This window comes from Magallana gigas, chromosome 9 (assembly GCF_963853765.1).
Source record: "Magallana gigas chromosome 9, xbMagGiga1.1, whole genome shotgun sequence".
Classification (NCBI taxonomy): Eukaryota; Metazoa; Mollusca; class Bivalvia; order Ostreida; family Ostreidae; genus Magallana; species Magallana gigas.
The window spans coordinates 39298462-39358737 of NC_088861.1; the positions used below are offsets into that span (position 1 = coordinate 39298462).

At 32.5% G+C, this 60276-nt stretch overlaps 1 protein-coding gene across 1 annotated transcript; it reads right to left on the minus strand.

The window, feature by feature from the left end:
* Positions 1 to 16978: 16978 nt before the first annotated feature.
* On the minus strand, positions 16979 to 41728 carry LOC105329030 (uncharacterized). Its single transcript, XM_066071786.1, has 6 exons — positions 41608 to 41728; positions 33187 to 33415; positions 32458 to 32577; positions 27762 to 27861; positions 25186 to 25322; positions 16979 to 21866 (listed from the first exon to the last, which is right to left on the minus strand). The coding sequence occupies exons 1-6, from the start codon at positions 41680 to 41682 to the stop codon at positions 21787 to 21789; spliced, it is 741 nt and encodes a 246-aa protein (XP_065927858.1). The 5' UTR covers positions 41683 to 41728; the 3' UTR covers positions 16979 to 21786.
* Positions 41729 to 60276: the final 18548 nt, after the last annotated feature.

The following is a 60276-nucleotide window of genomic DNA, read 5'->3' on the forward strand; positions in this document are numbered from 1 at the left end:
ATACATGCAATTTGTTGGCACCATATGAATTATAAAGTGTTATGGCATTAACTAGCCTCCGTAAAAACCTGTATGTATATTGATGTACTTCTTTTTTAAAGATAAGTTTGTGTTAAAAAAATTGATATTGTGATATGCTGCCGTTAACGCACCATTATCTCGTGATGACTGTCAATTATGTGGTTCTCAAATATTGAAAAAGCATGTAGAGTCAGGACCCCTTAGTAATATACGGTACCAAAACATGCCTTTGATGCCCCTCCCCTGGAAACCTCAATATTACTAACACCCTTTGGAAAATTAATGTGGATTGCGCATTTCATTGCTTTTGGAAGCTGTTCAGGTCGCTGTACTAACGGTCGGTTTTGGAGAAGGCTGCAATGCTGCATGAATTGCACTATACCTGAATCATACCCGTAGCATCGTCTTTGAAAAAATAGGGGGGGGGGGCACATATTCGAACTTTTGACAAGCAAAAAAATTTTAACAAAAGGGGTGCATTGTAAAATTTAGAAGTAGTTTTAGAATGCTGCTGCTTTGCTTATTTTTACCTGATTAAAACACACTTAGTAGGCGAGAGGGGGCTAATTAATCTGCAATCATGAAACAAAATAATGCACTGTAAAATTCATTCCAGTTCTCAATAGAGATAAAATATAGAGGGAGAAAAAGAGGTAAAAAGATCTAAATTCATTATTGATTTCTTAAGATAACACAATTTACAATGTGTATATATATTTATAAAAATGCACGATAAGGTGAACAGGCACTTATGCAGTGTATCTCGCGGTGAAAAAATATCGATTTTTTTTCTTCAAACAATCATCTAGAGAAGTATGTTTATACATAGCAAACCTTAATAGTTACATTGTACGTGTAACACATAGACAAATAATAATAAGTCAATAATGAAAAAGAAAGAAAATGTATTCTTTAATAAAAGTACTTTTAGGATGGAGTCTAGATCCATTCATACGGCAAACCTTAAACTTAAACCGGATACCGACGCACCGCCACCCCCCACCCTTTTCCCATGACTTCAATTGTCTCGATACTATTTCTATTTCAAGACATCAAAAGAGGAATAGGGAATGTATTCATTAATGCATACACTTCATTCCTGTTGTTTAAACAATGAAATGCTTTCTTTGGGGAGTCATGCAGGATATGAAGGTGGCGACATTGCAGAAAAAATACATTACCCGCGTTAGCGTGTTATGTAAAATTTGTCTGCAATGATCCCTAAAGAAAACATTCCGCACACATTCGCAGGGGTGTACGTAGAAGCTATTCGTCATTTCCAGCGTAGAGCGACACCGAACTCGGACTCGAACTATGTACGCTGATAAATATGAGGTCGTATGAAAAGTTAAAAATGAATTGTAAACTTATACACGGATATTTTTGTTATTCTGTATAAATAAATACCACTTTATGAAATTTAGTATAGAATAATACAATCATCATTTGTTTTCTTGTTCATGATAAAGCTATAAAAGGGCAGAGCGACATCGAACTTGGTCTCGTGTTATGCTTATAAATAAGGGGCCGTATGTAAGGTTGAAAAAAAGTTCAAAACTATATAATCAGATCTTTTTTCTGCATTATTTGTAGCAGGTTATGAAATTTAGTATAGACTGCTTTAGATTAATTCATTAGTTTCATTTGTTTTCCTCTGCTTGATAGAGCGGCACTACTAATGAACGTCCACAAGGTACCAATAGCGTGGTACAGTTTCATTTTCCAAATTACATGTTTATTTATTTTCGCACGAGTGTGTGTACTGATGAAAGGATCTCAATTGGAAAAATCGTGTCTTCGAGGATTAATCATTCGTTTGGAAACTTTGACATTGGCTTTGGCCTATTGACGGTAAAGAACTCAGTGCATGCATGATATGTGTATCATTTTGATGTGCAAAGAACCCGCTTGTACAAAGCGTAGTGTATTAAAATTATCAGTGATACAAATCGTGTGGACTCAATAAAAATTATGCCTATAACCACTATAATAAGGAGCCTGTAGGTCGGTTTAGGTACATGTATGTAGATGTGTGAAGTCCCATCGATTACTGCATCTGCGTTTGGTAAACCCTCCAACTGTGCGGATCCACATTTTCAGGGAGGGGGGGGGGGGGGGTGTTAAGTTTGCAAAAGTTCTGAGGCATGTTTTTAGTAATTTTTACAATGTAAATATGCGCGCACGCTCCAAAATATCCATGTTCCATTCCAATTCAATCAGTTACTGAACGTTTAATAACATAAATGTTGTTAAAAATATTTAAGAACAAGACGCCCATGGACCACATCGCTCAGCTGAGGAACAATACAAATGTAGGTATGATAGAATCAGCTCAATGGAGTCTTAATACAAGCTATCTGGACAACGTATTTTAATACATGTAGATCCTGTATAAATAAAAATCCATTTCCCTCCTAGACGTTTTTTTTATATCATTAGTCCCTTTCCTAACACGATGATAATATCGTAATATAACATTTTGAGCTTTGAAGTTCTCAAAAGGAACCTAAACAATTGATCATGTGTAGGATATAAACATACATCAAATCCTGAACTTGTGAGGCCCAAGAACCGTCTAGGGACGAAAGTCTTAACAATTTTAAAGAATCACTTGGCTGATTAGTTTCTGAGAGGAAGATTTTCAAAGATTTACGCTATATATTCCTATGTAGAAATTCGACCCCCTTCGTGACCCCACCCTACCCTGGGGGTCATGATTTTCACAACTTAAAATATACACTACCCGAGTTTGCATCCACATAAGTTTTTGCTTTCAAAGCTGATTGGTTTTTGAGAAGAAGATTTTTAAAGATTTACTCTTTATATTCCTATCTAAACGTTCGACCCCCCTTCACTGTGACCCATCTTTGCCCCAGGGGTCATGATTTCCACGCCTTTGAATTTACATTACCTGAGTATGCTCCCACACAAGTTTCAGCTTTCCTGGCCAAATGGCTCTTGAAAAGAAGAATTTTGAAAAACTATCAACATTATTCCAATAATTCTTAATTAACTCCCCTTAACAACAGGCGTGGTTTTTATATTTTTCACAACTTTGAATTTCCTTAGTCTAAGGGTGCTTTGTGCCAAGTGTGGTTGAAATTGGCCCAGTAGTTCATGAGAAGTTGTCGAAAATATAAATAGTTTACGGACAGACAGACGGTTGCCAGACAAAATGTGGTCAGAAAAGCCCACTTGCGCTTTCAGCTCAGGTGAACTTAAACTTATTTAAAGTACATTTTTGGCTATCTCTAGCAAAGATTCAAATGATTTTCCCGTAGCGGCCAAAAGAATTTATATGGATGACATGTAGAGAGATGTAACACATCCCCCCTAAATATGGGTGCCCAGGATCATTGAGTCGATCGGAGGTTTTAAAATAATAGCAATTTTCGCCAAATATTTATCATGGATTATATTTTCATGCTCGCCGATCTCATGTGAAAACCAGTTTGAATCGGTTTTACAAAACAGCTGTTCTTGCTGTTACTTATTCACTCCCTCCGTGATCTGCACTTTATATCGATTTATTTAATTAAACAATTGATTTCTTCAGTAAGGGAATGCAACTATAAGCATTAAATGATTTATTTTTGACGTCGTCGTGTCAATATCTGCCGTCAGGTGAGCAGACAAATTATCAATTTGTCTGCCCACCTGACGGCAATTATTGACACGACGACGTCAAAAATAAATCATTCAATGCTATAATAAAAAGATATATTAGAGCTAACAATTACAACCTTTTGAATTTTCTCTCTCTCTCTCTCTCTCTCTCTCTCTCTCTTTACATAATTGCGACTTTTTCTGTAAAACTATGCGCAATGAGAAAAGCATACGTTATAAGAAGGAAGATTTGCCTGATGATATACAATCATACTTTCATTTCCAAGTCCAATCGTTCGGATAGGTGAAGCGTCCGGATATCTGAAACGTGTCTATTGTTGTCATGAATGATAATGTATTTATTTATTATATAATGACCCCCGTTGATCATACTGTTTTGTTTGCCTTTAAATTTCTGATTAACAGCGAGCTCTACCGACAAGGCGTGTCTGAATAGAAAATTCGGACTAGTTGCACATTGATTCAACGGATTTTTTTGGCGTCAGTAAATCAGACCAATCGCAATTTCTCGGGCCTTTCCGGCAGGTTCGGAAAGAAAACCTCAAATGTATTAACAATACCGGGTGTTAGAATTTTCGCTACCCATTAAAATAAGCATCGGAGAGACAACCTTATAAGTCGCTTCTGTGTTATAATTTAGGGTGTATCATTTATTTTGATAAAGTCTAGCTCACATCTCAACACATCGTATAATGTGTTGTATTCATATCAAGTTTTATTTTTAAAATAAAAAAAGAAGGGGGGGGGGGGGTTGTCATGGCCGCCTAGGTAATTTTCCGAGCCTGCCGGAAATGCCCGAGAAGTTGCGACTGTTACTCAGACCAGTAATGCCCTGTTTTTATCAGACACGCAGTTCCCTGAAAATATGGTTTCCAATTTCACGCTCTCACAAGAACAAGCAAGATAAAATAATCATAAAGACTTTGTACATGCATTGTGAAATATACTGCTGACACAACGCATATGGATATGTACATACCATTACATAAGATTAACGGAGTTATCGCCCTTTATTCTCTGTGTACTTTGAAAAACCATCGAGTGACGTCCCAAAGTTTTTTTTGTGTGCACCGAGGTTAAACCGGATGCTATGGGAAAAATTCAGTCTGCGCATGAGCTAGCCTGGTTCCTGTGCGTAATGGGTAGCTCAGGGAACCAGACTAGCATACGTTTATCTGAATCGGGATCGGGATTCCATGCCATATGCACGTATAAGGACACAGACCACAAATATGTTTCCCTCTTATTCCTTTATACAAAAATAAATCATATAAAAAACGGCTCAAATGAGTTCAAATACAGCATACTTATAGAATGACACTAGTCCAACATCATATCCAAACTACAGGAAAATCAATTGAGAGGGGACTGAGATATGGCCCCAAAAATAACCCCTACCATGAGAAATTCACTTTCACATTGGAATTTGTGTAAACATTGGCCTCTTTACACCCTTTCTATTGCGCCTGTAAAGATAATTTTTCTCAATTTTTTCCTGCCTGTATTTTTTTCAAACCTTTCCATCCATGCCATAAAAGGAACCAAATTCGACCATTTAGTACCCCTAGGAATTTTTGAAATAATACATACATTTTTAGAATGGAACTACTTGCGTGGTCAATGAGCACGGGGGTAAAAATAGTGGTATGTGACCTAATAATTACACAATTCTTCTTTGATTTTGATGAAACTTGGTAGGTAGACACTTGTACCCATAATAAACCTCCCTGTGAAATTTTGCGGGCATTGTGTATTCTGCATCAGAGTTATAGGCCTTTGAAATCTGGTCCAGGAAGGCTGAAATAACATGCAAAATCTAGCACGTTACACACAATACTCAAATTTCAAGAGCTACATTTAACATTAATTACTTGTCAAAAGTCTCATTAATCTATTACATTCATTAACCTAACATGTCTACATGATGATGCTAATGATGATTTAATTCTTTTACACCTGGAACTATTTTTTGGAAATTTTTGAAAAAAAATACCCAAAATATGACTAATTTTTTCAGAAAGTGCCAAAAATGAAACATTTAATCACATGCTATGAGCTTGAAAAAATATTTTAAAAATTCTGCATTAAGTTTGCTAAAGAAATCAGGTATTTTGATAAATATACAGTGGCTAATCCGTTTACATTAAGCAGATAATCACATAGAACCATTCACACATTTTCAGGAAATGGCACTTGCTGACCAAAGTAGATTAACTCAGAGTACACAGGGCTGATATGGATAGGCATAAAATGCCCTTTGAAACAAAACTAACAATTTAGAAGAATTTAAAATGAATTCTATTTGTCCATTCATTACATATACACTGAATAAATTACTTAAATGTACCCTAATTCATAAGGAGCCTTGGTTCATGAAAACTGTACTCTTAAAACAAAGGGAGATAACTCTACACATTAAAATCCAAAGTAGGGTTTTTTTAAAAACATTAATGAGAAACTATTTTAGAAATTACAAGTCCATCACCTTCTTTCAGCATTATCTGGTGTGATTAATCTTGAGGAGATCATACCTTTTGTAGCGAGGATTCACCATTCAAAGTCATGGGTTCCTACATACATTGTGCATTTAGAGGTGAACATGTCTGGTATGTTACCATGAACAATGATGACCAAGACTCAAATTAATGATGAGAGTGCCAAAAAGATATTACTACAGTATTACAAATAGTAAAGCTTCTAGTAGACCTCATATATCTTGGGCAATCACTGTTCAATGCCAGCAACCAAACTCATACACATGCTACATTTGTTGGTAGTTACATTTCTAGGACACAAAGAGGGGAAAAACTAACATAATAATACTTTAAAGCAGTAATTTAAATAAAAGTTTGCAAGGCATTGATAATTTAGATGCTAAAATCACTATTTTAAACCAGTAAAATGTATATGTCTCATATTAAATATCTATACATGAATGTTTACATATTCTAAAGTACTGAGGAAAATGTTGTGATGCCTACTCACCATCAGATTTCAAGTGTTAAATTGTAAGAAAAATATGAATAAATGAATAATATCAACTTACCATTTGTTGTTTTCTTCATTATTTCTCTGTCAAAATGGTGTTAACTGAAGGGGGGGGGGCAGCAGGTGCCCCTTTACCAGCTTGTATGTCCTGTCATGCAATCTGCTAGGCAGTGAAATATGTCATCATTCATAGGAATTATAAAGTAACATAAGCCCTATTTTCTTCCTTATAATTTTAATCAAAATGATATTAAAGGAAATATATATGTATATATATAACATATTTTAACATGTAATATGATTAATATGAGAGAGAGAGAGAGAGAGAGAGAGAGAGAGAGGTATATTTAAGGCTTTATAACTTAATGACAAATCGACCAATTCTTTTATGATTTGGGTGATAAGTAAAGTTAACACTAGAAATTGTTTTTAGACATTTTGCAAGTACTTACGTCCCCTGTTTGACTCATTGATGACACCGTGCTGTTCACACCCCGTTCAAATCCATTTCACACAATTTTTACCGTTATTTTTTCATATTATCAGCCAAAATTGAAAAAGAACCCCACAAAATGCCATTATTCATCCTAATTGTTTGAAAAATAACGAAAAATTAGACTTAAGTTGATAAACGTGGATTTTGACCTTTGACCTGATAGGACACAGACCACAATTATTTTTCCCTCTTATTCCTTTATACAAAAATAAATCATATAAAAAATTCCACCGGCTCAAATGAGTTCAAATACAGCATACCTATAGAATGACACTAGTCCAACATCATATCCAAACTACAGGAAAATCAATTGAGAGGGGACTGAGATATGGCCCCAAAAATAACCCCTACCATGAAAAATTCACTTTCACATTGGAATTTGTGTAAACATTGGCCTCTTTACACCCTTTCTATTGCGCCTGTAAAGATAATTTTTCTCAATTTTTTCCTGCCTGTATTTTTTTCAAACCTTTCCATCCATGCCATAAAAGGAACCAAATTCGACCATTTAGTACCCCTAGGAATTTTTGAAATAATACATACATTTTTAGAATGGAACTACTTGCGTGGTCAATGAGCACGGGGTAAAAATAGTGGTATGTGACCATAAGTTCAAAGGGGCTGTAATTGTAAAATTGTCGGTAAGCAATACAGAAACTGCATAGTTGACAAGGTAGTGCGAAGCGTAATGTGTGCGCACATAGTAGAATTCGCCGAATGCCTGATATTATACATGCAACCTTCATTTATATCGATCATAATTATTTAAGAAGTTTGAACCCTTAAAATTCTGAGATAAAAAGTCAGGGCTATACATATACGTAATACAACGTACAAATTTAGTGGGTAAAAGCAGGGGGCTAGAGTCGGTGGAATTTCTGATAATCTTATCAATTCATTACAGGAAAAATAAAATATAGCTCGCATGAATCACCAAAGAGAGCATTTTATTGTTTTTAAAGGAAGCAGAAACAAAGCACAACTGCTAGCTATACAATAGTATCATTTCCTTCATCAGTGTGTCTGTTCTAACATACAGCTGTATAACATCAGACAGCTTTTCAGTGGATGTCAATTATATAACCCGTATAAAACTGTTTTCTTTAATTATGAATACACACAGAAATGGAAGAAAATCGTTTTGTTTCTTACTTTTCCGAAATGTTGGTTCACATCCCCATTTTTAATGTCTCAAGCATCTATATACTATATCAAAATAAAAGACTCGAGTTTTTGGGCTTTAATACCGAGAAATCAGAAGAGTGATTTCTTTTGTTTTATATGTTTTAAACGTCATTGGTACTTGAAGATTACCGATTTGTTTTCATTTTTTTTTCTAAATCAAGCTTCGCTATTTAATAATCAATGAAAATTCCTTTAAAAAATCCGGAAATCATCTGAGTTTTTTGGATTTTACAATCTTGCGCATGCGCATAACATTCACGCTAAATCACTGGAAGCTCTTTAGTTTATGTTTCCACAATATCACATTTGCATGGATAAACTGAAAAACGATATTACAAATACGTGAAAATTTTTATTGAAAAGGACTATGTGCGGTTTTAGGCATTTTTTGCCCCCAAAATTAAAGTTTTATAAAGCGCGTTAAAAATAACGGTGAAGATAGTTAGAATTATATTAAAAATATGGGGGCAAAAGGTTATCATCACAGTGACGTCATAGTGTATAAATGGCGTCATGAAGATTGTCTAATTCTGATAAATTGATGTTTTGAGGCAAAATATGGGTGTTTTTCGATGATTTTTCGACCGGGAAACATTGAGCGCAGGCTTGCTCAAATACCATTTTTAGTATAATGTGTATAATTATCTGAAAAAAAACATATGTTAAAATCTTACTTGAGCAGACCTGCGCTCTATACTTCCGAATGCAAAATATAAAGCAAAAATGAGAATATTTTCATCCGTTTGCAAATTTGCGGGAAAAAGGTCATAAAGTTGACGTCATAGATAAATAGCCAATGAGCAATGGTGGTTTAAATCAAGATAAAAGTGATAGGCGTCCACTGTACAATGATTTATGAAGATTTGATTTTAATACGACACTATTTAAATTTTTTATAAAATTGGAAGCAGATATTAGACCATACCGCACATAGTCCTTTGTCATATATTCTGTTCATCAAAGGAAATACGGAAGATAACTCTAACTCAGTGCATTTAATATGAAAAGTCGCGAGAGTTCCGAATCTCAGCATGATGTTAAATTCGAAGCCAGTAAAAACGTTGGTGAAAGTGTTTAATTCTTTATTGATATGAATGAATTGTTAGATGAAAGGTATTTACAGCCTCAAAATGGTTTGTTAATAATGTAAGTGTTATTTTAATGCAACTTCATCAATTTTCTCCAAAATCGTCTCGGAGCGATTCTGCAATGTTTTGCTATATTATGGGTATATGGGAGCAGAGACATACATAACAGAGATTGGCAACTCCGCCATTAGCGTGTTTTGTTGTTGAAAAATGATACAGACCAACCTTACTTTGAGAACTACATTTTAATGAGTGAGACAATGATCTTGAATCAAAAGTATATTGTTTTTATGAAAAATGTGCATAGATTTTAGACACTATCAATATATAAAAAAATATTGGCCAGCTATAAAAGATCGGCGACATCTCGGACGACATGTGGCAAACTGCCTCCTAAAATTCCTGTTAATATGTTTATATGACATAAACTAATGAAAATATAATATTTTAATAAATGCAGGCTTTTAAATGTATGGTGTGATCATGAATCATACCATTATAACTCCAGTTGGATTAAGACAACTCTTAACCAAAGGTTAAGAGATCAATTTTTATAAAAATGGCATAACAATATTCAGGAATCGACTAAGGGTATTATATATAGAATTTTTAACAATTTTTGAATGTGAACGCTACTTACACTTTCCCAGTAAATTAAGAAAATATTAGTTAAGTTTAGAACTACAAATCATCATTTTCCTGTTGCAATAGGAAGGTGGGGTACTGTTGAAAGAAGTAAACGCTATTGTAATTTGTGTAATTGGTAAAAAAAGTGGTGATGAATTTCATGTTATATTAGAATGCAAGGCATTAAGTAAATTACGAAGTCAGTTTTTAGATACATATTACTGTTATTCTCCTAACACTAAAAAGTTCTATGAAATCATGTATTCAGTTGATTACATTACATTAAGGAAATTGTGCATGTTTCTTTATTTAAAAACTTAATCATACTGTTCGTTCATTCCACTTACTTTCTTGACCTTTACAACTATATTGTATATATGTAAATATTTTTGGTCTTCTTATGTACCTCTTGTATCACTATATGGTGTTGAGTAAAAATAAACTGAACTGAATGCGTTGGTAATAGGTTTTAGCTGTTTATATTTCGATATAATTGTTAATCAGAAAGATATACTGATTAAAACTGGGAAGACTTTACAATAGGGACCAAGGGAAGATTTCGCAAGATTTCGATTCAGTTGCCAATCTCTGTTATTAAATGTCTCTGATGGGAGGCATTTTAACTGTGGTGAAGGTTTGTAACGAGACACAGTTAGATTATTCTAACTAAGCAGAGTTTAGCATTGTTGTAGGCCTAAAGCTTGGTTAAGTAAATGTAAAAAAATATATAAGTTGTGTCGATGTATCTATTTCGTAAATGTCCGATGTCATATGCAATGTCAACACGTGCACGCACGGGTCAAAGTCTAGTTACAGTTAAAAAGCATGATCCTATAAGCTTTATTTTGACTCGTGTACCATTAATCATAGATTGGAATAGTGCACATGATATACATAAACGCAACTGTGTCTGCAATTTTCAAAAATTGACTGTTTTCTCCTAAGATTTGCTAAATGTGACCTTGAAATCTATGCAAACAATTAAGAGTATAACTGTAAAATAAAAAGATAAATTAAGTTAAAATGATTTTTATTGATTGGTAGTTTTAAAGTATATAGGGTGTCCCAGAATACCTGTTTCCATTAGAAATGTATATAAATTAAATAGTGTTTGGCCAAAACTGTTGAATTGTGACTCAATTAAAAGTTAAATAGTTAATTTTATTCTCAAAGAAAAGGTTTATTTAAAAAATCGATTTTTATTTGAAAGTTGAATTCTCGGCCTCATCATTTCGGACATTGATTGCATGCAAAAGGAATACTTGTTTTTATGGTTCTGCTAACAAAAACACCTCGAAATATCTCATTTAAAAACAGAACAATATGTTAAAAAAACTTGTCAATATGCTTTAATATCAGTTTTTTGAAGCACTATCAATGTGTTAACTATACATAGTGTCGCTCATAGTAGTTTACATAAGTTATTTATTTCATTTTGGTTTAAAAAAAAAAGAAAGTAGAAAGAAAACGGAAGTATTTTCTGTATCTTGTAATGAAGATAAAATTAATGCAAACCATTTAAAATTCCTAAATCAGTTCTTCTTTTCTATATGACTATACAATCATTGTTGTTTTCATGGTAAGGGATTTATCAAAATAAAAACACACAATATCATATCAGCAAACTTTCCACCAATGTTTTCGCAGTTATAACTATAACGTGAATCATACAGTGGTTTTTAACAATCTTTTGAGTAACATTAACCCCCTCCCCCCCCGAAAAAAAAGTTAAAATTAACGAATTGTTATTACATTTGATAGATATCAAAGAGAAAATCAAAGTACACTGAAAGCCGGGCTCTTTCGATGTGTTTGTATGCAAATTGTATAGTAAAGATTAAAACTCTCTATCTCTCTCTCTCTCTCTCTCTCTCTCTCTCTCTCTCTCTCTCTCTCTCATGCTTTTAATGTCGGCAAAGCGTCAGAGAGCGACTTAATTTTGTAAGAAAATAGGTCTGTCTAGTAGAAAAAAAATCAACAGTTGCTGCCTGAATTTTGCAACAATTGTTATAAATTCAATCTTCATTTCTTCTGTGCGCAGTAAAGTAGTTCAAAATGAATCGTCTTGTCTTTAATACACGTAATTATTCAGAAAACTAAAATTAGATAGGCAAATTAGATAGAATACAAACAAAAAACCAACACTTTTGACAAAACGTGGTTCTTTGTGTAACTATTTGGTATAGCGGAAGCTTTTATTTTGACGCTGTCCGATTTTTGTTGATTTGTGAAGTTTTTTATAGCTTTTTATAGTAACTGGCGATTTGTAAGCCTACCGCCATGACTCTGCTTTCAGCAGAGCCCAGCTAAACACAACCATGCATTTATTTGACTGATGTAACTTTTAGATAGTCTATTAAGGAAGAGGGAAGTGTTCCCTTCATTACTGCATACATCATAGTAACACTAGTACAATATCACCATATCGTTTGAGATATTCGTTATGATGACTGCATGACACGATGTTTAAAGCTGAGAATCATTACTCAGCTCTCTGTAGCTTGATACTATCAACATTGTTATTTTTTTCATTTCTTGCACTGATGTTGAATCGCAAGAAGTGTGTACTGAGTAAGAAACTTACATTTCGTCAATTATCTGTCAATACTAATATGATATATTGTTGATAATCGTTGTTTAGTCTCCAAAAGAAATCTTGTTTTAATTTTTTTTATTTTTAGTATTTACATTTCAATAGGTCTATCACCGGATGTTGCGATGGGTATTTCTGGAGTTACAAGAACAACGGTTGCGAATGTAAGTTTAAATTATATGCCTTTAGAAAAGCGAAATCAATGCTAATTATATGCAATATTTAATTACATTACATGTATAGTTTCCAGCATATCGTGATAAACATCACTAATTAAAAAATGTTTACTGTAATTTCTTGTATATAATTATGTATTCCAGCATGTAGGCTAGGCTACATTGGGAAAAATTGCACAGCTAGTTGCACGGACACGGATGCCAAGGTTTATACATGTATGACTGTGGCGAGGCTATGTGTAATGTGTCTACAGGATGTGAACCAAATATAACTCGTAAGAATTTGAGTGGTCTAGTATATTTGAAATGGAAAAACACGTTTACATAAGAACATTCATTGCAATAGATGCATTTGCTTTGTTTTCGCTGTAGAAAAAATATCCTTTGTGAAAACAATCATAATTGAAAATACAACTATTTTAACATGACCATAATTGTCGAGAAATAGTGGTAAACATCAATAATTAAAATAGTTAATTTTACTAAACTTTCTATCTATATTTATAGCACAGGGAATTTCACTTTGGGTAGGTATACACTGTATGTCAATTTGAGAGTTATTGCAATGTTTGTGCTTATTATATATATATATATATATATATAAATATATATATATATATATATATATATATATATATATATATATATATATATATATAAAATTCGAAAAATGAAAGACAACACTGAGTGAAACGTTAGCGCTTTCATTCATTCAAAACGTCTGAAGATTGAATGAAAGCGCAAACGTTTTACTCTGTGTTGTCTTTCATTTTTCAAATCTTCTTTATATAAAACAGGACACTGCGATATTTTTTGGATTTAACTATATATATATATATATATATATATATATATATATATATATATATATATATATATATATATATATATAGGATCTCCCAGTATTTGCGATGGCATATATATCTATATAAAGATTTCATGTCTCATGGCTGTATACAACTAAAAGCAAAACATGTAAAACAACATTTATTCAAGCAAATGTATACCACATGTAAATGTTATGTTCACAATTTTTAAAGACACACTAAAAGTTGCCATCAAAATACAAAAATGCAGATAATAATAAAACAAGAGGCCCAGGGGCCACATCGCTCACCTGAGCAACAATTGCCTTAATTCTGATCAAATTAGCATTACAGTATCAAAACATCTTGAGTGATTTCTTTTGTTTTATATGTTTTAAACGTCATTGGTACTTGAAGATTACCGATTTGTTTTCATTTTTTTTTCTAAATCAAGCTTCGCTATTTAATAATCAATGAAAATTCCTTTAAAAAATCCGGAAATCATCTGAGTTTTTTGGATTTTACAATCTTGCGCATGCGCATAACAATTTTCAAAAATTGACTGTTTTCTCCTAAGATTTGCTAAATGTGACCTTGAAATCTATGCAAACAATTAAGAGTATAACTGTAAAATAAAAAGATAAATTAAGTTAAAATGATTTTTATTGATTGGTAGTTTTAAAGTATATAGGGTGTCCCAGAATACCTGTTTCCATTAGAAATGTATATAAATTAAATAGTGTTTGGCCAAAACTGTTGAATTGTGACTCAATTAAAAGTTAAATAGTTAATTTTATTCTCAAAGAAAAGGTTTATTTAAAAAATCGATTTTTATTTGAAAGTTGAATTCTCGGCCTCATCATTTCGGACATTGATTGCATGCAAAAGGAATACTTGTTTTTATGGTTCTGCTAACAAAAACACCTCGAAATATCTCATTTAAAAACAGAACAATATGTTAAAAAAACTTGTCAATATGCTTTAATATCAGTTTTTTGAAGCACTATCAATGTGTTAACTATACATAGTGTCGCTCATAGTAGTTTACATAAGTTATTTATTTCATTTTGGTTTAAAAAAAAAAGAAAGTAGAAAGAAAACGGAAGTATTTTCTGTATCTTGTAATGAAGATAAAATTAATGCAAACCATTTAAAATTCCTAAATCAGTTCTTCTTTTCTATATGACTATACAATCATTGTTGTTTTCATGGTAAGGGATTTATCAAAATAAAAACACACAATATCATATCAGCAAACTTTCCACCAATGTTTTCGCAGTTATAACTATAACGTGAATCATACAGTGGTTTTTAACAATCTTTTGAGTAACATTAACCCCCTCCCCCCCCGAAAAAAAAGTTAAAATTAACGAATTGTTATTACATTTGATAGATATCAAAGAGAAAATCAAAGTACACTGAAAGCCGGGCTCTTTCGATGTGTTTGTATGCAAATTGTATAGTAAAGATTAAAACTCTCTATCTCTCTCTCTCTCTCTCTCTCTCTCTCTCTCTCTCTCTCTCATGCTTTTAATGTCGGCAAAGCGTCAGAGAGCGACTTAATTTTGTAAGAAAATAGGTCTGTCTAGTAGAAAAAAAATCAACAGTTGCTGCCTGAATTTTGCAACAATTGTTATAAATTCAATCTTCATTTCTTCTGTGCGCAGTAAAGTAGTTCAAAATGAATCGTCTTGTCTTTAATACACGTAATTATTCAGAAAACTAAAATTAGATAGGCAAATTAGATAGAATACAAACAAAAAACCAACACTTTTGACAAAACGTGGTTCTTTGTGTAACTATTTGGTATAGCGGAAGCTTTTATTTTGACGCTGTCCGATTTTTGTTGATTTGTGAAGTTTTTTATAGCTTTTTATAGTAACTGGCGATTTGTAAGCCTACCGCCATGACTCTGCTTTCAGCAGAGCCCAGCTAAACACAACCATGCATTTATTTGACTGATGTAACTTTTAGATAGTCTATTAAGGAAGAGGGAAGTGTTCCCTTCATTACTGCATACATCATAGTAACACTAGTACAATATCACCATATCGTTTGAGATATTCGTTATGATGACTGCATGACACGATGTTTAAAGCTGAGAATCATTACTCAGCTCTCTGTAGCTTGATACTATCAACATTGTTATTTTTTTCATTTCTTGCACTGATGTTGAATCGCAAGAAGTGTGTACTGAGTAAGAAACTTACATTTCGTCAATTATCTGTCAATACTAATATGATATATTGTTGATAATCGTTGTTTAGTCTCCAAAAGAAATCTTGTTTTAATTTTTTTTATTTTTAGTATTTACATTTCAATAGGTCTATCACCGGATGTTGCGATGGGTATTTCTGGAGTTACAAGAACAACGGTTGCGAATGTAAGTTTAAATTATATGCCTTTAGAAAAGCGAAATCAATGCTAATTATATGCAATATTTAATTACATTACATGTATAGTTTCCAGCATATCGTGATAAACATCACTAATTAAAAAATGTTTACTGTAATTTCTTGTATATAATTATGTATTCCAGCATGTAGGCTAGGCTACATTGGGAAAAATTGCACAGCTAGTTGCACGGACACGGATGCCAAGGTTTATACATGTATGACTGTGGCGAGGCTATGTGTAATGTGTCTACAGGATGTGAACCAAATATAACTCGTAAGAATTTGAGTGGTCTAGTATATTTGAAATGGAAAAACACGTTTACATAAGAACATTCATTGCAATAGATGCATTTGCTTTGTTTTCGCTGTAGAAAAAATATCCTTTGTGAAAACAATCATAATTGAAAATACAACTATTTTAACATGACCATAATTGTCGAGAAATAGTGGTAAACATCAATAATTAAAATAGTTAATTTTACTAAACTTTCTATCTATATTTATAGCACAGGGAATTTCACTTTGGGTAGGTATACACTGTATGTCAATTTGAGAGTTATTGCAATGTTTGTGCTTATTATATATATATATATATATATATAAATATATATATATATATATATATATATATATATATATATATATATATATATATAAAATTCGAAAAATGAAAGACAACACTGAGTGAAACGTTAGCGCTTTCATTCATTCAAAACGTCTGAAGATTGAATGAAAGCGCAAACGTTTTACTCTGTGTTGTCTTTCATTTTTCAAATCTTCTTTATATAAAACAGGACACTGCGATATTTTTTGGATTTAACTATATATATATATATATATATATATATATATATATATATATATATATATATATATATATATATATATATAGGATCTCCCAGTATTTGCGATGGCATATATATCTATATAAAGATTTCATGTCTCATGGCTGTATACAACTAAAAGCAAAACATGTAAAACAACATTTATTCAAGCAAATGTATACCACATGTAAATGTTATGTTCACAATTTTTAAAGACACACTAAAAGTTGCCATCAAAATACAAAAATGCAGATAATAATAAAACAAGAGGCCCAGGGGCCACATCGCTCACCTGAGCAACAATTGCCTTAATTCTGATCAAATTAGCATTACAGTATCAAAACATCTTGACAACTATGTACAGTGGATCTTGGTAAAAAAAAATTGAAAATCTGCCAATTTTTGTCCACCTCTTTTCTTTGGTAAATACCAAGCCCCTTTTGTTGTTGTACCTGTAAGAAGATTTTTCTCTATTCCTATATACCCCCCCCCCCCCCACCAATTTTGTGGCCCCACTTTTCCCTAGGAAATCATGGTTTCATCAAACTTAAATCTGCATCACCTGAGCTTCACACTAAGTACTGAGTTTTGGACCGAAAACTTTCCCAGAATATTTTTAAAGATTTTCTCTCTATATTCCTATGTTAAAGATCAAACCGCCATTACGGCCCCGTCCTACCACTAGGAACTGTGATTTTGCAAACTTGAATTTACACTACCCGAGGATGCCTCTACACAAGTTTAAGCATTTCTGGTCTTTAAAAAGAATATTTTTAAAGATTTTCTCTATATACTAGTATTCCTATGTAAAAATACATTCCCCATTCTACCCCTGGACTATTATTTAAACAAACTTGAATCTATACGATCTGGGAATGCTTCCACTCAAATGTGGGCTTTCCTGGCCTAATAATTTTGAGAAGAAGATTTTTAAAGATTTGCTCGATATATATAAATATTTATCCCCCATTGTGGCCCCTGCCCTACCCACAGGGACCATGATTTGAACACACTTGAATCTACATTATCTGAGGGTGGTTACATTTTAATTTGAGCTTTCTTGGCCAAATAGTTTTCAAAAGATTTTTTTTAAAGATATTCTCTATAAATTCCTTGATAAAAAATTATCCCCCAACTGTCGCCCCACCCTACCCCCAGGGACTATGATTTTAACAAACTTGAATCTACACTATTTGTGGATGATTCCACTAAAATTTGAGCTTTCCTGGCCTAATAGTTTTTGAGTAGAATATTTTTAAAGATTTTCTCAATATATTCTTATTTAAAACCTGATCCCCCAATTGTGGCCCCATTCTACCCCCAGGGACCATGATTTGAACAAACTTGAATCTACACTACCTGAGGATGCTTCAATTTTAATTTGAGCTTTTCTGGCCTAATAATTTTCGAGAAGAAGATTTTTTAAAGATTTTCTCAACATATTCCTATGTAAAACATGATCCCCCTATTTTGGCCCCACCCTACCCCCGGACACCATGATTTGAACAAACGTGAATCTACACTACCTGAGGATGCTTCAATTTTAATTTGAGCTTTCCTGGCCTAATAATTTTCGAGAAGAAGATTTTTAAATATTTTCTCTACATATTCATACGTAAAACATGATCCCCCTATTTTGGCACCACCCTACCTACGGACACCATGATTTGGACAAACTTGAATCTACACTACCTGGGGATGCTTCCATTTTAATACGAGCTTTCCTGGCCGAATAGTTTTTGAGAAGAAAAGTTTTAAAGATTTTCTCTATATATTCCTGTGTAAAACTTGATCCCCCCTTTGTGGCCCCACCCTACCCTCGGGGACCATGATTTGAACATTTGAATTTGGCCTAATAGTTTTTGAGAAGAAGATTTTAAAAGATTTCTCTATATATTCCTATGTAAAAATCCATTTCCCATTGTGCCACCACTTTACAACAAGGGACTATCATTTGAACAAACTTGAATCTACACTACCTGAGGATCCTTCCACTTTAATTTGAGCTTTTCTGGCCAAATAGTATTTGAGAAGAAGATTTAAAAAGATTTTTTCTATATATTCCTATGTAAAACATGATCCCTTCATTGTGGCCCCACCAAACCCCCGGGGACCACGATTTGAACAAAGTTGAATCTACACTATCTGCTGAGGATGCTCCCATTTTAATTTGAGCTTTTCTGGCCTGATGGTTTTTGAGAAGAAGATTTTTAAAGATTTTCTCTATATATTCCTATGTAAAACTTGAACCCTCTCTTGTGGCCCTTCCCTACCCCAGGGAACCATGATTTGAACAAACTTGAATCTACACTACCTGACGATGCCTGCACACAAGTTTAAGCTTTTCAGGCCGAATAGGTTTTGGGAAGAAGATTTTTGAAAAATACCTACAAATTTTTAATAATTCTCAATTATCTCCCCTTCAAAGAGAGCGTGCCCCTTCATTTGAACAAACTTGAATCCCCTTCACCTAGTGGTGCTTTCTGCCAAATTTGGTTGAAATCTGCCCAATGGTTCTTAATGGTTAAGATGACAATGTGAAAAGTTTACAACAACGACGACGACAACGACAGACAACGGACAAATTTTGATCAGAAAAGCTCACTGGAGCCTTTGGCTCAGGTGAGCTAAAAAAACACCGGGAATAAACGACATATAAGATTTTGAAAATGCACACTACTAATGATTGCTCCATATTGTTGGGTTTATTTTAATCATACAAAAACGTTTACAAGACAGAACATTTTAAAAATAAAATCAATCAACAGTGATAAAGTTTTCTTTGAATAAATATGAATGTTTGTCCTCTAAAGTGATTCAATCATTCCAATTAATGATAAATATTGTCTATTAGCTGTTCCTTTCATTATCATTTTAAATAATTTATTCATATGATTTCAAGATTATGACATAAATATAATAAATATAAGGAAGAAAAACACTTTTTGACAATTGAACACATAGGATGTGCTGTAAAAAGCATGATCTAATTTAAGATAAAAGATCATCATACATTTGATAGAGCAATATTAAAAACGTAAAAGTAACCATAATATTAAACACAATTGTACATGTATACGCGTTCATTTATAACAAACCAGATTTATAGACTTCGAGGTGAACATATACCTGTAAAGTTATTGACATTATTGCACATACCGCGTGTAAATTTTATTTGCGGTTTTGATTTTTAAAAAATCACGTGATTGAATTGAACACAGATAATACAAGATATCTGTGAGCCAACGCCCAATGTGATACCCAGCTCTGATGTGAATATACAAAATAACCATTCTCGACATTTAAGGATCCTCGACACATCGTGACTTCTACTTTTTATGAAGTACGTCACAACATAGCGATTTGAACGCATATTTTTGCTTGTAAAATGTGTTGAACTACGGCCGTTATAACACTGCAATACACAAATGATACTCAAATATAAAAATGGCGATTTTTATTATGAGGTAACAAACGTTGAACGCTGTAAACTGCAACTTCACAAGCGAAAATCCAAATCCACGCTTGTGGCTGTTACTGTGGCTCTTCCATTAATATGAACTTACCCTTAGGATAAGATAGGAACTCTAAGGTGCAAATCCCATTGGCAGACAAGGCATGAAGTTAAAAAAATGTAAATATAGGCATTAAATCATGATTTTTTAAAAATATACAGTCTCACAAAAAAATTTTATAACGCGCTAACGTGCGTTACTCAATTTGTATGCACACACCGCTGCAGTTATGAGACTGTATACTACAAAAAATCTTGATTCAATGCAATATCATTTAGCCAAAATGTGTTGTCTGTCTCTGTGGCACAATGGGTGTATCTTCAATATAACAATCTGCAGGTCCAGAGTCCCAATACCGAAGGGACTTTTACTTTCATGAATAATAAGACAATTAAAAAATTGATCTCCCCAACCCAGAAAATGATTTTTTCTGTCATTTTCAAGTCGAACACATGCTAGAAATCCATTTTTAAAAGTAATTTAGACGTTCAGATTAGAATGGAAAACTTTGTTCAGGTATGTGGAGGACCCTTAACAGGAAATTTTTTATCATCGAAATGTTTTAAATGAATACCACCACATAGCATGCCTAGACATAGAGTGTGGAAATAACCATCACTGATAATTAGTTGCTAAGAATACTTTGACGAACATTTGTTCGATAATTTTCGCTAAAAATATCAGTAAAATGGTGTCGGATTTGTACAAAAGTTAATCCCTCTATATGACATACTTTACAAAAAGTGTGTTATATTTAGATCTGCAAATATGTATTTTTGTATGAGCATATGAAATAGCAAAAACGTCCAATTTTGTGTGAACTTTTTCATGGCTTCACAATGATTACCGTAAGAGCTAATTGCATATATTATTGAAAACATTTAAAACACGTTTATCTAAATAATTCTTGATGGTTTGCCTTTTTCAAACGTGAATATAAGTAATAAACAACAATGATAAAAAAAAAATCACCGGAATATGAATTTGGTTGGTACGTGATAAAATCCTCTGAGAAATGAAAAGGGATTCACAGAAGATTTAATCACGTGACAATGCGAACGAAATATGTGACAGACAAACAAACACACAGATAGACGGACACACAAGGATAAAACAGCACAACCCCTTTCTTCAAAGCCGTGGCATAACAATAGCAAACGTATGCAACACAGTCAACAATGTGGTCTCAAAAAATGATTAAATAGCAGATATTCATTCATTTACCTGTACGAGGATATTTAGTAATCTTTTATATGGCGGATTATGTTATTCTAATCCCGGAAATGTGTTCAAAACGACTGATTTGAAAAAAAAATAAGAAATACAAAACAGTTCTTAAATATATGTTATCAAAACCACCGGAAAGTTAAAATCATCGATGCAATAGTTCTATTTTCTATGTCCAGTTCATAGTATTGAATGAATTTGTACCTCATGATGTTTTCTATATGTTTTCATCATACATTTCATTTCTTCCCAATGAATTCATTTCTTCCGCCTTCGCATCATTCAATTGTTTAGGGCCTACAACGAAAACAAAAACGTCTTATATTGTACCATATTTATATTGTGTGAATAAAAATACCATTTGGTTAGAACTGTAAATGAACCAGTCACATTTAAAGCTGCTTGGTCCAATATTAAATTGTTTGAACGCTTTTAAACGATATTGATGTTAGATATGTGTATTATTAAAGATATTGCAAGAGTATTCCCGGTTAGTCAAGCCATATTTCAATGAAAAAACAAAGTACTGATGTACTGAAGGTAGTTGATTTTATCGAATATTATTTATTTTAAAATCAACGATATGCTAGTTTGCTTGGCAAGTAGTTTATAATATGCCTTATGAATTATGCACATTTTTTTAATATGAATTCTCTGACTTTTCCGAAAAGAATTTCGAGAAAACCTCTAATGAATCATGTTGTGTAATATTTTAAAATAGAATTGATTTCATCAAACTATGCTTTGGTATTCGAAATATTTCAAAAATTGTTTGGATCCAACCAATAATGAACTCTAGTCTCGTTCAACCAGATGCTCGGCTGTCTCCGTTAATCTCCGACAAGTAAGAGATACCAGGGCACGTGATAGCTTGATGATGCGACCTCTAAATATAGACTGACTCTCTAGTTGCCGGAGATGTAAGGAGACAGTCGATGGTTGAACGAGTCTATATTGAACTCTGGCGTAGGAATACACACGACTACAAAAAACTTCTAAATGTTCGTACCATTTAAAATCTGACTATTTCCAAGGTATTTATAAATAAGTTTCCTTTAAAAAAATGCTTCAACGTACATAACATCGAATTTATCGATTATTTTCAAGAACAAAGTCTTGTCAGCGGTGATGATTTGTGCTTAGGTGCAAACACAGTTTCAGTTTCGGTTTGCTAGAGTAACTGCATAGGAGAGTTGATTAAAATCAACTCCCAAAAATTATCTACAGAATCTTTTATATTTACATTTTGCAGTCTTTGCCTGTGATAACACTACGCATCGATTTTGTAATATAAAACCCATAACTTCAATTGACGCCAAATTGAGGCGTCAGCGGGGTTTGCTTATTTATATCTAAATATCTAATCGTTCGATGGTTTAAAACTATATAAAACAAGAGGCCCACGGGCCACATCGCTCACCTGAGCAACAATTGCCTTAATTCTGATCTAATTAGCATTACAGTATCAAAATATCTTGACTACTAAGTACAGTGGATCTTGCTAAAAAAAAAAAATGAAAATCTGCCAATTGTTATCAACTTCCTTTTTTTTGGTAAATACCAAGCCCCTTCTGTTGTTGTATCTGTAAGAAGATTTTTCTCTATTCCTAAATACCCCCCCCCCCCCATTTCGTGGCCCCACTTTTCTCTAGGGAATCATGGTTTTATCAAACTAGTGTTTTCACACTAAGTACTGAGTTTTGGACTGAAAAATTTCCCAGAATATTTTTAAAGATTTTCTCTATATATTCCTACATGTATGCAAAAATTCAAACCGCAGTCACGGCCCCGTCCCACCATTAGGGACTGTGATTTTAGAAACTTGAATTTACACTACCCAAGGATGCCTCTACACAAGTTGAAGCTTTTCTGGCCTAATAGTCTTTAAATAGAAGATTTTTCAAGATTTTCTCTATATATTTCTATGTAAAAGTTCATCCCCCACTGTGGCCTCACCCTACCCCCGGGAACAATGATTTGAACATACTTGAATCTACACTATCTGAGGATGCCTTTACACAATTTTAAGCTTTCCAGGCCAAATAGTTTTTGAGAAGAAGATTTTTGAAAAATACCCACAAATTTTCAATATTTCTCAATTATCTCCCCTTTTAAGAGGGCGTTGGCCTTCATTTGAACAAACTTGAATCCCCTTCACCTAGTGCTGCTTTGTTCCAAATTTGGTTGAAATCTGTCCAGTGGTTCTTGAGAAGAAGATGAAAATGTGAAAAGTTTACAACAACGACGACGACGACGACGACTACGACGACAACGACAGACAACGGACAAATTGTGATCAGAAAAGCTCACTTGAGCCTTTGGCTCAGATGAGCTAAAAAGGTAATAATGAATCATTATCGGGGCTTGAGGAAATCTATGATAAACCCTTTGGGGCTTTATTGGATTTGATAACGCCCCGACCAAAATTATCACTCATAATACTCTAAGACTGATTCCTTACTACTTAAAACAAGAGGCCCATGGGTAACCTCGCTCACCTGAGGAACAATAGGTATGATAAAATCAGCTTAATGGAGTCATAATACAAACTATCTGGACAATGTACAATACATGTAGATCCCGTATAAATAAAATCCATTTTCCTCCTGGATATTCTTATGTTTATAATCATTAGTCCCTTTTCTAACAGGATGATTTTATAGTCATATCATATGTTGAGTATTTCAGTTCTCAAACAGATCCTTAACAATAGTTTATATATGGGATATAAACCTACATCAAAGTCTAAACTTTCTGGTGACGCCAAATAATTGTCCTGGGACCAAAGTCTTAACAACTATAAAGAATCATCTGGCTGATTAGTTTCTGAGAAGAAGATTTTTAAAGGCTTACTCTATATATTCCTTTGTTAAACTTCAACCCCTATTGTGGCCCCACCCTACCTCTGGGGGTCAGGATTTTCACAACTTGGTATCTACACTACCTGAGGATGCTTCCACACAAGTGTCAGCTTTCCTGGCTGATTAGTTTCTGAGTAGAAGATTTTTAAATTTTTACTCTATATATTCCTATGTTAAAATTCGACCCCCCATTGTGGCCCCATCCTACCCCTGGGGGTTATGATTTTCACAACATTGAATCTTCACTACCTGAGGATACTTTGAATCCCCTTAGGTTAGGAATGCTTTGTGCCATATTTGGTTGAATTAGGCCCAGTGGTTCTTGAGGAGATGTTGAAAAAGTGAAAAGTTTACAGACAGACGGACAGACAGACAGACAGACAGACAGACGGACGGACAGACAGACGGACGACAGACAAATTGTCATCAGTATAGCTCACTTGAGCTTTCAGCTCGGTGAGCTAAAAACGACACAAAAGGACACCGCGTAATATCGCCGCATATTAAAATTCCCTCCAGACTTCGAGGCTATGATTATTTTTCAACTTTTATAAGTCAATAAATATTAAAACAAAAAAAAACACCTGTGTACATTTGTTCACTTATATTTCTAAAGTTTGCTTTGTTAACAATCGTGTGGGTTGAATAATCATTTCCTAAACATTCCCATGACGTAGTTTAGTCTGAATTTTATCAAAATATTTGATATTGTAATAGCCAAAATATCGAACCATGCAGCTTCAAATAAGATTTACCTTTCCGAAATTGTTTTTTACAAACTTTCTTTCCATATTTTGTCCGAAAAAAAATCCAAACAATTAAAATTATTATGGCTAGAGCTCCCAAAGTAACACACGCAATTAATATATCCACCATTTCTTCTCCTTCAGGCCTAAAACAATTAATATTTCGATGAAAGAACAACACTGAACAATCAAGGCATTTTGATATTTTGAATTAAGAAGTTTTGTTCATTTAAAAGTTCAAAAAGTAGCATCGTTTTTGAAAGGAGCCACACTCACCCAAAACATATAAACAAGCAAAATAAAAAAGAGAGAGAAAAATATAATCTTCCAAAGATCCTTATCTGTGGATGTGTATACCTTTATCTTTAATTCCTTCTTAATAGTAAAATTATTTTACATGTCCCAATTTTTTTTTATATGTAAATTTAAGAAAATTGTTTCTTGCTAGAAAAAGTGTGTGTTTGGAGCGTTGGGTTGCCCCAGCCCCTTTTCTAATGACGCGTGCCTGAAATCATTATCATATATAAATAAGACGTATTCCGACCCTGTACTGGCTTTGACATAGACTGACATACCATTTAGGCAAATGACGCAATGATGAGTGGCTATAATACCTTTATATAACGGTAATATGATACATTTTTTACATGACTTTGCGTGAAATATCAGAAAATCATAAAGACATTTTTATGATTAAAGTATATATATGTTTCATCGAATCGTGATGTAAGAGAAGACTTTCATGGTGCATCGGAGTCTTAATTATAATTCATACAAAACAATTTAACAACATACTTGTAAATGAATGTTATAGCATTTGGAAATACATAGTGCCCCGCAAATATCTTTATCGAATAATGTAAAAAGAACCCCAAAACATACGTATTTGAAGCTGAGGCTATAATCCAATAATTATTAAAGTTGTAAGGTACTGCTATATTGCTTAGATGATGTGAAGTATAAAGTAATAGTTTTGTAGTAACAAGGTAACACTAGATGAACTAATGGGGCTTAAAACGGTTTTGGGTCACCTATCGATATAAACGTGGATAAAAGTACATTATAATCAGAATACTTTCGTCGGTTTACAATTTTTCAAATTATTCAATATTTGACCAAAATATGTTTTTAAAAATCTTAGAAAGGTAAAAATTAAAAAAGTCCCAGCGGGATTCGAAATGATATCATGACTTACGAATAAGTAGTTTACGCTCTAACCCATTGCAAATCGCTGTTAGGCAACAGATTTGGGGAAAGAAAAAAATATCAAATAAATTAGTATTTAAACTTCTTTGCATTGTTTTTGTTTTTTGGTTTCTTTTTTTTTTTAGAGGAAGAAAGTCATCAACTAAAAGTGTCCCATATATACCACCTTAAGTTCTTCCAAAGATAATTCTTTCAAAATGTCAACATCCTCAGTCTTGAAAAGCTCAGTTTGTCTTGTTTTTACAGATGTAAATCTCCAGAAGAACAAAATGAAATCAAGCCACGTACAAATTTTATCCTTTTTTGTTCCACTTCGTAATATTTCACAATAAAATTTTTGAAATGTAATAAAGAAGTACATGTATCAAGCTTTGATAACGAGTGGACAAGGAATTGACTAATTCCAAACCCTAACCCCCCCCCCCCCGAAAAAAAGGCCCAGGGGCACTATCGTTCATTCAGGCAACAACTTCTCAGAAAAGCGTTGACTATCTAAACAACTTAGCACAGTATATCTTGTCAAAAAGATTCCAAACCTTTCTCCAACGATTCTTAAGTTAAACATCGAGCCCGATTTGTTGTTCTTGTTTTTGAGTTTTTAATTCTATTTGATTTTTTTTTTCAATAAAAGATTTCCACAATCCCTCCTTTGAAGCCTGATCCTACCAGTGAGGATGATGACTTGAACAAGCTTAATCTACAGTACCTGAGGATGCTTCCACACAAGCTACATCTTGTCTTGTCGATTGGTTTTTGAGGAGAAGAATTTTAGAACACTGTCTTCTTTATTCCTACATTAACTCCAACGCATCCCCTCCCCACCCCAATTAAGCCTACACCCAATTCCAAAGAAACCAAGATAAGAACAATCTTGTTTGTACTTTATCTGAGGTTTCTTACTCAAGTAACAGCTTTTCCGTCCAATTGGTCTTTAAGTAGAAGATTTTTAAAATTTGTTCTCTATATAGTCATATGTTAAAAAAATGACCCCAACCCCATTGTGCCAAGCCCTACCATTTGGGATCATAATGCAAATAAATTTGAAAAAACTTCAACAATGCTTCTACACAATTTCAGTTTAAAGAGGGAAAGAGGGAAACATACTTGAAGTTCCTATCACCCAATAATGATTGGTGCCAAGTTTGCTCGAAATAAGGCCAGTTGTCATGGAAAAGAAATACAAATGTGAAAAGTTTATGACACCAACTTCAACAACAACAGACAAATTTTAATCAGCCTTTGGCCCAGGCGAGCAAAAAAGGGTATTAAATTTATACTTATAACCTCTAAATTTTATGTGTAAGCTTTGTTGGGATTCTTCTTTACCCTTACGCACATTTTATCAATGCAAAGTAACAACGTACAGTGTATTAACATACTTGTCCTTATCTGTGGAAGATGATCCGTTCGATGGAAAAGTTGTTGGAACAATGTATGTGACTGTTGTTGATTTCTGTGTCAGTTTATAGCACTCTGGGTCTGAAATAGTAAAACATTTACTTAATATTAATGTAGATGATACTCTTAAATTCGTTCGTGGATACTTTTGTCAATGAACAAGTCGACTTTAGTATTATATTGGGAACAATTTCCATAGTGCAACAACATATTTTAATAAAAGTAATTAATTAGTCAATACTGCGCAAAATACTGTAGCTTACTAAATGATCATGCAAGATGAAATCTACAAGTAAAACTTAATAAGTAACAATTCTAGTTTACCAACTGTTCTATTACATGTAATTATGGTCATACAATGGACAGATACTAGATGTTGTCAATAGATTTACTTACCTTGGTGTCATATTTACATATAATTGTAAATTCATAGAAACTGAAAAAAGGTTAGCAAAACAACGACAAAAGTGTTTCTATGCCATGCTTTCTAGAACAAACGATTTGTATTTAAACAATGAAACAATGTAGGGCTTGTTGTGAACTTTAAGGATCACAAAACTTGACACAGGGCAAATGATATTGACAAAGTTTTTATGATATTTTGTAAGCGCTAATTAGGAGTGAAAACAAATTGTAATAATGCTATGGTTTACATTGAATTGGGATGTCTCCCATTAAGGTATTTTGAGAATTATTAGAATAACTAGAACTTTTTTTTGTCTTCAACAAAAAGTAAGGGCTTTTCGACAGTCCCGTTTTCAATAAAGATTTAAAATGTCTAAAAAATATTTTAGCTTTAATTTATTCCAAAATTCTTCAACGCTTTGGTATTACCAAATCCTTAAGTAAGATCTAACAAGCAATAGAAAGTCAAAAGAAAGATAATTCCAGAATTTAATTGGTAGCCGAAAATCATATAAAAGTAAGCAATCATTTTTGAGGCAAAAAACTTGGCACACCCAGAAAAATTATTATCTACCTTCTTTGAGCAAAGCAAGATAGCTCTTTCTAAATAAAACCCCTATAGGGGATCATAAAGTCCCCCCTTGGACCGTATCTTTTAGCCTGATCTCTTTATTAAAAATTTTTTTAAAAAATCAGCTAAAGGGATGTTTTGAACGGTGTCCCCTGCAGAGCCCTTATTTTTTCGAATTGTCTATCAAAAACTTTTTTCCAGTCTGCGCATTGTGTGTATCATTATACATGTGTACATCTGAAATAATTTTATGTTAACTTGAAAACTTTTTGAGAAAGCGAACGACGCGTGATTTTAGTTTAACACTGAAACTCCTAGAGACATTTTTTCATAGGCTCATAAAACCGGAAGTGCTCAATATTTTTTATTGAAATTTGGAATATATGTTGAATACTTCTATCTGGACAATGTTTAGGCGTCTTATAAAATTTCTAAGTTTTTTTTTCATTTTTGTTTGTTTTTCATTCCCCCTTTTCTCAAGTTTGAGCCCTTATATCTCAAAAAACAGTAAGATATAGAGACATATTTGCATATCCATTGTTCTTTCCCACTGTAAGTCCATAAAGAGGAACTGCAATTATTTTTCTATAATCGCAATTGCTCTGTTTGTATACTATGACGTCATAAAGGTGTGCCGTCATATACTTATCCATGACGTTATAGATTTAAACCACTATATGATAGATCATGTGTTTTTCTCCAACTCCATAAAATTGATGTATTTAATTAAAATATGTCTTATAATAACATTTTAAAAGAATTAGTGTTATAACATATCATTGATTCTATTAACAAATCTATGTGAATTAAAAAGATACACTACAGTCTGAATGCAATAGCTAAATGCTTAGATCTAGGCTATTACAGGGTATTTGCGAGTGGTAAAATGCAAATACAATTAATAAACAACGATTATTTAGTGAACATGGCGTTATGAATAGCAACTGCTCTGCTGGCATATTTTCCATGATGCGCAAGCGTGCATCATGGAATATGCCAACAGAGCAGTTGTTTATTTCTTAAATGTCTCCGCTTATGAATTTGTACATCTAGTCAAGATGCATCTAATTCTTAAATTTGAATGCTCTTACTCAAAAAATAAGAAAGATATTGTGTTTAAATGAATTTTTAGTATTTTCCTTGTCAAAACCGGAAGAGCCGGAACCGGAAGTTCAAAACCTTAATTATGCCTATAAAATGCTATAAGTCTATTGCATGATTGTTTTAATATGTCTTTCCGTTTCCAAAAAATCGCTGACGAAACTTTGTCGAGAATAATAATAACTAGAACTGTTTTTGTCTTCAACAAAAATTAAGGGCTTTTCGACAGCCCCATTTTCCCTTTTTTATTTACATCTAAAAAAAAATTCATCTCTATTTCCAAAATTGTTTAACACCTTGGTATAACCATTTGCTTAAATAGGAACTTATGAGTAGTGCAATGTAAAAAGAAAGATAAATCAAGAATTACAAGTAGCTACACTTCTAATTTCAAGAAGAATAGTTTCAAAAAATCATTTTAAAGTAAGTATTCATTTCTCGGACAAAAACTTGGTATGCCTACAGCATTTATGGTCTATATCCTTAGAGCAAAGCGAGATAACTCAAAAAAAAATTGAAATTTAAACAAATTGTGATCTTTAGGCTCTTTAAACCCCAATAAGGAGTCAAAAAGTGGCCCTTAGGACCATAGTTTTAAGATTGTACTCTTTATTCTAAACAATAAACTGAAAAAAAAATTAAAATCAGAATAAAAATAAAAAAGTTACAGCAAAAGGGCTGTTTTGAACGTTGACCCCTGCAGATCCCTTATGTTTAAGAATTATGTTCCCAAAACCTTTTCCGGTCTGCGCATTGTGTGTGTTATTATTCTAGTGAAATATTGTAATGTTTACTTGAAAACTTTTTGAGAAAACGTGGAACGCGTGATTACAATTTAACATTGAAAATCCCATAGATGATTTTCATCAACTCACAAAACCGGAAGTACTCGATATTTTTTGTTGAGACTTAGAGCGTATGTCAACTACTCCTACGTTAACAATATCAAGGCGTCTTTTTAAAATTTCTAAGGTTGTTTAGATTTTTTAATTTGTTTATCCCCCTTTTCTGAAGTTCTAGGTCTAATTTTTTAAAAACCGTTAGATATAGAAAAACGATTTAATACACTGACAAGTTTGTACAACTTTGTTTTGACAACATACATCTTATTCTAAAATTTGAATACTCTATCTCAAAAAGTAAGCAAGATGTTTCATTTCATTCAATTTTTAGTAATTTCCTTGTAAAAACCGGAAGTAACAGAAGTGGAAGTCCAAAACCTTACATACGCGTGTCATCAACAAAAGCTTTAAAACAGTTGCATAATTGTTTCAATATATCTTTCCATTTTCAAAAAATCGCTAACACAAATCCTATCGAGAACACTATCAAAAGGCGAAAAGCCCTTATAATAAAACAGAACAATAACAATAGGTCTTTTCGACCAAGTCGAAAAGCCCGAATAAAGTACTGGTTTAAACTACTTAGACCATAAGCTGTATTTTAAAATATTTTTATGTAAATCTTACCAGAATGTAAAGCCAAGAAGTCATGCTCCAATTGGGCAACATTTATTAGGTCAGAATTGTATAGTATTGGTCTTGGTGAATTATGGGAACACCAAAAATACATTGTGTTCCAAAAACAATTCCAATTATGAAAAGAAAGAATAATAAGTGTTTCTTGTCATGAATTGTTTGCTGTTATCAAACATTCTCTAAAATATTATATGTTTTCACATTTAAAAGATACTTTTTGCATTCGGTCTCATATACTCAAATCTATACCCCAAAGATTTAAGAGACTTAGAAGATTCATTACAAAGTATAGATTATATGCACTACAAAGTATAGATTATAATCTCATTCATTAGCAATTGAGTCTGGAAGATATGAAAACATTGCCAAAAATGAAAGAAAATGTGCTTTTTGTAATCACGACATTGTTTTTTCACTTTGTGTTAAAATGCCAACTTTACAATTTATTTAGATCAAGATACATTAAGAATTATTATGTTATAAAACCATCTGTGTCCAGTTATTTAGTTCAAACAATACATGTACCAAAGTGTTGTGTAACCTTGGTAAATATCTTTACTATGCAACTATGTTCAGAAATTAAATGCTCAAGCTAAATTTAATTTTGTTTTTATTCAAACTATTAAATCATATTTTCAGTATTATATATATATATATATATATATATATATATATATATATATATATATCTATTGTATCTCATAAAATTTTATTGGATTTTATTATAGATAAAGTTGTATGTTGTTCTCCATAGCAAAAACGCACACTCTGCAGAGACTTGACTTGAGTACAATAATGATGAGCTTATGGCTCAAAGTTGTAATTAATAATAATAATAATAATAATAATAATAATAATAATACTATTATGCAAATGGTTTTGTTGCATTGGTTTCGTCAACATTTGATGATATACTACTTATGCCATCATAAGATAAACATAAATTAAAACTGTTTGCGCAGCTTTTAACGGCAAATACATGCATTGCTCTGAAACAAATTACATCACATGTACATGAAATATTTTGAAGTGTTAAATGCTGTTTAACATAAAATGTTCAATCTGTAAAGTTAATTCTTATCAATTAGACAAGTAGAGTATATGAACAGAAATAAAACTTACAATTGTAGGCCGTATCTGACCGATAAAAAACTGGGCAGGGTTTCTCTTCAAATGCGGAACAATTTGTCCTCAAGTTCGGTACAATCAAATTCCCACTGGAACTGTAGCTTGTGCAATGACCTATGACAATAAAAGAAATAATAAAACAAGAGGAACATTATCCTAAGTTAACTTAAACATATAAAATACATGATAACCCTGCGAGAAATGCATATAATAAAAAATACATTACCGAAGAAATAGAGAGTTCACTTAAATTTGACATAGATAGGTCATTTGCTCATATGATGCCAGAGGACCTCTCAGAAGATTGGATTTAATACTAATCAATAATTATTCTTATGAAAATATATCATGCAATTTATTCAATTTAAATAGAAACCGCTAAATAAGACCGTTGACAAATACACTCTTTTTCGGGAATTTTTGCAAATAGTTGATCAGGAAAGGTCATACTGACAAGTTTCCAACGGTAACCTGGCATGCAGGTAGCTAACGGACAGTTCAGTATAATGATAATCACAACCAATAATCTTTGTTAAAGTTGGATATCAGAGAAATAGCCTACTCTCCGAAATCTTAAATAAAATGCATACATGTATCATAATAATGTGCACACATTTTTATTTTACATTTTTTTTTTATTTCCGATTCCCTGTAGGTGGGCAAGGGTAAAATTATCTACAAAACCTTACTATGTAATGAAAATACTATGAACTAGCACTTTACCTGATACAATATTCTGTGCATATGCACAAACTTCCAGTGTCTGATTGACATAAGGGTTGATGACACAATGGTAAACAAGTCTCTCAGGTTCAGCACAGTGGCTGGCATACGCTGCACAATTCTTAATTGCGGCTCTCTTCTTCCATTTCTCCTCACTGTCTGGACAGCCGTCTACAACCTGTATTGTTGACCGTGTTACTTCACATGAGTTACTGAGAGCTGCTGTTGTCTGAAAAGTATTTAAAAAAAGTAAATAAAAAACTAATTTTCTTTCTATCTGCAAATATTTGTTCATTCGTAAAATTAACACACTTTTGTACCTAGTCTCAATATTCCTTATCGTTTGATAATATTTAACACAGTAAAATAATTGATCAACATCTACATGGACTTTTGATTCATTTTGAAAAATATTTAGAAAATAGGTATTGGCTGAGAAGGAACCGAGTGTAGGTTGAGAATTATATTAGAATTTAATTACAAGTGAGCTATATTCTGTGTCCTATGTGAACATGTGCCAAGGACCCCTCAAGTTACGGTTCATTTATTTGCTCAGACCACATTACATATGGTATGTAAGGTACATTAAATAAAAATACATTTGAGCAGGAAAATGAGGTCAGCCATAGGAAGTACAATTAAAAACTTTGACATCCCATATTTATCGCATTAATCAGGTATAAAGTATGGGATATAAATATCTTTTATTCAGATCAAGATTCTCTCCTGTCAAGGTTAGTAACAATAGCGGAGTCCAACATATTCCAGTTTTGATGCTGACAATACTTAAATAATAAACTTTATATCAATTACAACTATAATTGTAATATCAAGTAATATGTAATAATATATAATATTATAAAATGAATTCTTTTATTCCATTCCCCATTTCGATATGCAGCCGAACAATCACCTATATGAAACAGTTCATCTATTAATATCTTAATTCAAAACCTATAGTGAATTCCACAAAATACACATCCACTTTTGTCGGAGCATGTAATATATGACACCGAAAATAAGGGATTTGAATTGAATTGAAGATACCACCCCCGCCTCCTCGCCACGGATTACGATTTTCCTTCATGATTTTGAGAACCCCCCCCCCCCTGTTTTTAAATTGCCTGTCAAGATTTTCTGAATGAAGATAAAACGTGCTTGAGTATCCTTTACTATTTCCTTAATATTTCTTAAAATAAAAAAAAACCAATTTAAAATTTAATTGTCTTATCTTCCGCTTTCAAGTTTACATGCTTACTTGAATAATACACGCATGTGCATTCCTAAAATAACATGAAATTATTTCATTTCAGGTGATGAATATGCACTAGATTAAAGAAAAAGACTGAGATTTCTTTTTAGATAATAAACGTTTCGTTTATGAGTTTATGATCAGCAGCAAAAATCAGAATTCATTTTTTAAAAGATAGCCTCATCGATCCACGCATGCTTCCATTGAATAATTTTGTTTAATCAAATAGGCTTTTCGGAAAGCTATTACTTGTATCATAATATATTTGAATAGATTTAATTGGGTAAAAATAAATTCGAAATTGTATTTCACGACTAAACCGAATAAGCACTTGCGCTAGCTATCTTATCCAACATCTTCTTTCCTGGTATTTTATTTATGCAAGACAACATATTTTGTCTTAGATTTCTTAAACGTTTCACTAAATTCCATGCAGCAGTTGGAGAGGACTTGCGCTTACATTCTGTAAATTACTACTTTTATTATAAAGCCATTAGTTCATATGTATGCAAAAGGAACGTAGGTCAAAGTTCTTTCTACAATATAACCGTCCTGAGTAGCGTTGTGAAACGAGTCCAAGGTATTTAGAAATGCAAATATCACTGTGTCTGATTTATTTCTCGGAGATCCTGTGCTGTATTGCTACCCTGCCCTAACCCCCCCCCCCCCCTTTTCAAAAAAAGGGGAAGAAAACCCCATCACTAAAGCTATTGAATTTTATATTTTGGTATGCAACAGAATGCGATGGAAGAGAATTGAAGTACATGAATATAATCAACAGGCGAGACTGCCAATCCAAATGTTCAATATATTTCTTACTTTAAAAGCTTATTTCAAATTTCTCTCTCTCTCTCTTTCTCTCTCTCTCAATTCGGCATCATTCGATTAATCATGATCATCCAAGTTGTTACATTAAATTTAATGTCATATAACTCAATATTCTTAATAACCACCAACTAACTCTGCAACGCCGGCAAATAAGGTTTTCTTGACGTCGGTATAATAAAATACTTATATATTTACTTTATAGACAATAGAATGGTTATTGGTTCAGTTCCGAGACAGTGGCTTATTTACTGTGAATTCTATTGTTGTACACTCAATTCGCCAGATTCATCAAATTTTACCCATCTTAACTGTAATTTAATTAAAGAAAATATGGCAAAATTATTTTGATCAAGATAAAATCGGCAGTAAATATTACGTCCCGGTGTGTAAAGCATAAACCGTTTATTCTAATTTATTCTCGAATAAATTACATGTTGGACATGCACATGTATATTGAATTAATTCCGGTATTTCTTAAGAAATAGTAGGAGAATTCGAAATACTCGATGTATGTAAGTATACAAGCAAGTAAAAAATGAAAAAAAAAAAAGGAAAAAAAATGAAAAAAAAAATAGTGACTCCACAATGACTTGCTATAGATCTCTTCCATTGTAATTTTTTAGTTCATCTCCATCCTATAGTCTATTTAAACACTAAAATAATTATTTTGACTTCAACTCTTATAACAAATGTTTTGGTGCAAAATAAAATTTAATTAACATGACAAATGCGCCTTTGTTCGAGATTTTTTTGGGGTGAGGGGGGTGGGGAATGGAGTAATGAACAATCGTTCGTTTTGTGCAAACCTCTAAAATCGCAAGGTTTTGAAAACATATCTCATACATGTTCATGCAGTATAAATAACATTTGATATAAAAAAGGGGAATATATATATGTAAGTGTCTGGAAACCTAGTAGGTAAATCTTGTTAATATTTAATTTAAAAAAATATGATAATTGAATACAAATAATTTCTGACACTGAATTACAATATTTTAAGGTTAATTCTCCGATTCTCAGCCCAAAAGTATTTTTTTCATCATAAAAAATTTAACTTATTTATCCTTCAAACTTAATAAATAAAATGAAATTTAAAAAAAAATACTGATGGTAGCCATGTATTTTACGAAGTTAATGCAGTTTTGACCACGATGGATATGATAGAATAAAACAAGTTGAGATCAAACTAGGAAACAAATAAACCATTGTACCGCTTCATCCGTGGTTCGAACCCCTTTACTCTTATGAAATAGGTCTCCACGGAACCACAAAGTCAAGCAGTTTGTTGAACAACAGATGAGATCGTAATATAAACATTTATTGCCACTAAAATGCTAATTAATATTTTCTATACAAAAGACAAATTTATCGAACAAATAAAAAAAATCTGGATAATTTAGAGCTTAACACCAAACATTGCTGAGGATCGGAGATCGTGTGTGTGTGTGTGGGGGGGGGGGGGGGAGGGGGGGGGGGGGTAAACGCCTCTCTTGGTTCTATTCCCGGGGATATAAAGTTGATTTTGCTGGTTATATATCAATTAAATCTTGAGAAAAGGAGTTCGGACGAGAAATTTTCTAACAAAAGCATACGAGAAAACCACAGGCACATGACATTGTTTATTTTGCTCGTAATTTTAAACAAAATAAACTGAAAAATAACGTTAGGTGCCTGTGGTGAAAATCGATTTCAGAGGCGCCGGTCTATTCCTCGTACCCTTCGATTATAATATAACTGTTTTTTGAAGTGACCCTTCGTTCCCTTGCGGTATAATTTTTGAGTGATTTACATTTATTCGAGAATTTATAAATCTAAGAGGGGGAAGGATTAGACCTCATTACCTATCCTCTTACCAACTATGTAGCTGTCAGTGCAATATATTTAATCAAGAGAAATGAAAGCAAATTTCACATTAATACATGAGCTAACTCGTTGGGGGTTATTCTGGAGTTGATAAACATTGTGTAACTGTATTTTTTTTATAATTGCTGAATAATTTAGTGACCCCCCCCCCCCCTTCCCATCAGCAAACCTCCTTCAGATTATTTCTATGAAGTCAGCTGTGTTACAATATAAATATGGTCAAAAATATGTTTCAATTGTCATTATTCCTTTCCCAATTTCTTATATAAAATCCCAATTAAAACTGATTGTATGCTAAGTCCATACACATGCTTAAGATTAAATACCTTTGCAATTTAAAAAAAATAGTTCTTAAAAAAACCCATTCTTTTCAAGAGTAAAAACAGTTTGATTCATTTCCAAAACACACTGCTTGAATAAAATTCACCAAACCAGCTGAATTTTTTTTTTTTAAATTTGATTTTGTGTCCCATTTTTAGTGCATGCGTTTCTATAATGAGGATGATTGCAAAATTTCTCCAAAAAGCAAAACCCATAGTTACTCTGACTAGTACTAAATAAATAGACATGTACCATAATACCAATGGCTTGTAATCAGCACGGTAAGCTTGCATTTCTAAAGCTAAGTCGAGACTAAGGCCGTAACAATGGAATAAATAAATACACAGAGGAAAATCTGAAATGTTGACACCTCTTTTATCACTAGCATCTGATTATTCCATAGAAAATTTTTGTAAAATACATTAGAGTTATCTTTCTTTGCTCGTTGTATTAAATGGAAGTTCAATATGAAAAGAACAAACAACCTATATTCTTTATCTATCAATGGTCATAAACTTGAATTATATCATTATCTTACTTTATCGATATGTTCATAAATGTTTCGGGCACCTGTATACTTATGTAAAAGACAATTCTTGTCTGAACATGACAGCTAACTGCTAGGGCATTTAAACATAGTGAATAGCAATTTGCAATTTGCCGTCAGGTGAGCAGACAAATTGAATAACGCGCGTTAGCGCGTTATGATAATTTGTCTGCTCACCTGACGGAAGTTATTGACACGACGACGTCAAAAATAAATCATTCAATGCTAATATTTACATTCCCTTACTGAAGAAATCAATTGTTTACTTAAATAAATCGATAAAGTGCAGATCACGGAGGGAGTGAATAAGTAACAGCAAGAACAGCTGTTTTGTAAAACTGGTTTAAACTGGTTTTCACATAGACTGTTGAGATGAGATCGACGAGCATGAAAATATAATCCATGATAAATAACTCTTGAAATGTTGCTTTTAACAATAAAGTCAACTTTTTTGTTGAATAATTATAAAACATGGTGTTTTGACAACATTCATGAAATACATTTTTTAACTGATAACATAGAAATCTCTGTTTGAGAACTACTTATGTAAATTACTCGTTAATTCATACGCAGTGAATATGTGTTGCATTTAGAGGCATTTAAACATCACGGAATTTAATGGGAAAACACAGTAGAATGTAAATATAGTGTTTTTGAAAATAATACTGTTTCATATCTTTTGAAGTAGAACATAAACCGAAGGGTAAGTGTTTAAATCAAGCTTCAATCAGTTTCAAATAAGTCAAACTGTTTTTCTAAAAAAAAAAAATAGACATTCATTACAAAATTTATTCAGGAAATTTTTTCTTAAAACTTTTTGATCTCTATGAGATTTAAGCTTTGAGATTTTGAAACAAATAAGAAATTTGTCCACAATTCCATAACTCACATAGAGTTACAGGCATGTAATCTTTAGGGGGTAGTATCTAGATCTATAAATAATTATTATTTAAACAAGCCTGAGCCAAACAAATAAGTTTATCTTATCATCAGTCTCATAAGTACAGTATATTGGTATATGTACCTGTATATGGCAGATTATATGTGAGTGACTGTCTTATTCTAAAATTTTATGATTAGAATTCAAATGTTTTGTAATCAAACAAGTGTTGGTCTCATAAATCTTAAATCAGATCCAAGCATGACGACCCAATCATGTTCTTAACAAATATATTAACATATAAAATAAGTTTCAGGTTGACATCTGTGAGAAATCTTTTCAACAGTTTATGCTGTACAAGTATGTGTGTCTTATCAAAAATCAGGGTGCACTGTAATGAGAGGGTTTATTTGAGTAGGTATATATTCAAGAAAGAAAATTTATCCATTTTATTGATTGAACTAGTTAAGTAAAAACTGTCAAAAGACATACTTCAAACGCTGTATGCTACCAAGCTCAATTCTGGGTTTTAAACTATCTTCAAAAATTCTTAGTGTGATTCAATAGTCAATACATATATATTAACACAGGTACATAGACTTGAAAGAAATTTAAATCTTTACAATAGTCTAGTTGGCAAACAGCCACAACCATTAAGTACATTTAAGAGCAATCTAGCAATTCTTTACATAACAAGATTTAGTTGTCGAGGATTGAAATGATAAGTTTTTGAATCAATTTTAAAGCCCTCGGTGCAATCAATTCAATTACTATATATGTACATAGACGTACGTAAAGAGTTTAAAGAAATTTAAATCTTCTATATGTTTAGATAGAGAACGCCCACAACACTTGATTGATTGACGTGTTCGACTTCATACGGTTACCGTAATGCATTGCCATCAAAAACATATTGCTTCATGTAAAACAAGTAAGACAAAAATGCAAATTGATTTAAAAATTAAAGCCATTTTAACAAGAGCTTAGACTTTGGGCAGTCCGTGTCAAACTCCACTTTGATGAATGCGAAGTCTACTCATTCTTTGCTGTTCTTTTATTGGCTAATAGATATGAATACATTGAACCAATCAGATTCAGAAAGAAGATATGTTGGACAGCTTGTTTTGATGTCAGCCAATCATTTTACTGTGGTAGAAAACAAGATATATGTTGTAGATTATCTTGTTCTGTTCCTTTCGCAGTTCCGTGGGAAGGGGTGGGGGTTAAATGTGTAACACCCTGACATGTATCTGCAAGGAATTTTTCACTTAAAAATTTGTTTTAAGAAAAAATTTGTTTTAAGAACACAAACCATAAGTAAGATTCAAATATATTCAGGAAATGATTTATAAAAAATTGTTAATCTCTATGAGGTTTAAACTTTTATCAGATTTTAAAACCAAAAAATATATATCAAATGCTTCAAAATGAATGCCAATATTTTGTTCACATTTCCATCACTCACATAAAGTTTCAGACATGTAAATCTTTAGGGGGTAGTAAATAGATATATAAATAATCATCATTTAAACAAGCCTGAGCCAAACAAATAAGTTTATCTTATCATCAGTCTCATAAGTACAGTATATTGGTATATGTACCTGTATATGGCAGATTATGTGTGAGTGACTGTTTTATTCTAGAATTTTATGATTATAATTCAAATGTTTTGTAATCAAACAAGTATTGGTCTCATAAATCTTAAATCAGATCCAAATATGATGACTCAATCATGTTCTAAACAAATATATAAAATAATGTTTAGGTTGTGAATAATCCTTTCAACAGTTTGTGTTGTACAAGTATGTGTGTCTTATCAAAAATCAGGGTGCACTGTAATGACAGGGTTTATTTGAGTAGGTATATATTCAAGAAAGAAGATTTACCCATTTTATTGATTGATCAAGCTAAGACTTAAAAACTGCCACCAGACATGCCCAAACACTGTAGGCTACCGAGCTCAATTCTGGGTTTTAAACTAAATAATTCTTAGTGTGGTTCAATAGTCAATACATATATATTAATGTAGGTAAAGGCTTGAAAGAAATTTAAATCTTTATCAAGTTTGCAAACAGCCACAACCATTAAGTACATTTAAGAGCAATCTGGCAATTCTTAACATAAACAACATTAGTTGTCGAGGATTGAAATGATAAGTTTTTGAATCAATTTTAAAGCCCTCGGTGCAATCAATTCAATTCCTATATATGTACATAGACATACGTAAAGAGTTCAAAGAAATTTAAATCTTCTATATGTTTAGATAGCGAATGCCCACAACACTTGATTGATTGAACGTGTTCGACTTCGTACGGTAGCGCGTTTTCATCAGAAACATGTTGCTTCATGTACAACATGTATCGGTAACTTAAATTGATTTAAAAATCAGAGCAGTTTTAACAAGAGCTTAGACTTTGGGCAGTCCGTGTCAAACTCCAATTTGATGAATGCGAAGTCTACTCATTCTTGGCTGTTCTTTTATTGGCTAATAGATATGAATACATTGAACCAATCAGATTCAGAAAGAAGATATGTTTGACAGCTTGTTTTGATGTCAGCCAATCATTTTACTGTAGTAGAAAACAAGATATATATTGTAGTTTATCTTGCTCTGTTCCTTTCGCAGTTTTGAGGGAAGGGGTGGGGTTAAATATGTAAAACCCTGACATGTATATCTGCAAGGAATTTTTCACTAAAAAATTTGTTTTAAGAACTTTGTCAAATAATCACCTTCCCTATTCCATGGAGGACAATGCACATCACAACAAGGAGTCTAAATAGTGAACAGTTGCAAGGATGCATCATAAAAGCTGCTATTTTTCTTAACCAATGTTTGAAGATTTCTTGGTATATACCTAAAAAATAAGAAAAAAAGTATTGACCTGCTGAATTGTTCTTTTGTTTTTTTTTAATTTTTAACATGTTTCCCCTTTTTTTTACAATTTCAATTTGCAATTTAACGATTTATCTATAAAAATGAGCCCCATGTATACCTTTTCTTTCCAATAAAATGCAGATGGCTTCCCGCAATGGAATCAAGTCAAGTCGTACCCAACCCGACTCGCACCCAAACCAACTCGTACCCAAATATTTGAGTACGACTTCACTAGTCAACTTGTACCCACGGGGAAAAATATATTTATACTAAGAAAATAAAATACAACAGTTTTCATTCATATGTTATGTTTTTTATTTATGTTTTATTTAACTTTAAATTAACTTTGCCTGTTGCCTAATCCATTTGAATACTAAAAAAAATATGTTTATATAAATTATAAAACAATATCTAATATAGTGATTTACTTACCGTTTTCTTGCAGGAAACACACCTCTCTTGAACCATGTTGATCTTCCAAAAGTGATGAAAATATGTGTTTCTTCTTAATTATGAGCAGCATGTTTATTTTGTGCTGACAAACTCATTGGTTGATCGGTTGAACGGAATCACATAAAGCAATTCATTTTATTTTTAATTGATGATAGTTAACCTGCTCATAATCATTCTTTGATCCGTCTGCATTCAAGAACAAAACTATAGTATAGGCCTACTAGATTTTTATAACAAATTCTTTTAAATTTGTTATACAATTCGCATATTTAAAATGTTATCGATAATATACAAAACATAACAACATACGAATAAAAGCCATTCATTTTATTTTCTTATAATAAATATTGATCTGCCCGTAGTGAACCACATAGTTTTGGGTACGACCTGACCATTTGAGTACGAGTTGGTTTGGGTGCGAGTCGGGTTGGTTACGACTTGACTGTAATTCCCCGCAATTGGTTTCGATTTCAGTTTCAGTTTCATTTTAAAAACACGTCTGCGTCTGCGTACAAACCTCTCGGGCTCGGAAAACACCTCAAACATAGGCGTCCATGACAACACCACATTTCATAGAACCTTGAACTGTTGAAATGAGTTTCTTCGACTTCATTAAAGCCATTGATACATGTATATCCTCAAACATAACACAAAGGCGACGAACAAGGTTCTCTAGCCGATTTGTATTTTAACTGGAAGCGACTCCACTTTGTATAAAATTCTATAACACCCGGTACTGCTGTTTTTCTGAGCTTGCTGGAAAGGCCCGAAACTCTTAATCAATTAAGCGAGTAAAAAAAGTGTCGACGATAAACGCTGGACTATATAAACTCCAAACATTCCCGACGGCCTACGAAACATCTTGCATATACAGCCAGGATACAGATCGACACATCTATCATTTATTTCTAATTCAGAGTCCAGGCAAGACAAGTACATGCCATATTATAATTATAATAACAAGAGAAAGGCATGCCCATGAATAGTGTAAACATGATTAAAGTATAACAATTACAGCAAATGACAATGTTATTTCCAACAATATTTCACTTATAGCTTTATAAAAGGAGTTCTATAGCATGTTATCATTGATAAATTTGCCCACAAGATTAAGAATTTCCATGTCTTCAATATTGAGTAACCAAAACAGTTTTTGATCATTATGATATCTAAAGCTGAAAATTTGCGAAAGAAGGTGCTGCAGTTCCTATGCTAATTTCCCCTAAAGGAGTTGCAGATAAAATAGAAAAATCAAAGTTACAGAATTCGATGTAAATCTTTTTTTCATGCAACGTTGTACATTAAGCGGTGTAGGATTTTAGTTGGAAAGTTTGTACTAACTTATTTAAGACCATGAAATAAATTTGAAAATGTTTACACAGACAAATGTGGCAGAATTTCCGCTATATAGAAGGGGAATCCTCATCATTGTGAAAAAATGCCTCCTTGAAACAAAATTAATTTAATCTTAACGTTTAGAGTAAGACAATTTCTTGAAAACTGTCATTTCCAATTTTTGTTTCATAGAGGCATATTTTTAATAAATCTGACTTTTGGAAAAAATCATTAATACCTTTGAAATCTAAAAACGACGTATTAAATTTTCCCTTATTAATCATGTCTAGATTAGTCGAGTGGTAATGCAGATAGAATAGACTAAAACCGTGTCTTATATTTTTGACTGGGTTCGAATCCCGAAAAATTTGGATTTTTTAAAAAAAAATTTTACTTCTTTTAATCGCATGTAAATGTAATGTATAGAGATAATTTATGAATGTCAGAATAAAGTTATTTAAACTTTTGTTAATGTAATAGTTTGCATGCCTGCTTATTTTTTTTCAACATTACTGTGTGAAGCCCCCGTTATAAAATTGAAAATCATCTTCTGAACAACAGATTTAAAACAATGTACTTAGCATACATCAATGTAGAAAGTTGATTTTTCACCCTTTTTATGAAATGAAGGGGCATGCTGATTTCAAAAATACATGTATAGGTTGTTAAAAGCAAACAAAATCATTTTAGAAAGTTTGAATCAGTGATGAAGCAATAGGTTACTGAAAATATGTACGGAAAAATTTGTACTTTTTTACTAGACTTAGCAATTATTTAGATACTATAGAAACATAGGATGATTATAATTACAACTCTGACGGTTTTGAAGAGCCAGAACAGATCTAAGATTTATTCATGTATCTCAAGAATGATATTTTAAACACGCTGGACAGTAGATATCAAATTGAGATATGTTAACATTCAAATAAGAAAACATGTATATGGTTATCTTTCTAACTGTGTTGGATAGAAATGCGCGTAAAATGTTTGTTTATTTTGCCTCCGTACGGAACATACCCGCTATGTAAATAAAGTCGTTACCTACGTAATGTGTCTATATTTAAATGTGGCCCTCAAACGATACGCATATTTAAAGGTCCTTTCCACGTTAGGGAATAGTCCCACTGTTTTGCAACACCTTCTTTGCGTTTAATTACATGTAACTGAAATATTTCATTTCTTTGGTGATCATATTTTTCACATGTTATCAAAAAATGAGTTTCATCATCTACATGTATACTGTTAGAATTACATCTATAACATGTACGTACCTACGTATTACTAATATTGAGCCAAACGTCAGCTTTAAAAAATACATGTAAATGCATTGCTTTCATAAAAAAGAAACTTCATATGGTGGATATATTTTATCCATAATCGATTATATGTTGCATTGTACTTGAATTGTGTATAAAAAATGTTGAATTGAAATCAACAATTTCTTACTATGATACATGTACATGAATGACGATAATCATATATATTCACATTTTCTAAGGTTCAATAGACAGATGCAACGCAAACGCTTTGTCAGATAATTATTTGAAAAAGTTTGAAAGGTTAATGCAGACTTTTTATTACCTAATGTTGAATACGATTAGGACATTCATAAATGAAGTTAAAAATATTACAGATACATGTAAGTACATGTATGGTTTCCGATGTTCCGATTGGGCCACTTCGACCTTTGCCCTTTAGCCTTTGGAGCGAAGATACGAGAGTGCAAAGTTGCGAAGGCGAAGGGGCGAAAGTGCGAAGATGCGATGGCAAAGCGCAAAGATGCGAAGGCGAAAATGAAAAAGAGCGATACTACTATCGCCTCTTTGCCTTCGCAACTTCGCCGCACTTTCGCCTTTGCATTGTTTGATTGCATTCAGCAAGTCTTGGTAGATTACATATTCCATGCTGTGACCGTGCTCGCCCAAGGTCAGCCAATTAATCACAGATGATATTGGTACGCATGCATGCGCTAGGCAATCGTGCTTACTTTATATACTGTGTAATGTGGCATATATGTTTACCACGCGCAGTGCTGGCTATGCCTAATCATTATATACTCCACCAAAAATGTAACACCCGCCATAAAATGTACACATACACTTCCAGACTAATAGCTATCATTTACCAGCTGTAATTTTACCTTTATTCAATACCGTGGTTTAAACACAATAACATTTGAATTTCATTGTGCGACATTCCTTGTTCATGAACGGACCTAGAGTAGAGAAGGGGATCCGGACCCTTACCCTCCCCATTGGAAAATTTAATATTATTAATTTCATAGAGTAAAATTACCAAAAATATGCCTCGGACACCCCCTCCCCCAGGGCAAATACAATTGTTAACCCCTACCAATCCCATCCAGCCTCTAAAAAATTATGGAACTGCGCAGGCTGTTGAAATTTAAAAATTATCAGAAGTTCGTCTTCTGTCGTTGATATTATATTATATTATTTTATACTTCTAAGCACCTTCGCAATTTCACACACTCGCTTCTTCGCCCCTAAGGCGAAAATGCAAAGGTCAAATGGCCCCATCGGAAAACCATATATTAGATTATTACGATAATCATTTCAAATTTTGGGTCCAGAGGGCATACAAGATTACAATAATTAGAGAGAAAATCCCAATTGGAAGAATGCACATTCAAAAGAGTCCATACACATATGTGAACATGAACGCGCAGCAGCTCAGATATGGGTAAATGCACACCAGTATGCCATTAACATTAACGTATTAACAATATACATATCTTTGTAGTCAGAAAAATAAATAATAGAAATATGAAGATGATATCATGATATGTGTAGAAGTATTCCATTAGTTCATTTAAATTATTATGTCCTTTTTGAAAGCATCAATTAATCATGTATAATTATCTTTGCATGCATGTTGAAATAATTAATTTTCTTGCATGTTGACATAATTTATCTTGCTTATCTTGCATGTAGGGGGCAGAAATACGCCACCATACAATACAAAAAGAAAAGACCCCCCCCCCCCCCCCCCCAAAAAAAAATAAAATAAAATAAAATAAAAGATATTGAAGAATATCAACAAGCTGTACTGAAAAATTAAAGTCTGAACTCCAATCATAGCAATTTTTTGGTTTTCGTTTTCTCACTTTTTAAGATTTGAAATCTACAAATAGTGTTAAGTCGTACGTAAAAAAGATCTTTAAAAAATTATATCACTTGTACCGAACAGTATTTCAACCAATGAAATAAATGTAAATTGTCACATCATGTATTTTCTAGATATCACAAAGGAAAAGAAGAGCACGACCTGGAGACTGTAAATTATTTCACTCCAAGGAATTTTAAGACGGTAATGAGGCGACGTGGAACCAGATACATGTAATTTTTTGGTGCCATATAAATCATAAATCTATTATAGCACCAACTAGCTTCCGTAAAACCTGTTTCCATATGTTTATACTTCTTTGTTTGAGATATGTATGTGTTTAGAAAATTGATATTGTGATATGCTGTCATTAACCGTTATCTCGCGATGGCAGTCAATTTGTTTATCTCAAATATTTGAATAGCGTGCACATCAATTATTATACCGGGATATTATTAAAAACTCTTTCTTATGAACCCTCGTTTCTTCGTGTACCAAGTTATATAACTCCATATTACATTGTACATGAAGAACACCCCTTTCTTGAATATATAGCTGGCACTTTCGCTTTCAGAGAAGAAACAACTGACGGGTGTTTAGGACCATTCTGAGCTCTTCTAAAAATATTTAAAAAAGGATATTTATCGCACTGCTTGAATAATGTCAAATGCGTTTAAAACTGCAGCTTCAAAACTTATACCTTTAAACAGATTAACTGCATACATATATACTTATAGGTTGTCAGCTCAATCTTATGTTATAATTTAGATCCCTGTTAAACCTATAAAGCCACTTTCGTCAATTCCTTATCAAATAGGCCACTCTTGTGCGGATCTAAGGATAGGTGGTCGGGATGGGGGGTGGGGAGGGTCAGTAGCCCCTAGTAATATTACGGAAAATATGCCTCAGACACCCCCCCCCCTTTTGGGAACCTTAATATTACTTGAACCCTTTGGAAATATTTATTTATATCGATCCCTGCATTCCATTTCTTTTGATAGCTGATAAAGTCGCTGAATAGTTCAAAATATCTGACGTTTTCTTGGCGATTTTGATTTTTTACTTACCAGGAAAACGTCGAAACCGGCGCCATTACGAAAACTGGAAATTAGCCGCCCCCAACAGGAGGTGGCTTTCTCGACTCGATTTTTAATACTTGCCGGCAAAATGCGTCTGAATTGAAAATCTCTGAAAATGAAAGTAAAAGTAGGGAATTTCTCAGATTTGGAAAGGGTGTACATCAAAAAATTTCAATTATTTTCTTCAAATGATAATTCAATTTTGACACATGTTTTAAAAATTGCAAATCCTCTTTTCTGACATGTGTCAAGCATTCTGGTTTAAAATGTCCCAATAAATGTGTTTACACTCTTCAAGTATAGGAACTATTTTGCTTTTATAAAGGCACAACTTTGTTGTCCTACCGATTCTAAAAATAGTTAGAAGGATATACCCAAATGTCGCTTTATGGGTGTTAACATTCCAAACACAGGCTGTAGAACTCATTTTATCGAACAGTCAAGATTTGTTTTGATTTCAGTCACTTTGAAAATATCGCGAGAATATAGGGTCTACTATAATTATTTAACAGTGTGATTATGAAAATATGGAGTAGAATTTATTTTGAGCGATGCTTCAGTGTTTCAAATTTATATTAATTAAAATTGAGCATAGAATGCTGCTTCCAGACGGAAACGGCGAATTTCCAGTTTTCATTTGGCGAAAATATCTAAAGCCAGGAAAACGTCAGATACTTCGAACTAGTCGCTGTACTAACGGTCGGTCTTAGAGAAGGCTGCATAAATTGCACTATATCTTAATAAGACCCGTAGCATCGTTTTTAGACGGGCCGGGGTCACGTGACCCCGTCTATTGGTTTACTGTCAGCCGAAGTCTCATACCGGATGGCACGCGTAGAACACTTGAATTGAGTCTACGCGAAAGAAAATAGTGCAGAAACTTTTCATGCATTTCTGTAAATATATATTATAAAAACACACATTAAATCGTTAAGTCCTCTATGTGTAAACCGAATTCTATAAAGAAAATAAACAAATAGCTTTATTGATCAAAATATTCTTGCTCGAGTTCAATAGTTGTAGTGTTTTGTGGAATGGAGTTACGTAACTGAATGCACAGCGCCGTCAAAGATTCAGTTGGTGGACGAGCTCATAAAATCAATAGAAGAGGTTGAAGGTTGAATCGAAAGTAAAGTTCCCAAACGCAATGTGCCATTTTTGAAAAGTTGTGAATTTTAATACCAAACTTCATGCGCGAGCCGAGGTTAAAATACACAGATGTCCTACATATTAAATAGGTGTTTCATTGGCTTCCAGTCAACACGCGATATGACTGCTGTTCATCTCTAAAAAAAATTGTACATAGAAAATAAAAACAAGTCTGAATTTGCCTTCTCGTTCATTGACTCTTTAGTTAATTAAACTGAATTTAAATTTTGAACAATACACTGTAACATTTTGGGTGACCAATAGATTAATTGATATTTACAATCTTATCGATTGAAGAACCAAGTTAAATGTTAATGTTCATGTTGTCCGGCTTAGTTGGAATATACAATCATGTAATTTGTTTTAATGTTATGAGACATTTTCTATACTTTATAATGCATATTCATGATTTAAAAGAATTCGTTATCAATATCTTAATGCCTCTCATCAGAAACTCAGCTGATCTTTAAATTCTCCCATTGATAAATATCTCGCACCAATATTAGATCTATGGATTCAGAGATAACGCATGGTTGTTATGTTTTAAATTTTTAATTTATCGTGTGGTAGTACATGTAAATGAATAGGACTTATTTCAATTTTAAGAAGATAAAAAGTAAGTTTTTATCGTAGTTTTAAAATCTGATTTACAAATCCTTTATTGTAGCTCCTCGAAAAATTTAAAATGAAATCGCTTTCGAAATTAAGTTCATTTTTCCAAGACACGCATTAAATTGTGCGTTTAATAAAGGAAAGTGTATTGAAAGGACAAAGATCCCTGAAATGACAATGTCCTACAACATTTGTTAATTTTACTGTTAAAAGCGTTAACTTTGCTTATTTTAGAAATTTTAAAATCATATAAATCTGAAGTAATAGCTAAAATTAACAATTTACAATTGTCATATATATAACAGCCAATCAGGAAAGGTCTACCCCAAAATATGATGTGATTCATTCACTTATGGTCTCCATTTTCTAGTTTTATCGATTTGAAAAGCAGATGACTGAATTCGGAGTATGATTTTTTATGAAATGTCAGAAACGGTTGTATCGTGATTCGTGTAAATGATGCAAGAGTTTACACAAAAAAGTAGTAAGTGGCGAACGAATTTATTATTTACCTATTAATTTTATATGAATCGCTGCAAGAAAATCATGACAGGTAAGAAGGTCTATAAAATCAATTGAAAATGGCTACCGCGACAAACTTTTTTTATTGTTATAGTAATTGGAATAATCTTATTGTAAAAAAGAAATATTTCTAACGTCAGATGCCTGTGTTTGTTATCGGTATACAAATGTTAACTTTGTTCGGTAATTCAACAGTTTGAGAGTTTTCGGAGTTTTCATAAACCTTGTATAAAAGATACCGTTCGACTTATAGATTTTCCCTTTGATCACAAAATAAATAAATATAACGATTTCAATTATATACCTAAATATAGTTGTTTTGATTTTCCCGGTTAGTTGTAGTTTTTAAAAAAATTTCTTGGGGTCTTATTTTATATATTATACTGCAGTACAGTTGTGTCAATTTTTTACAATTATGAAGAACAGTCCCGGTCGGGATTTAGCAAAATTATGACAAAGTTTCAGGCAATTGCAAAAAGCCGAACTAGCCGAAAATATACAATTTTTTCAATGGGTGACCCTGTAGCTCTCCGGTCTGTCAATATTTTTTTTTCCGGAGAGCTACAGTTCTGCAGCTAAACAAATGCGAGAGCAAGTTAAAATTATTTAAATATATAGACTATCCAAACTATAGATTTACACAAATTTTAAAATAACAAATATCACCAATAATCTACATTGCTCTTTGTTTAGAAGGAATACATCGTCGTTGACATTCATTTTTTAGCTGTAATTTCATATCTTTGTATTCAAGAATGTAATTATTATACGGGATTTATAGGACTTAATTGTACCTCCCCTTGTCCTTATCCATCGTACGGTGACAGATGCCAGGGATACTGTGACTGTAGTAATGACAAGTGTTATGTGTCTACAGGCTGTAATGGACCAAAAACTAAAAAAACAGGTATGCATTTGATATTATCTAAACTTTGTTAACAATTCTAAAGAATCAAATCTAAATAATAATTTCAATGAAAATATCTTTAATGATATTTTTTCTGGGGCAAATAATCTTAATATTTCGCGAAAATACAAGCAAAACTTATTCTATTATCAAAACCTCTATTGTAACGACATTAAAGTGAAACAGTTTAAACATTTACACATTCTAAATAGCATTACTTTGTTTCTTAACGTTGTGTACATTTTTTTCATAAACTAAGATAAAATGATTGCATATCTATAACGGAGAACTACTGCATGGTAAACATAAACTTGCAAATAAAATGATGACCATGCATAAACTATTTATAAACATTAGCGTGTGTTATGCCTGCTTGCCCACGTTTATTCAATTTAAAGAAAAATTCAGTTTTTCAAAACGAATAAAACAAATCGATGATTTCAATGATTTCAAAACATAAAAGTTGGACATAATACATTGCCATCGTCAGAGTCACAAAATAATACAACTCAAATAAGGAAGATGCAATGTGTTATGAATTTGTAGAAACATTATATCAAAAGCGATTTTATCCAAACAAAAATAATTTTGATTTCTCACATAACCACAATTTCTCTGCAATCTGATTATGTGTATCAAACAAGACGGATAAAAGTGTTTTAGCAACACTTCAATTTGATTTCCCGAAAAACAATCATATGTATTAAACAAATATTCTGGACACTTTTTATTTTTCTCTGAATAACTCGTTCACAAAGGTTAATGAATTATAAATGGGACAAACATATTACTTAGACAATTTCAAACTCCAGACTTGGTCATCGTCATTTGCAACCTAGAACATTTCCAATATTTAAAATAGAATCAGGTTTTTATATTCTGAAAGATAAGAAATGGCAAAACAAATTTAAAAAAAAAAGAACAATGTCGCATTTTATTCAAGATAATATATTCCTATATTGAGATTAAACTAGGAACTGGAAGATCATTCATTTGATCCATTTACTAATATTATCTTATTCAACTTTAAAAGCAGAAAACTTTAAATAAAAATAGAAGCTATGCCAATTTATCATGTTCTATATGTAAAACCTGTATGTAAAACCTTCAACAGTTCTGGAAGATATTTCTAAACAAAATCAGTAAAATCTTTATTGTCTACAGATGCAAAAAATACCACATGACGGCTTGTCCAGTTGCTTTTTTTTATCTTGGCAAGTATTGTTATTACTTTGAAGTTTTAAATGAATAACTATTAATACATGTCAGTTTTCAAAACATTATGCTATAGTCCTTTTCAGTACCCTGTCTGATTTCCATTGGATACTTTTTTGTTATTAACTGTTATATGAGGACCCTAAAAATAAGCTCATAATGGTATTCTGTGATAGATCTACCCAAAAAAAGTGATATGAAGGAAACCTATTTTGTACAAAAGTAGGAGCAGAACTGTGGTACCTGATAGAATAAAATGTGTTTTTCTGTTTTTGTGGTTAATGTACAGTGGATAATGGTTAATCTTATGATTATCTACAGTATTTATTAATATAACATTATTCTCTCCGAGTGGAAATAAAACCATAAATAAACAGCTGAAACTTGTCATTACTTTAGGTGCTATTGATACCTGATTTTTGCGTGACGGTTTTACTTTGATATCTGATATTCTTAGTTATGGTAATATTTAGATTTTACTAAATGCTATTATCTGTTTATAATAAATATTGATAATAACTTGAATTGTCCTTGAACTTTTACCCGAAAAGGGTAAAAAACTACTTGATGGGCTTATATATACAATCCAACTTCCTAATCATTTTATATTTCTACATTATATAATTAGACTCCTTTTTTATAAAAAGAAAATGACATATGACAGACTCTGTTGTCGGGTGCAATATAAGTGTTAAAACTTATTATTACGACATTTAGACGAGTAAAACATTAAATCAAACTTTTTTTTAATTTAGGAAATGTTTTAAACTTTGCCCAAGTTATCCTTTATAGCCTGGTTTGAGGAAATACACGCCTTTAAAGCAGATGTAAAAATAAAAATAAAAACATTCCTTTTAATTTAATCAAACGATAAAAAAAATAAATTAATAAACTTAAAATAGAAATAATCTAAATTTGCATGAAATTTTGATTTACATATAAACTGTTACACGCTCATGAATATTGTAAGCAACTACCGACGAAGAGCTGAAGGGATTGGCAAACATTTGGATGTCCACGAACAACGAGTGACTGAAAAAGTTGTTTTGTTTTTTGTTTCAAAATTAAAACACGGCTATTGAATGTTGAGTTTGCCATGAATTCTGTTGAAGGAATGTTTGAGGATTGCATGAAGAGAAACTACTCAAAGATTGGATGATGAAGCGACACACGAGATAGCCTGTGATCAGCTAATGGGCCTTGGTCCTGGGCCTCTGAACCAGAAATGCACTTACAACCAGCAAGTCGGGTAAGTATGTCGTTCATATTTTTCTTCTGAATGGTGGAATAATATCTGTTAAAAGATTTAACAAAGGCCTTACTCTTATGCTGGCGCATATGCATTATATGTCGGATTTCTTTACCCGCAACATTCAAGCCCTATATATAGCTGTTGCTCGTAAACACTCGACTGTATATCTTCAGAAGCAATAAGAATGCCATAAATCGGATAAATTAATAAGGCTTAATTGAAACATTGTCATACCAAATGGCTACTGTTTTCGGGAAGAGAGTTCATGTTTAACAGGAACTCTTCGTTGTAGTCAGTTTTTGTTTAAAATAGTTAAAGTGTCTGTAGCGGACATGTTTCGCCGGCGCTAGACATAACATTCATTAGCCAGTTTTTGTTTAGTTTCGTGGGATAAAGTGGCATGTTCATCGTCATTTTCATCTGGTTTGAAAACAAAAGAATTCAGTTCAAGCTGATGGTGGTATTACATTTATTGGTAGAGATTGTGTTATTCTTTAAATTTGTAGGGTATTCCAGGCATACCATACTCCAATCAAAAAATAAAAAATAAAAGGAGTAATGGTTTACAGGACTAGTCAGTAGACATGAAATTCCTGATTAGCTTAGAGAAAGCTCTTATGATCACGTCATAAGAGATTTGGTGCAATTCCCAACCTTAGTTATGGTGTATTGATGAAGTAACTTAACTGATAAATTACCTCTATGAACTAATAAGTAATTTATATCATCTTTTTAAAAAAATTACATCTTTTCCTAACTTGAAATATCTTCACAACCCATTAGGTCTTTCTTTTTTGGTAGAGAGTTACTGCCTTTATTCTTGAATATCAGTAATTTCTTACTTTGTTACTGTTTCAAAACATTTTTTTTGGCCCGATGGGTTATGAATTTTCGGTGGTGCAAATTTTACATTTCATTCAACAGATAATGCATTTTCCAGTTCTTGAATGACATCCTTAGATGATGTATATTGCAAAGCCTCCCAGTCTACATTTTCATCCTCTTAGTCATTGCCAGTTGGTTGTTCAAGGTGTTGGTTAAAATTGTAATTAACATTAAAATGTTTTGCCATATAAACAAAGAAGACTTTCTGTGGCCAGATCACTCACTCAATATAAATCCTTAATCGTTAAGCTAATTACATCAATAAGAACAATAAATCCTGCTTAAACTAATACATGAATAATGGTGTTTGAGAATTTTTACTTCTTGAAAATTGTGTTTGCTTTGATGTCATTTGATGCACAAACATGTATTTGCATATGTAATATTTACATGCACACACCCAAAAAGTAGTTTGAGTGGGGGGGGGGGGGTTCAAAGGGGCGTGGCTACTTAGCTAACCTGGTAATACAAAATTAAATAATTTTTTATCTGTCTTTAGCCAATCAAAATGCTTCTTACAGATAAAATATATATGAAATATATAGGAATATATGTCACGAATTTCGTTATATTTCGCAATGCTCGATTTCCAAGATCAAATTTTCTTAAGATTTAATTGATGTTTTGTTATCAAATATATTGGATTTGAAAATAATAACGACGACGGAGCGTTAATATTCACTTGCCCACGAAATGTGCCATTTTTGAGATTTTGTGAACAAATGTGTGTTTCTAATACTAGATATTAATATGTTGGAATTCCAATGGGTAAAAATTTTGCCCCATTGTTATCAGATCTATTTTTGTATTCTTATGCAGCAGAACTTATTCAAAAACGTGTACGTGAAAAGATAAATCACTAGCTGTGGCCTTCAACTCAACATTTAGATATATAGACGACGTATTATCAATACACAATTGTTATTTCCATACTTACGTCGACTCGATATATCCCAGTGAACTTGAAATAAACGATACCACAGAGTCTGCGTCATCTGTTTCATATTTGAATATTTTACTGGTCATGGATATTGATGGTAACCTAACAACAAAACTTTATTATAAACGCGATAACTTCAATTTTTCTATCGTCAACTTCCCTTACTTATATAGCAATATATCTTCATCACCTGCACATGGTGTTTTTGTTTCTCATTTGATTCGATACGCAAGGGCATGCTCTTCGTATGAACAGTTTCTAAGACGAAACAAGCTACTGACAAACAAGTTGATAAAACAGGACTTTCAACAGTCTCGCTTGAAATCATCTGTTCGTAAGTTTTATGGTCGATGAAATGACCTTGTTAGCAAGTACAATCTTCCACTGGGTCGCATGCTGACTGACGTTTTTCATACCAATTGTTAGACTATACTTAATTACCTAATTGTCTACGGACTTTTCCGATTTTCTTCCCGACTACGACAAAGAGCACACGGCGGGATTGATCGGTCAGCAGAGGATGCTCACTCCTTCTAGGCACCTGATCCTACCTCTATCTATTTGGAGGTCCGTATTGCTCTGCTTTGAACTTGTATTACGTTTTATGAATTTTTTAGATGGTTCATGGTTTATAATTGTCATTTTTTCACTAGAAGAAACGGAAATCGACAGAGAGGTTCGTGGTATTTTTGGAAATAAACATAGGGATGACATGGAACTTGTCCTGTAAGTAAATACGTCTACACATCTTAGCTAAGCTATTGTTTTTACTGCTTAAAGGTTAACAGTAATATATTCCTTTTAAGAATGCTTTAAAAGGTTTCAATAAAGTTAACATCCAACCGAAATCATCAAAAAGAGTTTTAATTAGTACTTATTATCTAAGAAAGAAAACGTTGAGTAGGAGAATTTCGTAGGGAGATAGTTTGTCACCAAGTATGAGCTGCTCTAACTGTTTCTTTTACTTGTTTGCTTTCTATAACCATTACAACACTGATCCAATCAAACATTACAGACCCGGTGTTGTTTTTCTGATATTCTGTGGACTTTTGATTAAAGAGCAGGCTACTCCCGACCCTAGACCTATACTTCTTTTTCCATTTCCCGAGCGTCTAAAAAGCGAGGAATTGGCAGCAAAAATAGACAATTTTCTTTTCTTTTCTCGTTAATGCCCCTTTCAGTCACCATGGCCAAGGCACCAACTAATATTTCCATCGTCCAAACACTAAAAGTCTTTTAATGAAATGATACTTGTAAGCAAACACTTTGCTTGAAAGTTCAATGACAGATGTTCATGTTTCAATTATTTGCATTCAGCGAGTTTCCTGACAGGAAGTATGCTATTAAATACAGTCTTTTCTACCGATCAGTATTTTTTTTTAAAACACAGTATTTCGAACCATATATTCAAATTGTATCTCGACTAGTTACATGTTTACAATCATTTAAGATTTGATGAAGCGTTACATCAAAGAATTACAACATCCCAATGTTAAATATCAATGACATAACAATATACTTTGAAAAACGTTAGTACTGGTAAATTCGATTCAATTTTTTTTATAAATGAAAATTGAAATAACACTTGCTATAAAACTAACAAATATAAGCATGCACTTTTCTTAACCCCATTTAACCTTTGAATCTTGGTGCATGGCGATTTAATGCATTCATTGGTGAACAACAAGGAGTAATTTCAATTTTATCGTTCTTTGTTGTATGTTACGCCTTTATATTAGATAATTCTCTTAATCTATATGTTAACCCTTTTTTATTCTCTACTGTCTGTAAGAGAAAGATATTTTCATCGAATTCAACCGTATCAAAAAGCGGAACTTTTTCATTATCTTAAAATTTACATTAAAACGAAAAAAAGTTTTAGAAATATCCGACATATGAAATTAATTTGAAAACCCCAACCTAACATTACCAAGATCATTGATCTGACGATTCTTTTTTTTTAAATGAACCTGATTGATACCTGTCCTTAGAAAACTGTAGGTGAAAGTATTTTTTCCCCTAAATAAATAAAGTACGTCACAAAATGAAGATGACCAAAAGGTAAGTGAACCTGGTTTTGCATTTTAACCAGATGAGATGAACAATAACATTGATAGCCTAATTAACTCATTTCTTTACGGTTCAATGTTTTTAAAAATTGTCTTTAACCTATCAGTTTCAAATTCCAGATGTCGAATATATCCTCAGGTAGGTTTCCCTAGCCTTAGACTAATTTTAAATCAGCATTTTTATCACCATGCATTGTTACCCATAAATATGTACAAAATGTAATATTTGTTCCTCCTAGCAAATTGTTCAATGTAAACGATTACAATTATTCATTACATGCAAATTTGAATACGAGCCAATGTTTAATTTCAAATCATTTGTACATCTAAATGTGAACATTTATTTTAAATAAGTGTAGTACCAATCGGAAGAAGGAAGTTTAACATTCATTACCTCATTTAGTACAACTCTGTTTTTCTAATCTGAATGTATCATAATTACATTTGTTTAAAGGAAAAGTCACCATGTTGTTTGTAACTCTTCGCAGGGCACTACAAATGATTTCATTTATTTACTTCAACATTGTTGTTGATTCGCAAGAAGTCTGTAATGAGTGCGACATTTTTTTTAGTTATCAAATTATAGATTTAATTTGTTTAGTATATGTTACTTATATTCATTGAACCTGGCGTTTTTATCGTTTCCTTTTTATGTTAAGGACAATTACAGGTTGTTGCCCAGGCTATTTTTGGAATTACAAGAAGAATACTTGCGAACGTAAGTCAGAATAATATTACATTGTATATTACAACACCAATAAGAAATGAACCGATCAGTAACTTGCATTTACAAAAACAATCTTATTTCAACATAACATATCATATTCCAGCATGTATGCCTGGATACATTGGGATAAATTGTACTACTGTTTGTCCTTATCCTACATATGGACACGGATGCCAAGGTCTCTGTGACTGTAACGAGGACATGTGTGATGTGTCTAACGGATGTCAACCAATAACAACAGGTATTTTTACATGTAGAAGATACATATAAGTTTCATGTGGATCGTTGAAAATTTACCCGGTTATGTTTGTTTATGGCTGATCAAATAAATATACAGCATTTGATTTATAGGTTGGTCGGTTTGGTAAGAATTCGTATCATCAGGGGCATTTCAGAGTTCAAAATGGCTGTAGAGAAATGATTTGAATTCAAAATTTATCTAAATAAAACAAATTCCTTTGAAAAAGTCAACGTCGAAATAAAACGGGCGGATTTGACAAAAGGACTTAAATAAGTACAAGGGGATTTTTTTTTTATATTGCGTTCATTTTGAAAAAAAGTATCTGTTATAGCCAACAGGTTTCATGATTTGAATATATGCCTCTTATTTCCTCTCGATTTCTGTTCAATGAGAATTATGGTCAATTACATAAAATGTCGTTTAACATAACAATTTGGTACGCACACAGTAAGTTTACTAAATATGTAGCATTAACCTCAAATCATACGTGCAAATGGAATACATGTTTCAATTTCTTTGTTAAAATTTTCTCTTAACCTATTCAATACTTATGATGATATATTTTTTTTAATTCTAAGAAGTACAGCCTTAGGGTTCTTAATGAACCATGCCAGAAGATTAAGTTTGCCACCCCTGAAAGTTCTTTGCGCCATAGAGAAATTCACTATAACTTATCACATTTTTCATCAAATCAGCGATCAATTTTATAATTATAATCACTCTTAAGAAGTTTGACGTCACGCATTTATGGTTTTATAAAATGACATGCATGATGTAGCCTTGTACTTTTCAAGAAGACGCTAAACTGAATCTATAAGTTTGTAGACCAGGAAGTCTTTTCCTAGAATATTGAATTTCATGTCCCTATATCTAGGGGTTCTTACTCTAGGGCGGGGCCAACATAGCTAGTTAATGTGAATGTATGTTACGTTTAAAACAATCGTCTTCTTTACTTCTGCTGATAATGAATCAAAATTTAGATTTAAAATTTCATGTCTCCCAATATAGTGATTTGAATTAAGAGCAGAGCCAAAAAACTCACATAGTGTATATGACAGGGGTCTCTATTCAGGGTGTGGCCAAAATGGTCATTTAGTGTTAATATATTACTTAAAACGTTAACAAAAGGCTATTGACACAGAATAAAAACTGACTGGGATACATGTCTTATTATTTTATTCTGCTTAAGACTGTCAATAAAAAATAAGTTAATTAACATATTTAGAAAAGAGAAAGAGTATAGCTGTCAATCGAAGTAAATATATTGTGAAGTTTATACAGTTAATGGAGTTATCTTCCCTTGCTTCCTATTGTTGATGTTATCACTATTTGCTTCTTCATAGTAATCAACCATTAAATACAATGTCACTGGGGAGGTTATTATGCAAGTATTTTTATCAATTGAAACAAAAACATTTTTTTCTTCAAATGTTCAAATAAACAAACAGACTTGTTACAGTCAGTTCAAGCATATCTTTTACAACATACACCATAGCATAGCATAGCATTGAAATCTCATAGCATAACATTGGAATCTCATAGCATAGCATTGGAATCTCATACAATAGCATACAATCTCATAGAATCGCATTCGTCATATCATACCATAGCATACCATAGCATAGCATACAACATTATTTTAACTCGGTTTTAAATGTTTTTATTTGAAAAAATAAATGTTTACATGATATATTTGTGGTAAACTTTGGCTTCTTATTATTTCACTTCAAAATGTGTGGAACTCTTCTGTGTATGGAGGCGTTTTTGTTCAAATCTTATATCATACAATAGCATAGCATACCATATCATTAAGCCCTTCATTTCAATTTCTCATAGCATAGCATACAAATCTCAAAGCATACCATACAAATCTCATAGCATATCATTAAAATCGCATACCATAGCATAGCATAAAATTGTAAAAGATATGCATGAAATGACTGTAGCAAAGTAATTATTGGCAAACCAAAACCACTGATATGCAGGACATGTAAAATGATTTTGGTATAAATACC

Coding starts and splice junctions, on each gene's coding strand:
- LOC105329030 (XM_066071786.1), bottom strand. CDS start 41,682: ATGATGCATCCTTGCAACTGTTCACTATTTAGACTCCTTGTTGTGATG. Junction 32,578..33,186: donor TGCACAGAATATTGTATCAG/GTAAAGTGCTAG, acceptor TTATTGTCATAG/GTCATTGCACAAGCTACAGT. Junction 27,862..32,457: donor GTCAGATACGGCCTACAATT/GTAAGTTTTATT, acceptor TTACTATTTCAG/ACCCAGAGTGCTATAAACTG.